The sequence below is a fragment of the Hyla sarda genome, unplaced genomic scaffold (genome assembly GCF_029499605.1).
Source record: "Hyla sarda isolate aHylSar1 unplaced genomic scaffold, aHylSar1.hap1 scaffold_199, whole genome shotgun sequence".
In the NCBI taxonomy this organism is placed as follows: Eukaryota; Metazoa; Chordata; class Amphibia; order Anura; family Hylidae; genus Hyla; species Hyla sarda.
Window position 1 is genome coordinate 321,341 of NW_026608649.1, and position 72,089 is coordinate 393,429.

The following is a 72,089-nucleotide window of genomic DNA, read 5'->3' on the forward strand; positions in this document are numbered from 1 at the left end:
CGAGACTACTCAAATAACATCACCCGACAGATCACCGAGACTACACAAATAACATCACACGACAGATCAGAGACTACACAAATAACATCACCCGACAGATCACAGAGACTACACAAATAACATCCCCCAACAGATCACAGAGACTACACAAATAACATCACCCGACAGATCACAGAGACTACACAAATAACATCCCCCGACAGATCACAGAGACTACACAAATAACATCACCCGACAGATCACAGAGACTACACAAATAACATCACCCGGCAGATCACAGAGACTACACAAATAACATCACCCGACAGATCACCGAGACTACACAAATAACATCACCCGACAGATCACAGAGATTACACAAATAACATCAGCCGACAGATCACAGAGACTACACAAATACCATCACCCGACAGATCACAGAGACTACACAAATAACATCACCCGACAGATCACCGAGACTACACAAATAACATCACCCAACAGATCACAGAGACTACATAAATAACATCACCCGACAGATCACAGAGACTACACAAATAACATCACCCGACAGATCACCGAGACTACACAAATAACATCACCCGACAGATCACCGAGACTACACAAATAACATCACCCAACAGATCACAGAGACTACACAAATAACATCACCCGACAGATCACAGAGACTACATAAATAACATCACCCGACAGATCACAGAGACTACACAAATAACATCACCCGACAGATCACAGAGACTACACAAATAACATCACCCGACAGATCACCGAGACTACACAAATAACATCACCCGACAGATCACCGAGACTACACAAATAACATCATCCGACAGATCACAGAGACTACACAAATAACATCACCCGACAGATCACAGAGACTACACAAATAACATCACCCGACAGATCACAGAGACTACACAAATAACATCCCCCGACAGATCACAGAGACCACACAAATAACATCACCCGACAGATCACCGAGACTACACAAATAACATCACCCGACAGATCACGGAGACTACACAAATAACATCACCCGACAGATCACAGAGACTACACAAATAACATCACCCGACAGATCACAGAGACTACACAAATAACATCACCCGACAGATCACAGAGACTACACAAATAACATCACCCGACAGATCACAGAGACTACACAAATAACATTACTCAGCAGATCAACGAGACTACACAAATAACATCACCCGACAGATCACAGAGACTACACAAATAACATCACCCGACAGATCACAGAGACTACACAAATAACATTACCCGACAGATCACGAGACTACACAAATAACATCACCCGACAGATCACCGAGACTACACAAATAACATCACCCGACAGATCACAGAGATTACACAAATAACATCACCCGACAGATCACCGAGACTACACAAATAACATCACCCGACAGATCACAGAGATTACACAAATAACATCACCCGACAGATCACAGAGACTACACAAATAACATCACCCGACAGATCACAGAGACTACACAAATAACATCACCCGACAGATCACAGAGACTACACAAATAACATTACCCGGCAGATCACAGAGACTACACAAATAACATCACCCGACAGACCACTGAGACTACACAAATAACATCACCCGACAGATCACAGAGACTACACAAATAACATCACCCGACAGATCACTGAGACTACACAAATAACATCACCCGACAGATCACAGAGACTACACAAATAACATCACCCGACAGATCACAGAGACTACACAAATAACATCCCCCGACAGATCACAGAGACTACACAAATAACATCCCCCGACAGATCACAGAGACTACACAAATAACATCACCCGACAGATCACTGAGACTACACAAATAACATCACCCGACAGATCACCGAGACTACACAAATAACATCACCCGACAGATCACCGAGACTACACAAATAACATCACCCGACAGATCACCGAGACTACACAAATAACATCACCCGACAGATCACCGAGACTACACAAATAACATCACCCGACAGATCACCGAGACTACACAAATAACATCCCCCGACAGATCACAGAGACTACACAAATAACATCCCCCGACAGATCACCGAGACTACACAAATAACATCACCCGACAGATCACAGAGACTACACAAATACCATCACCCGACAGATCACCGAGACTACACAAATAACATCACCCGACAGATCACAGAGATTACACAAATAACATCACCCGACAGATCACAGAGACTACACAAATAACATCACCCGACAGATCACAGAGACTACACAAATAACATCACCCGACAGATCACAGAGACTACACAAATAACATCACCCGACAGATCACTGAGACTACACAAATAACATCACCCGACAGATCACAGAGACTACACAAATAACATCACCCGACAGATCACAGAGACTACACAAATAACATCCCCCGACAGATCACAGAGACTACACAAATAACATCCCCCGACAGATCACAGAGACTACACAAATAACATCACCCGACAGATCACCGAGACTACACAAATAACATCACCCGACAGATCACCGAGACTACACAAATAACATCACCCGACAGATCACCGAGACTACACAAATAACATCACCCGACAGATCACCGAGACTACACAAATAACATCACCCGACAGATCACCGAGACTACACAAATAACATCACACGACAGATCACCGAGACTACACAAATAACATCCCCCGACAGATCACAGAGACTACACAAATAACATCCCCCGACAGATCACCGAGACTACACAAATAACATCACCCGACAGATCACAGAGACTACACAAATACCATCGCCCGACAGATCACCGAGACTACACAAATAACATCACCCGACAGATCAGAGACTACACAAATAACATCCCCCAACAGATCACAGAGACTACACAAATAACATCACCCGACAGATCACAGAGACTACACAAATAACATCCCCCGACAGATCACAGAGACTACACAAATAACATCACCCGACAGATCACAGAGACTACACAAATAACATCACCCGACAGATCACAGAGACTACACAAATAACATCACCCGGCAGATCACAGAGACTACACAAATAACATCACCCGACAGATCACCGAGACTACACAAATAACATCACCCGACAGATCACAGAGATTACACAAATAACATCAGCCGACAGTTCACAGAGACTACACAAATACCATCACCCGACAGATCACAGAGACTACACAAATAACATCACCCGACAGATCACCGAGACTACACAAATAACATCACCCAACAGATCACAGAGACTACATAAATAACATCACCCGACAGATCACAGAGACTACACAAATAACATCACCCGACAGATCACAGAGACTACACAAATAACATCACCCGACAGATCACCGAGACTACACAAATAACATCACCCAACAGATCACAGAGACTACACAAATAACATCACCCGACAGATCACAGAGACTACATAAATAACATCACCCGACAGATCACAGAGACTACACAAATAACATCACCCGACAGATCACAGAGACTACACAAATAACATCACCCGACAGATCACCGAGACTACACAAATAACATCACCCGACAGATCACCGAGACTACACAAATAACATCATCCGACAGATCACAGAGACTACACAAATAACATCACCCGACAGATCACAGAGACTACACAAATAACATCACCCGACAGATCACAGAGACTACACAAATAACATCCCCCGACAGATCACAGAGACCACACAAATAACATCACCCGACAGATCACCGAGACTACACAAATAACATCACCCGACAGATCACCGAGACTACACAAATAACATCACCCAACAGATCACAGAGACTACACAAATAATATCACCCGACAGATCACAGAGACTACACAAATAACATCACCCGACAGATCACCGAGACTACACAAATAACATCACCCGACAGATCACCGAGACTACACAAATAACATCACACGACAGATCACTGAGACTACACAAATAACATCCCCCGACAGATCACCGAGACTACACAAATAACATCACCCGACAGATCACAGAGACTACACAAATACCATCACCCGACAGATCACCGAGACTACACAAATAACATCACCCGACAGATCACAGAGATTACACAAATAACATCACCCGACAGACCACAGAGACTACACAAATAACATCACCCGACAGATCACAGAGACTACACAAATAACATCACCCGACAGATCACAGAGACTACACAAATAACATCACCCGACAGATCACTGAGACTACACAAATAACATCACCCGACAGATCACAGAGACTACACAAATAACATCACCCGACAGATCACAGAGACTACACAAATAACATCCCCCGACAGATCACAGAGACTACACAAATAACATCCCCCGACAGATCACAGAGACTACACAAATAACTTCACCCGACAGATCACTGAGACTACACAAATAACATCACCCGACAGATCACCGAGACTACACAAATAACATCACCCGACAGATCACCGAGACTACACAAATAACATCACCCGACAGATCACCGAGACTACACAAATAACATCACCCGACAGATCACCGAGACTACACAAATAACATCACACGACAGATCACCGAGACTACACAAATAACATCCCCCGACAGATCACAGAGACTACACAAATAACATCCCCCGACAGATCACCGAGACTACACAAATAACATCACCCGACAGATCACAGAGACTACACAAATACCATCACCCGACAGATCACCGAGACTACACAAATAACATCACCCGACAGATCAGAGACTACACAAATAACATCCCCCAACAGATCACAGAGACTACACAAATAACATCACCCGACAGATCACAGAGACTACACAAATAACATCCCCCGACAGATCACAGAGACTACACAAATAACATCACCCGACAGATCACAGAGACTACACAAATAACATCACCCGACAGATCACAGAGACTACACAAATAACATCACCCGGCAGATCACAGAGACTACACAAATAACATCACCCGACAGATCACCGAGACTACACAAATAACATCACCCGACAGATCACAGAGATTACACAAATAACATCAGCCGACAGTTCACAGAGACTACACAAATACCATCACCCGACAGATCACAGAGACTACACAAATAACATCACCCGACAGATCACCGAGACTACACAAATAACATCACCCGACAGATCACAGAGACTACATAAATAACATCACCCGACAGATCACAGAGACTACACAAATAACATCACCCGACAGATCACAGAGACTACACAAATAACATCACCCGACAGATCACCGAGACTACACAAATAACATCACCCAACAGATCACAGAGACTACACAAATAACATCACCCGACAGATCACAGAGACTACATAAATAACATCACCCGACAGATCACAGAGACTACACAAATAACATCACCCGACAGATCACAGAGACTACACAAATAACATCACCCGACAGATCACCGAGACTACACAAATAACATCACCCGACAGATCACAGAGACTACACAAATAACATCATCCGACAGATCACAGAGACTACACAAATAACATCACCCGACAGATCACAGAGACTACACAAATAACATCACCCGACAGATCACAGAGACTACACAAATAACATCCCCCGACAGATCACAGAGACCACACAAATAACATCACCCGACAGATCACCGAGACTACACAAATAACATCACCCGACAGATCACCGAGACTACACAAATAACATCACCCGACAGATCACAGAGACTACACAAATAATATCACCCGACAGATCACAGAGACTACACAAATAACATCACCCGACAGATCACAGAGACTACACAAATAACATCACCCGACAGATCACCGAGACTACACAAATAACATCACCCAACAGATCACAGAGACTACACAAATAACATCACCCGACAGATCACAGAGACTACACAAATAACATTACCCAGCAGATCAACGAGACTACACAAATAACATCACCCGACAGATCACAGAGACTACACAAATAACATCACCCGACAGATCACAGAGACTACACAAATAACATTACCCGACAGATCACGAGACTACACAAATAACATCACCCGACAGATCACCGAGACCACACAAATAACATCCCCCGACAGATCACAGAGACCACACAAATAACATCACCCGACAGATCACCGAGACTACACAAATAACATCACCCGACAGATCACAGAGACCACACAAATAACATCCCCCGACAGATCACAGAGACCACACAAATAACATCACCCGACAGATCACCGAGACTACACAAATAACATCACCCAACAGATCACAGAGACTACACAAATAACATCACCCGACAGATCACAGAGACTACACAAATAACATCACCCGACAGATCACAGAGACTACACAAATAACATCACCCGACAGATCACCGAGACTACACAAATAACATCACCCGACAGATCACAGAGACTACACAAATAACATCACCCGACAGATCACAGAGACTACACAAATAACATTACCCGACAGATCCCGAGACTACACAAATAACATCACCCGACAGATCACCGAGACCACACAAATAACATCACCCGACAGATCACAGAGACTACACAAATAACATCACCCGACAGATCACAGAGACTACACAAATAACATCACCCGACAGATCACCGAGACTACACAAATAACATTACCCGGCAGATCAACGAGACTACACAAATAACATCACCCGACAGATCACAGAGACTACACAAATAACATCACCCGACAGATCACTGAGACTACACAAATAACATCACCCGACAGATCACAGAGACTACACAAATAACATCACCCGACAGATCACAGAGACTACACAAATAACATCACCCGACAGATCACTGAGACTACACAAATAACATCACCCGACAGATCACAGAGACTACACAAATAACATCACCCGACAGATCACAGAGACTACACAAATAACATCCCCCGACAGATCACAGAGACTACACAAATAACATCCCCCGACAGATCACAGAGACTACACAAATAACATCCCCCGACAGATCACCGAGACTACACAAATAACATCACCCGACAGATCACAGAGACTACACAAATAACATCACCCGACAGATCACAGAGACTACACAAATAACATCACCCGACAGATCACAGAGACTACACAAATAACATCACCCGACAGATCACAGAGATTACACAAATAACATCACCCGACAGATCACAGAGACTACACAAATAACATCACCCGACAGATCACAGAGACTACACAAATAACATCACCCGACAGATCACAGAGACTACACAAATAACATCACCCGACAGATCACTGAGACTACACAAATAACATCACCCGACAGATCACAGAGACTACACAAATAACATCACCCGACAGATCACAGAGACTACACAAATAACATCACCCGACAGATCACTGAGACTACACAAATAACATCACCCGACAGATCACAGAGACTACACAAATAACATCCCCCGACAGATCACAGAGACTACACAAATAACATCCCCCGACAGATCACAGAGACTACACAAATAACATCACCCGACAGATCACTGAGACTACACAAATAACATCCCCCGACAGATCACAGAGACTACACAAATAACATCCCCCGACAGATCACAGAGACTACACAAATAACATCACCCGACAGATCACTGAGACTACACAAATAACATCACCCGACAGATCACAGAGACTAAACAAATAACATCACCCGACAGATCACCGAGACTACACAAATAACATCACCCGACAGATCACAGAGACTACACAAATAACATCACCCGACAGATCACCGAGACTACACAAATAACATCACCCGACAGATCACCGAGACTACTCAAATAACATCACCCGACAGATCACCGAGACTACACAAATAACATCACACGACAGATCACCGAGACTACACAAATAACATCCCCCGACAGATCACAGAGACTACACAAATAACATCCCCCGACAGATCACCGAGACTACACAAATAACATCACCCGACAGATCACAGAGACTACACAAATAACATCACCCGACAGATCACAGAGACTACACAAATAACATCACCCGACAGATCACAGAGACTACACAAATAACATCACCCGACAGATCACAGAGACTACACAAATAACATCACCCGACAGATCACCGAGACTACACAAATAACATCACCCGACAGATCACCGAGACTACTCAAATAACATCACCCGACAGATCACCGAGACTACACAAATAACATCACACGACATATCACCGAGACTACACAAATAACATCCCCCGACAGATAACAGAGACTACACAAATAACATCCCCCGACAGATCACCGAGACTACACAAATAACATCACCCGACAGATCACAGAGACTACACAAATAACATCACCCGACAGATCACAGAGACTACACAAATAACATCACCCGACAGATCACAGAGACTACACAAATAACATCACCCGACAGATCGCAGACACTACACAAATAACATCACCCGACAGATCACTGAGACTACACAAATAACATCACCCGACAGATCACAGAGACTACACAAATAACATCCCCCGACAGATCACAGAGACTACACAAATAACATCCCCCGACAGATCACAGAGACTACACAAATAACATCACCCGACAGATCACTGAGACTACACAAATAACATCACCCGACAGATCACAGAGACTACACAAATAACATTACCCAGCAGATCAACGAGACTACACAAATAACATCACCCGACAGATCACAGAGACTACACAAATAACATCACCCGACAGATCACAGAGACTACACAAATAACATTACCCGACAGATCACGAGACTACACAAATAACATCACCCGACAGATCACCGAGACCACACAAATAACATCACCCGACAGATCACAGAGATTACACAAATAACATCACCCGACAGATCACCGAGACTACACAAATAACATCACCCGACAGATCACAGAGATTACACAAATAACATCACCCGACAGATCACAGAGACTACACAAATAACATCACCCGACAGATCACAGAGACTACACAAATAACATCACCCGACAGATCACCGAGACTACACAAATAACATTACCCGGCAGATCAACGAGACTACACAAATAACATCACCCGACAGATCACAGAGACTACACAAATAACATCACCCGACAGATCACCGAGACTACACAAATAACATCACCCGACAGATCACAGAGACTACACAAATAACATCACCCGACAGATCACCGAGACTACACAAATAACATCACCCGACAGATCACTGAGACTACACAAATAACATCACCCGACAGATCACAGAGACTACACAAATAACATCACCCGACAGATCACTGAGACTACACAAATAACATCACCCGACAGATCACAGAGACTACACAAATAACATCACCCGACAGATCACAGAGACTACACAAATAACATCCCCCGACAGATCACAGAGACTACACAAATAACATCCCCCGACAGATCACAGAGACTACACAAATAACATCCCCCGACAGATCACAGAGACTACACAAATAACATCCCCCGACAGATCACCGAGACTACACAAATAACATCACCCGACAGATCACAGAGATTACACAAATAACATCACCCGACAGATCACAGAGATTACACAAATAACATCACCCGACAGATCACAGAGACTACACAAATAACATCACCCGACAGATCACAGAGACTACACAAATAACATCACCCGACAGATCACTGAGACTACACAAATAACATCACCCGACAGATCACTGAGACTACACAAATAACATCACCCGACAGATCACAGAGACTACACAAATAACATCACCCGACAGATCACTGAGACTACACAAATAACATCACCCGACAGATCACAGAGACTACACAAATAACATCACCCGACAGATCACAGAGACTACACAAATAACATCCCCCGACAGATCACAGAGACTACACAAATAACATCCCCCGACAGATCACAGAGACTACACAAATAACATCACCCGACAGATCACTGAGACTACACAAATAACATCCCCCGACAGATCACAGAGACTACACAAATAACATCCCCCGACAGATCACAGAGACTACACAAATAACATCACCCGACAGATCACAGAGACTACACAAATAACATCACCCGACAGATCACAGAGACTACACAAATAACATCACCCGACAGATCACAGAGACTACACAAATAACATCACCCGACAGATCACCGAGACTACACAAATAACATCACCCGACAGATCACCGAGACTACTCAAATAACATCACCCGACAGATCACCGAGACTACACAAATAACATCACACGACAGATCACCGAGACTACACAAATAACATCCCCCGACAGATCACAGAGGCTACACAAATAACATCCCCCGACAGATCACCGAGACTACACAAATAACATCACCCGACAGATCACAGAGACTACACAAATAACATCACCCGACAGATCACAGAGACTACACAAATAACATCACCCGACAGATCACAGAGACTACACAAATAACATCACCCGACAGATCACAGAGACTACACAAATAACATCACACGACAGATCACAGAGACTACACAAATAACATCACACGACAGATCACAGAGACTACACAAATAACATCACCCGACAGATCACAGAGACTACACAAATAACATCACCCGACAGATCACAGAGACTACACAAATAACATCCCCCGACAGATCACCGAGACTACACAAATAACATCCCCCGACAGATCACCGAGACTACACAAATAACATCCCCCGACAGATCACCGAGACTACACAAATAACATCACCCGACAGATCACAGAGACTACACAAATAACATCACCCGACAGATCACAGAGACTACACAAATAACATCACCCGACAGATCACAGAGACTACATAAATAACATCACCCGACAGATCACAGAGACTACACAAATAACATCACCCGACAGATCACAGAGACTACACAAATAACATCACCCGACAGATCACCGAGACTACACAAATAACATCACCCGACAGATCACCGAGACTACACAAATAACATCATCCGACAGATCACAGAGACTACACAAATAACATCACCCGACAGATCACAGAGACTACACAAATAACATCACCCGACAGATCACAGAGACTACACAAATAACATCCCCCGACAGATCACAGAGACCACACAAATAACATCACCCGACAGATCACCGAGACTACACAAATAACATCACCCGACAGATCACCGAGACTACACAAATAACATCACCCAACAGATCACAGAGACTACACAAATAATATCACCCGACAGATCACAGAGACTACACAAATAACATCACCCGACAGATCACAGAGACTACACAAATAACATCACCCGACAGATCACCGAGACTACACAAATAACATCACACGACAGATCACCGAGACTACACAAATAACATCCCCCGACAGATCACCGAGACTACACAAATAACATCACCCGACAGATCACAGAGACTACACAAATACCATCACCCGACAGATCACCGAGACTACACAAATAACATCACCCGACAGATCACAGAGATTACACAAATAACATCACCCGACAGACCACAGAGACTACACAAATAACATCACCCGACAGATCACAGAGACTACACAAATAACATCACCCGACAGATCACAGAGACTACACAAATAACATCACCCGACAGATCACTGAGACTACACAAATAACATCACCCGACAGATCACAGAGACTACACAAATAACATCCCCCGACAGATCACAGAGACTACACAAATAACATCACCCGACAGATCACTGAGACTACACAAATAACATCCCCCGACAGATCACAGAGACTACACAAATAACATCCCCCGACAGATCACAGAGACTACACAAATAACATCACCCGACAGATCACAGAGACTACACAAATAACATTACCCAGCAGATCAACGAGACTACACAAATAACATCACCCGACAGATCACAGAGACTACACAAATAACATCACCCGACAGATCACAGAGACTACACAAATAACATTACCCGACAGATCACGAGACTACACAAATAACATCACCCGACAGATCACCGAGACCACACAAATAACATCACCCGACAGATCACAGAGATTACACAAATAACATCACCCGACAGATCACCGAGACTACACAAATAACATCACCCGACAGATCACAGAGATTACACAAATAACATCACCCGACAGATCACAGAGACTACACAAATAACATCACCCGACAGATCACAGAGACTACACAAATAACATCACCCGACAGATCACCGAGACTACACAAATAACATTACCCGGCAGATCAACGAGACTACACAAATAACATCACCCGACAGATCACAGAGACTACACAAATAACATCACCCGACAGATCACCGAGACTACACAAATAACATCACCCGACAGATCACAGAGACTACACAAATAACATCACCCGACAGATCACCGAGACTACACAAATAACATCACCCGACAGATCACTGAGACTACACAAATAACATCACCCGACAGATCACAGAGACTACACAAATAACATCACCCGACAGATCACTGAGACTACACAAATAACATCACCCGACAGATCACAGAGACTACACAAATAACATCACCCGACAGATCACAGAGACTACACAAATAACATCCCCCGACAGATCACAGAGACTACACAAATAACATCCCCCGACAGATCACAGAGACTACACAAATAACATCCCCCGACAGATCACAGAGACTACACAAATAACATCCCCCGACAGATCACCGAGACTACACAAATAACATCACCCGACAGATCACAGAGACTACACAAATAACATCACCCGACAGATCACAGAGATTACACAAATAACATCACCCGACAGATCACAGAGATTACACAAATAACATCACCCGACAGATCACAGAGACTACACAAATAACATCACCCGACAGATCACAGAGACTACACAAATAACATCACCCGACAGATCACTGAGACTACACAAATAACATCACCCGACAGATCACTGAGACTACACAAATAACATCACCCGACAGATCACAGAGACTACACAAATAACATCACCCGACAGATCACTGAGACTACACAAATAACATCACCCGACAGATCACAGAGACTACACAAATAACATCACCCGACAGATCACAGAGACTACACAAATAACATCCCCCGACAGATCACAGAGACTACACAAATAACATCCCCCGACAGATCACAGAGACTACACAAATAACATCACCCGACAGATCACTGAGACTACACAAATAACATCCCCCGACAGATCACAGAGACTACACAAATAACATCCCCCGACAGATCACAGAGACTACACAAATAACATCACCCGACAGATCACAGAGACTACACAAATAACATCACCCGACAGATCACAGAGACTACACAAATAACATCACCCGACAGATCACAGAGACTACACAAATAACATCACCCGACAGATCACCGAGACTACACAAATAACATCACCCGACAGATCACCGAGACTACTCAAATAACATCACCCGACAGATCACCGAGACTACACAAATAACATCACACGACAGATCACCGAGACTACACAAATAACATCCCCCGACAGATCACAGAGGCTACACAAATAACATCCCCCGACAGATCACCGAGACTACACAAATAACATCACCCGACAGATCACAGAGACTACACAAATAACATCACCCGACAGATCACAGAGACTACACAAATAACATCACCCGACAGATCACAGAGACTACACAAATAACATCACCCGACAGATCACAGAGACTACACAAATAACATCACACGACAGATCACAGAGACTACACAAATAACATCACACGACAGATCACAGAGACTACACAAATAACATCACCCGACAGATCACAGAGACTACACAAATAACATCACCCGACAGATCACAGAGACTACACAAATAACATCCCCCGACAGATCACCGAGACTACACAAATAACATCCCCCGACAGATCACCGAGACTACACAAATAACATCCCCCGACAGATCACCGAGACTACACAAATAACATCACCCGACAGATCACAGAGACTACACAAATAACATCACCCGACAGATCACAGAGACTACACAAATAACATCACCCGACAGATCACAGAGACTACACAAATAACATCACCCGACAGATCGCAGAGACTACACAAATAACATCACCCGACAGATCACAGAGACTACACAAATAACATCACCCGACAGATCACAGAGACTACACAAATAACATCACCCGACAGATCACCGAGACTACACAAATAACATCCCCCGACAGATCACAGAGACTACACAAATAACATCACCCGACAGATCACCGAGACTACACAAATAACATCACCCGACAGATCACAGAGATTACACAAATAACATCACCCGACAGATCACAGAGACTACACAAATAACATCACACGACAGATCACCGAGACTACACAAATATCATCACCCGACAGATCAACGAGACTACACAAATAACATCACCCGACAGATCACAGAGACTACACAAATAACATCACCCGACAGATCACAGAGACTACACAAATAACATCACACGACAGATCACAGAGACTACACAAATAACATCACACGACAGATCACAGAGACTACACAAATAACATCACCCGACAGATCACAGAGACTACACAAATAACATCACCCGACAGATCACAGAGACTACACAAATAACATCCCCCGACAGATCACCGAGACTACACAAATAACATCCCCCGACAGATCACCGAGACTACACAAATAACATCCCCCGACAGATCACCGAGACTACACAAATAACATCACCCGACAGATCACAGAGACTACACAAATAACATCACCCGACAGATCACAGAGACTACACAAATAACATCACCCGACAGATCACAGAGACTACACAAATAACATCACCCGACAGATCGCAGAGACTACACAAATAACATCACCCGACAGATCACAGAGACTACACAAATAACATCACCCGACAGATCACAGAGACTACACAAATAACATCCCCCGACAGATCACAGAGACTACACAAATAACATCACCCGACAGATCACCGAGACTACACAAATAACATCACCCGACAGATCACAGAGATTACACAAATAACATCACCCGACAGATCACAGAGACTACACAAATAACATCACCCGACAGATCACCGAGACTACACAAATAACATCACCCGACAGATCACAGAGATTACACAAATAACATCACCCGACAGATCACCGAGACTACACAAATATCATCACCCGACAGATCAACGAGACTACACAAATAACATCACCCGACAGATCACAGAGACTACACAAATAACATCACCCGACAGATCACAGAGACTACACAAATAACATTACCGATGCGAGGACAAATCTTCCTCCTCTGCTGATCGGCAGCTTTCCCTGCACTGCATGGGTCATGTGACATCATAACATCACATGACCCCCAAGCAGGAAGAGCTCCTGATCAGTGCGGAGGATACAGAAGCTCCGCAGTACAGGAAACCTTCTGAGGCAGGTAAACTCTGTGGGGGAGATTTATCAAAACCTGTGCAGAGAAAAGTTGACCAGTTGCCCATAGCAACCAATCAGATCGCTTCTTTCATTTTTTACAAGGCCTCTGCAAAATGAAAGAAGCGATCTGATTGGTTACTATGGGTAACTAGGCAACTTTTCCTCTGGAAAGTTTTTGATAATTCCCCCCCATCTCTTCCCCCCCCCCCCCTCCTTACCAGGGTGCCTCCAGCTGTTACAAAACTAGAACTCCCAGCATGCCCACACAGCTAAAGGGTTGGGAAACACTGACAGATAGATAAGTGTTTCTTAACCAGGGTGCCTCCAGCTGTTGCAAAACTACAAAACTAAAACTCTCAGCATGCTAGGAGTTGTAGTTTTGTAACAGCTGGAGGCACCCTGGTTGGGAAACACTGACATATCTAGATAGATAGGACATAGATCAGTGTTTCCTGAGCCTCCAGTTGTTGCAAAACTACAACTCCCAGCATAACTATTTTTTTTTTTGCAACTGCTGGAGGCACTCTGTTCAGGAAACACTGGTCTATGTTCTATCTATTTATCTATCTACCTTGCTCAGTGTTTCCCAACCAGAGTGCCTCCAGCTATTAAAAACTACAACTCCCAGCAAGCCCGATCCACAGCTCAGATCATACTGGGAGCTTTAATTTACATGATAATAACGTTCCCCTTATGTGGTGACTGGTTATAATACTGGAAATAACATCATCCGGAGTATACAGGGTATACAGGGACCAGAGGGGGCGCAACGGCTTATATACAGTCACATTCTAGGGAAGAGCGACCACATGACCCAGCCTGACTCCTCCCACACACATGAGCGGTCACATGGCACAGCCTAACTCCTCCCACACACATGACCGGTCACATGGCACAGCCTGACTCCTCCCACACACATGACCGGTCACATGGCACAGCCTGACTCCTCCCACACACATGACCAGTCACATGGCACAGCCTAACTCCTCCCACACACATGACCAGTCACATGGCACAGCCTGACTCCTCCCACACACATGACTGGTCACATGGCCCAGCCTGACTCCTCCCACACACATGAGCGGTCACATGGCCCAGCCTGACTCCTCCCACACACATGAGCGGTCACATGGCCATGACATCATCACAGGTCCTTCAACCTCCAGGATGTAACATCTTGCTCCTGGTTATTGTGGGACTTGTAGTTCTTTATACACCTGTACACAATGCACACAGGGGCTTTATAGAGGGGACAGGACGCCCCCCGAATATATCCTGAAGAGAAGGAAAACTCCAGCGCCGTATATATAGGATCTATAGAGGAATGTCACCGACCACCGAGAGGATCCTAGAGCTCAGCCTGGAGATCATCTACCTGCTGACCGGAGAGGTGAGGGATTGTGGGAAATGGTCACATGACCTCTTATCTCTAGGGATAATACAGGACATGACCGGAGAGGTGAGGGATTGTGGGAAATGGTCACATGACCTCTTATCTCTAGGGATAATACAGGACATGACCGGAGAGGTGAGGGATTGTGGGAAATGGTCACATGACCTCTTATCTCTAGGGATAATACAGGACATGACCGGAGAGGTGAGGGATTGTGGGAAATGGTCACATGACCTCTTATCTCTAGGGATAATACAGGACATGACCGAAGAGGTGAGGGATTGTGGGAAATGGTCACATGACCGGAGAGGTGAGGGATTGTGGGAAATGGTCACATGACCGGAGAGGTGAGGGATTGTGGGAAATGGTCACATGACCGGAGAGGTGAGGGATTGTGGGAAATGGTCACATGACCTCACTCTTATCTCTAGGAATTGTTAATTTCTAACGATAATTTGTTTTCCCTTAGTCCTGACAGTGGCACAGATGGGGTATTCGTCCCCCCGTGGACTGGTTAGGACCGGTGGAAATTTATTGACAACCAAATAAATCAAAGTAATAGACCCTCCCACCCCCCTATAAGTAGGGGAAAGGAACCCCACCCCCTTGTGTAATTACAAGTAGAAGAAGAAAAGAATAGTCAGTAAGGGAGGGATTGTTGTGCCACTGTTAGGACTAAGGGAAAACAAATTATCGTTAGAAGTTAACGATTCCCTTACGTCCTAACCATTGGCACAGATGGGGATTTAGCAAGTAGATACCCCCATGGGAGGGCACTCATGCCTGGCGGAGGATAATACCGACCGCCCAAATGAGGAATAGCTATTCTGGAATCAACTCTATAGTGAGAGATGAAAGTGGAGTGAGAACTCCAAGAAGCAGATTTACAGATGAGTTCCAAAGGAATCAAGCTTCTTTCTGCAAAAGAGGTAGCTACTGCTCTAGTAGAGTGAGCTTTAACAAATTCAGGGGGCTCCAGACCCTGGGAAACATGAGACTCACGAATGGCTTCCTTAATCCAGCGACTAATAGTTGGTTTGGAAGCCCTGTGTCCCTTACGGGCACTAGAAAAAAGGATTAGAAGGTTTTCATCCTTACGGAATTCCTTGGATCGATCCAGGTAGATCCTGAGACATCTCGACAGGTCGAGGGTGAGCAGGCCTCTCGTATCTTCTGAGGAGTAGAGCGGAGCTAACACAGGAAGAGAAATAACCTGGTTGATATTAGTAAATGTTGGCACTTTTGGAATAAAAGTGGGCAAAAACTTAACAAGAATCCTATCCAGGAGGAACTGAATATAAGGCTCAAAGGCAGAAAAAGCCTGGAGTTCACCGACTCGTTATGCAGAAGTGATGGCCAACAAAAATGTAACCTTGAGTGTAAGGAATTTTAAATCCACCTCCTCTAAGGGCTCAGAGGGGGGAGATGATAACCCCCTGAGCACGACCGATAAAACCCAAGCAGGGATGGGTCGAATTATAGTAGGTTTAATTCTAGAGGCTCCTTTCAGGAACCTTCTAATTAGGGGGTCTTGAGAAAGAGACTTATTGAGGAAAGCCGAGATAGCTGATACTTGCACTCGTAGGGTGGAAGGAGATAGTCCTTTGTCTAATCCGTCTAGCAGGAATTGCAGAACAGCAGGAATGGTAGGATCCTTTGGAGACAGTTGGCGTAGCCGACACCAGCATGAGAATGTGCTCCATGTTCTTCCATAAGATCTAGTTGTAGCCTCAGATCTGGAGTGCGACAATGTTCTCAAGACCGACCCTGAGAGCCCTTCTACTCCTGGAAGGGACCGATCAACCTCCAGGCTGTCAGGTTGAACATTTGTATGTTAGAGCAGCTGTGAGTGTCCCCTGACACTATTGCTTGCTCTGGGGGAAGCCTCCAAAATTGACCCTGACTCATCTGAATGAGTTGGGTGAACCAAGCTCTTTTGGGCCAATATGGAATGATGGCTATTACAGAGGCTTGGTCCCGCCTGATTTTCATCAATACCCTCGGGATCAAGGAAATAGGGAAGATGTAGGCCAGCCTGAACCTCCAAGGGATTGACAGAGCATCTACCTTCAAGGGATTGACCTCTCTGTAGATGGAACAGAATCTGTCCACCTTGGCGTTGAACCTCGTTGCCATGAGATCGATCGGTCGGTTGGAAGGCCTCTGCTCAGGCGATCTGCTATTACGTTGTGAGTACCCCGGATATGAATGGCCGATAAGTGGGTGAGGTTTAATTCTGCACAATCCAGAATCACACCTATCTCTCTCAGGAGACTTTGTGACTTCGTGCCTCCCTGTTTGTTGATATATAGGACAGCCGTCATGCTGTCTGACTGGACTCTCACAGCCTTGCCCTGAGGAGCAAAGTGAAAAAGAGCTAGTCTGATGGCCCGGATCTCTAGGAGATTCGAGGATAATAACTTCTCCTTAGGAGACCAAGTCCCTTGGACCGTCATGTCCAGAAGATGCGCTCCCCAACCTACAAGGGACGCATCTGTGGTAAGTATGATCTAGACAGGTTGGATCAGAGATTTTCCGTCCTGGAGGTGAACCCACCAACGTAGAGAGGACAGGACTTGAGGAGACAGGGAGTGCACGGAATTTAGTCCCCTTGGACTGTGATCCCACTTGGCTAGTACCTCCGACTGAAGCGGACGTAGGTGCCACAAAGCCCAAGCTACCGATTCCGCGGTTGCAGACATTAGTCCCAACATTTTCATTAGGTAGCGGAGGGTTACTCGCTTGGGAACTAAGGCTGGGTTCACACCACGTTTTCTTAAATACGGTTCCCGTATACGGTTTGGAGGAGGGGGCGGGGTTTAATCGCGGCGCCCGCACTCAGCCGTATTCGGGAACCGTATTTAATGCAAGTCTATGAGTGAACCGCAGCCTCCGGTCGGCTTCGTTTTCGGCCGTATGCGGTTTCCCGACCGCAGGCAAAAACGTGGTCGACCACGTTTTTGCCTGCGGTCGGGAAACCGCATACGGCCGAAAACGAAGCCGAACGGAGGCTGCGGTTCACTCCGGTCGGCTCATAGACTTGCATTAAATACGGTTCCCGAATACGGCTGAGTGCGGGCGCCGCGATTAAGCCCCGCCCCCCTCCTCCAAACCGTATATGGGAACCGTATTTAAGAAAACGTGGTGTGAACCCAGCCTTAGAGAGATTGGGCTGTGTTCTGTACCCGTAGCTTCCTTTCGGGTGTTAGAGGAATAGTCATCGCTACAGAATCTATTATAAAACCCAGGAATCTCACGGATGTGGCTGGATGGAGGTTGGATTTGTTCCAATTGATTATCCAACCTAGTTGATGGAGAAAGGACACAGCGGTCTGAATATGTTGGGAAAGGATCGCTTGGGAGGAGGCTTTGAGAAGCCAGTCGTCTAGGTAAGGGACTATACACAGTCCCTGGAGTCTTAGAGCGGCTACCACAGAAACTACTACCTTGGTAAAGGTATGAGGTGCCGAAGAGATCCCAAATGGGAGGGAGACAAACTGATAGTGTCTTAGAACTCCCTGAATTTGCACAGTGATCCTTAAGAATCTTCTGGACCCAGGATGGATGGGGATATGTAGATAAGCATCCTTGAGGTCCAAATTTGCCAGGAAGTCCCCTGGCATAAGAAGATTGATAACTGACTGGTTTCCATTCGAAAATGCTTCCGTCTGATAGACTGGTTGAAGAACCTTAAGTCTACGATCATCCTCAAATCTCCTGTGGCTTTGGGAACCAGAAATACTGGAGAATAGATGCCTGCCCCTTGGTCTTGAAAGGGAACTTCCTCCAAGGCACCCTTCTGGAGATATTCCAGAATATAAGCTTCCAAAATCTTTTGTTTGCTGGAAGGAAGAATTCTGGTTCTTACAAATTTGTCTGGAGGAGTATCCTCCAGATCCACTTTGTACCCTTCTGAAACAATTTGGAGGACCCAGGGATCTTGGATATGTGTCCTCCAAGCATCTAAGAAATGGTGGAGACGTCCACCTACAGGAAGAGAAGGGAAGGAAAGTGGGGATAGAATGGGAGCACTGGCTGGAATCCAAGAGCCTCGAGGAGGCCCGTAGACAGGGTGCCGAGGATCTTCACCCTTGGAACCCCTGGGGCGTCTACCGCCCCTTTGCTTTTGGGACACCCAATCTTTTTGGGGTTTGGCTTGGGAGCCAAATCTGGCTCCATACCTTTTACCTCAACCACGAAAGGACTGCTGAGGAAGGGATTTCCCCTTCCGATCAGACAGTCTCTCCATAATGCGGTCGAGTTCAGTCCCAAAAAGAATGCCAGGCTTGTATGTCATGGCACACAAGGTGTGTTTAGAGGAGGTATCCGACCTCCATGGCTTCAACCATAAGGGGCGACACCCCGCAGAGGAAAGGGCCATGGTTTTAGCGGCCAACTTAAGTTGTTGAGGGGCGGCATCAGCAAGGAAATCGATGGCTAAACTAGCCGTCTAACAAGAGGCCAAAATGTCATCCCTAGAGACCACCTGGTCTAGGTCAGACTGAATCTGAGAAAAGCTGTTTCTCAGAAATTTAGCCACCTCAGAAGAGGCTATCACCACAGAGGCGGATGCCGAGGCGGAGGAGTAAGAGCGCTGTAAAGCGCAATCGGCCTTACGGTCCATGGCATCCTGGAGGCTGGAGCCATCGTCAGAGGGTACCAAGGTCCGTTTGGATAGCTTGGAGATGGCAAATCCACCTTGGGCACAGGTCCCCAGGAGGATAGCTGGTATTCCTGCATAGGGAACATGCTCTTAAAGCACTTGGTAAGCACGGGACCCTTCTCCAGCTTTTTCCATTCTGTCTTCATTAAAGACAGCAGGGACTCATCCGCTTTAAAGGCCCTAGGCCCCTTAGAGGCGGAGGTAGAGGCTTCACCCCCTTCGGCATCACGGTCCCCCGACCTGATAGACCTCAGCAGCCGCTGTGTTTTCTCCGGAAAGAAGAAGTACTGGAACTTATCTTCTTCCTCATCTGAAGAGGACTGGGAGTCATCACAGGCTGCTTCCCCAGACGCTTCCATCGATCTTGGAGGCGAAGATGGTCTTGAACGCTTCGCGGACATCATATGTTTTAATTCGTCGATGGAAGTTCCCATGGTGTTCATGTTAGAGGACACAAAATCTTTGATCCAGACCACCATGTCCTGGATAGTGGGTTCTTGCTGGGTCTGGTATCTGTCACTGCACGAGAGACAGCGAGAAAATTGATAGTTGTCCTCTAGCAAGGTCTGACAGTCGTAGAACTGTAAATGCTTCCTCTTGAAGGACGTTTTCTTTGTAGAAACCTCCCGGGAACCGTCAGCCGACGACATGCTCTGTAAGATAAGAGCAGTTAAAAAATGGGAAGGGAAAAAAAGGAGAAAACTGTGCTAATCCAGAGATTAAAGCTTTACCAGAAGAAAAGCAGGAAAAGGAGCGAAAGAAATCGCAGGTAGCAAGCTAAGAAGCCGCAAGGCTTAATAGCAATTCTCAAGATAGTAGGCTGCTGAAACAAGCAAGCACTACCGCTCTAGGAGGCTGCCTGGACCGTCCGAGAAGGTTTATATAGGGCCCAGCACTAATTGGGCCATAAGCCCCTCCCAATGGGTGGATTCAACATAAATTTCTATGGCAAGATAAAAAATTATAATAATAACAATAATAGAGGCTTTCCAGCCTCAGTAGATATTTCAAATACTAAAGAAATATAGCCTTGTTCTAGGAAAAAAAACGAAAGGGCCGGAGGTGACGTCAGACGCCACCTCTGACCTGCCCCCTTCAAGCAGAGAGCGACCGAAGGAGATTTAATTCATAGAAACGGAGGTGACGACAGACGCCACCTCCGCACCTCCCCCTCCCTGAACAGAGCGCGCAGAGTGCACACAGAAAGGAGGAGGAATTCAACTCCTGGAGACGGAGGTGACGTCAGAGGCCACCTCCGACCCAACTCCTCCCCGAAGCGACGCACGAGAATGCGCCCAGAGGAGGAGAGACGGCGTAACCTGGGCCAAACTGGAGGGCGACGGGAACGTCGAACACAGAAGAAATGCGGCTCCGAGAAGGGAGCCGCCAAAGTAGGAGAAAATAGGGGCTAGGAGAAAAAAAGCCCCAGGCTGTCAAAATACAAAAAAAGGGGGGCCTGGAAAAAAGCTCAGACAGGACCCCACCACCAGCCCAACCTCTGTCCGGGAGGACGGAAAAAAACACAAGGGGGTGGTGTTCCTTTCCCCTACTTATAGGGGGGTGGGAGGTTCTATTACTTTGATTTATTTGGTTGTCAATAAATTTCCACCGGTCCTAACCAGTCCAAGGAGGGCAGAATACTCCATCGTTGCCACTGTTTAGGACGTAAGGGAATAATACAGGACATGACTGGAGAGGTGAGGGATTGTGGGAAATGGTCACATGACCTCACTCTTATCTCTAGGAATAATACAGGACATGACCGGAGAGATGAGGGATTGTGGGAAATGGTCACATGACCGGAGAGGTGAGGGATTGTGGGAAATGGTCACATGACCTCTTATCTCTAGGGATAATACAGGACATGACCGGAGAGATGAGGGATTGTGGGAAATGGTCACATGACCGGAGAGGTGAGGGATTGTGGGAAATGGTCACATGACCTCTTATCTCTAGGGATAATACAGGACATGACCGGAGAGGTGAGGGATTGTGGGAAATGGTCACATGACCTCTTATCTCTAGGGATAATACAGGACATGACCGGAGAGGTGAGGGATTGTGGGAAATGGTCACATGACCTCTTATCTCTAGGGATAATACAGGACATGACCGGAGAGGTGAGGGATTGTGGGAAATGGTCACATGACCTCTTATCTCTAGGGATAATACAGGACATGACCGGAGAGGTGAGGGATTGTGGGAAATGGTCACATGACCTCTTATCTCTAGGGATAATACAGGACATGACCGGAGAGGTGAGGGATTGTGGGAAATGGTCACATGACCTCTTATCTCTAGGGATAATACAGGACATGACCGGAGAGGTGAGGGATTGTGGGAAATGGTCACATGACCTCTTATCTCTAGGGATAATACAGGACATGACCGGAGAGGTGAGGGATTGTGGGAAATGGTCAGAATCTCTAATTTCTCTATCGGCTCCATTGGGGGACACAGACCGTGGGTGTATGCTGCTGTCTATAGGAGGTATGACACTATGGCAACAAAGAAGTTGGCTCCTCCCAGCAGGATATACCCGCCTCCAGGCCCTGAGGTAATCAGCTTTAGCTTAGTGTCTTAAGGAGGTGGACGTGGTCTGGAGTTCTCTCCAGACCAGGACTTATGTTTTATTATTTTCCTAGATTTAGAGATGTTAGTTTTTTATTCCTTTTTCTTTCATGTTTTCAGGTGGGGACTCAGGAACTGCGGCTCACTGTCTCCCCATTGCGATTGAGGGGGCACAGACATTGCGTATATGCGCTGTTCACCCCCCCCTCGCCAACGGTCAGCGCCTGGGTTGTACCTCATGGGTCCGGGTCCCCCTATTCCCTGCTCGCCTCGCTCGCACATGGTAGCTCGGCGTGATGCAGGTGACAGAAAGCCGACTGAAGACCTCATAGAAGACTCCATTAGGTAAGTTCTTCTGACTGAGGTGAGTATATTCCCTTTCTCCTAGGTACAGCCTTGCAACCTCTGGAGACCCTCACTTTTTGCCCACTTTTTCTCAGGAGCTGGCCTGGACAGGGGTTTTTCTATATTTATTGAAAACACTGGGGTGAGCAGGTGCATTTTTGGACTGGGGTACAGCTTTATTCAGAGGGCACTTTCCTGAACGATATGTGTGTGTGGTGTGTGTGTTTCTTTAAGCGGCTGACAGCCCCAGCGTTTTTAATATGCGGGCGCATGAAGCGCCGGATTACCTTCGCCTTCGGCAGCAGCCGGCGGCCTCTCGCTCGCTTCCCCACAAGCGCATATGTGAATGACATGTGCGCTCGGGGAGAAGAGCGGGCGTGGGCGCCATTACTGACCTTCTTGTCAGAAGCTGAGGGCACTATGGCTCCGCCCCCTCTGTTGTCGGGGCTTCTGAGAGGCGTGAATTAGCCTCCATTCAGCGCTGTGCACACGTTGTGAGAGGCAGGGGCCAATTCTGCCCCCCCCCCCCCCCTCTTATGCTATTAGCCGGCATTTCTCCCTTCTTTGTCTACACTAGAACGGAGTTCTCCTCACAGCAGTTGCCCTGGGATCACAGACTTGGGCTGCACAGACAACTGGAGCGTTAGTTCATCATTTTGTCTGTAAAAGCTGTAATTCCAAAATGCCTGGTTCTGCTGAACCCATTTGCTCCCTCTAAACAGTTAACTCGAGTGTTAGCCACTCATTACATCTGTAAAAAGCTGTATCTCAAAAATGTCTGGTTCTGCTGAACCACTTGTTCTGCCTGCTCCACTGCTCCCCCAGACCCCCCTGCTATTCTACCCCGGTTGTCTACCAGACCCGGTGGGTTAAAAAAATAAAAAAGGCCGCCCCTCCAGCCTGGGTTCTCTCCCTCCCCCAGTCTATATCCGACTTGGCTCAGGTCTCCCGTTATGTGGTGACTGCATTGGAGAGGCCCTCCCGGCCCTCCGGAGGGTCCCACTCTCCTCCTATACTGATGCTCTCGCAGCGTCATGGGGTGTTTTTTCATCTGACTCATCCTCCGAGTCTTCTGGCATGCGCGGGCGCTCCCCTCACAGGCATCGCTCCTTTACTCTGCCCTGTAGCAAGCGTCGCTCCCCTAGAGGACGCTCCCATGGACGCCGCTCTGGCTCTCCAGACCTGCGTACCTGGTCAGTCTCACCCCTCTTCCAGGGCCACCTTACAAGTTCCCATTCACCTGGAGAACTTGTGGATGCAGTTTCCGATTCGGCCTCTGATTCAGAGGACCACACGGATAGGTCGGACATGGTGCACTCATTGGTCTCGGCCACAAGAGACCCCTTCCATCTAGAGGATCCAGGAACTTCGGACATGGCTCCAGAAGTTTCCTTTAATCGTGCCCAACCTCCAGGGCTGCCTCACCTCGTTCCCATTCTCCCGGAGAACTTGTGGATGAGGTTTCTGATTCGGCCTCCGACTCAGAGGCTATACCTGATGAGGTGTACTCATTGGTTTCGGCCATAAGAGACACCTTCCAGCTAAGGACCCAGGAACTTCGGACGTGGTCCAGAAGTTTCTTCTCTTCGTGCCCGACCTCTTCCAGGGCAGCCTCACCTCGGTCCCATTCACCTGGAGAACTTGCGGATGAGGTTTCTGATTTGGCCTCCGACTTAAAGGAACTCACGGATGCCTGATGTGGTGTACTCATTGGTTTCGGCCATAAGATACATCTTCCATCTAACGGACCCAGGAACTGCGGACGTGGCTCCAGAAGTCTCCTTTTCTTTGTGCCCTACTGGCACCCAAGACCTTCAGTTCTCACGCTGAATTTTACAGCCTGCTGGTGTCCGCCTGGAGGCACCCTGACAAGAAGTTTCAGGAAACTTAGAAGGTTCAAGTGCGGTATCCCTTCGCCAAAGACCTCTTTGCTCGGTGGACCTCCTATCCAACTGTGGATCTGCCGGTCTCCCGCCTCTCTAAGGTGCCTACTGGGCCTTTGGCTGATGCGGCTGCCTTCAAGATCCAGCTGACATGAAGGTGGAGACTTTGGCAAACTTTGCCTTGAGACAGCAGGATCTTTCTGCTTTTGCTTCGGCCTGGGGATCAAGGGCCCTTTCAGTATGGTCTCCCAACTCCGCCAGGGTAGTCTTCAAGATCCCTCTGGAGGATTTAATTAATCTAGCTCCCGATGTTCCGCAGCAGGAGATTTTCTGTTCCATGCGCAGCCACTGTGCTGCCTTTGTCACAAGCTACCTGGTAGCCACCGTCCCTCCATGTGGCTTAAAGCCTGGAATGTGGACGCCGCCTTCAGGAAGTGAGGCGTCAGGCGGAAAAGAGTTCTTTATTACCTCTGGATACGGCTCACAGAACCGCTTTCCGTCGTAAGTCCTCCTTCGGGTTCTGCAGACCACACCAGGGTACCAACAAAGGGTCCAGCCGGGCGCCTTCACGGGAAGAGGGCTTCCTCCTTGCGGACCTGTCCCTCCCGGTGGTCGGCTATCCGTTCAGGCCGTTTTGCGGCCCCATCAGGCACCCGTAGGTCTTCTTCGATCTGATGGGTCGCCCCCACCCGCCGACCTTTCTCGGGTGGTTGGTCGCCTCTTACTCTTCTGGGATGCCTGGATTACGCACATTCATTGTCCCGGTTCCTTCAGGGGAACGTTTTTGAGGTTTATTCCAACCTCTTTGTGGTCCCCAAGAAAGGAGTTTCTGTTCGCCCAATCTTGGTTCTCGAGTATCTCAGCCAGCATCTTCTGCTTCCCATCCCAAATGGAGTCTCTCCGTTCGGTGCTGGCGTCCCTGGTTCATGGGGAATTTTCGTTCCTCGGTGGACATCATGGATGCCTGCCTCCACATCTCATTGTTCCGGTCATAAGCAGTACCTCCGCTTTGCAGTTCCAGACAACAGTTGTTTCCGTGATTCCTCACTTGGATGACCTTCTGATCAGAGTCCTAGCCAGGGCCCAGATCCTGGAGAGTCTAAGTCTCAACCTCCAGATCTTTTCTCTCTTCGGTTGGATGGTCATTCGGGACAAGTCAAACCGCTTTCCTGGGGCTCCAGTTCGACGCGGCCTCTGCCTGCTTTCAGCTCTACCAACCAATCGGCTGACTCTCTTATCAAGAGTCCGATGACTTCGGCATCCTGCTCCAGTTTCCATTCGCTTTTGCATGGATGTCCTGGGTCGGTTAGCGGCGGCCATGAAGACCTTGCCATTTGCCCAGTTTCATCACCGACCTCTTCAATTGGTGATTCTCTTCCGGTGGGACAGGTCTCCATTGTCACTCGACAGTCTTGTCGGTCCCTTCTATGGTGGCTTCGTTTCCCCCCTGCTTTTTCGGGGGCGCTCCTTCCTGCCCCTCCCTGCCAGTCTGTGGGGCTGGGGAGGTGTTTTCAAGGACCGGCCGGTCTGGGGCCTTGGTTCCTCGAAAAGCCCTTTTCCCCTTCAACATGTTGGGGCCTAGTGCAATCCTTTTTTTGCTTGCTTCTTGGGAAATTCCCTTCTGGGCGGAACTCAGGTTTCCAGCCAACACAGCGCTCTTCATTCCGGGCGTCTCTGGGATGTGGTCTTTCTCAGCCGGTCCTCAGCCGTCTAAGGTGGGTGGTCCCTACATCCGGAGGTGTTTGCAGTGATCTGCAACCTCTGGGGCGCTCCAGGCGTGGACCTCTGCACGTCCCGCCACGACCAAGCGTTCCTCTTTCTTGGTCAGGCTTTGCCCTACCTTATATGTTTGTTGGTCGGGCTTTGCCCTATCTTATCTGTTTCCTCCCCTTCCTCTCTTTTCGGGATCCTGAGGAAACTCACAGCAGAGGGCGTTCCCGCCATTCTCGTGGCCCAGATTGGCCCCAGCGGGTGTGGTACATCGTCGTGGTCAGGCTCCTGTACTATTTACCTCTGCACCTTCCCTATCTTCCAGACCTCCTATATCAGGTCTCCTGTGCCACCCCTATTTACCGTCTCTGCTTTTGACGGCGTGGCGGTTGAGACAACGATTCTGAGGACCCGCGGTTTCTCTTCCCAAGTGGTTCACACCATGCATGCTGAGGGCTCACAAGCCTTCCTCTGCAAAGATTTACCCCCATACCTGGCGATCTTATTTCTGATGGTGTGAAACTCAGCCTTTTTCTCCGGTCGTGGTTGGCTTTCGGCCTTTTCCATTCTTTTTCAACGTTCTTTGGCGTTCAATTATCATGTCCGAACCTAGTTCAGGGAGTGGCACAAGCTGCCCCTCCTTATCAGTCCCCTTTTTTCCCTTGGGACTTACACTTGGTCTGATGCTCTGCAGGACGCCCCTTTTGACCCTCTCAGGGACATTTGTTTTCGCCTCCTTCCCCAGAAGGTGGCGTTCCTTTATTGCTCTTACCTCTGTTAGGAGGGTGTCAGAGCTGGTAGCTCTCTCCTGCCGTTCTCCCTTCCTGGTGGTATACCAGGACAAGTTGCTTTCCGTCCAGGTCCGTCCTTCTTACCTGAGATGGTTTTTTACTTTTTTTTTATCTCAATGAGAACATCGTTCTACCGCCCTCTTGTCCGGCCCTTCTCATCCCTGGAAGCATTTGTTCCACAACCTGGTTGTGGTGAGGGCTGTTCGGACTTATCTCTGTCACTCTTTCCTTTCGGCAGTGTGACCCCCTTTTTTGTTTTTCCGGAAGGTCGTTGTATTAGACAACCTGCTTCTACGACCACCATTTTTCGGTGGATCCGGTCTGCTCTTTTTGGGAGCTTACCGCAGCAAGGGGAAGATCCCATCCTTCAGGGGTTTGGCTCATTCCACTCATTTTTCGGGGCATCCTGGGCCCTCCGCTACGTGGCTTTGGCCTTGCAGTTCTGTAAGGCGTCCGCGTGGTCGTCTTTGTACACTTTCTCAAGGTGCTACCAGATTCATGCCTTCGCATCGGTTGATGCTACTCTGGGCTGTAAGATGTTGCAGACGGTGGTGGTCCAACCGTCCTCCTGTCTGATTCCTTACCCACCCAAGGGACGGCTTTGGTACATCCCATGGTCTGTGTCCCCCAATGGAGCCGATAGAGAAAAGGAGATTTTTTATGCTCACCGTAAAATCTCTTTCTCGAAGGATCCATTGGGATTTTTCTGGTGTTCCTATTTCAGTTATCTGTCCGAAGGTGGGTTCAGTTGCCTTTTCTTCTGATTGCTCGGACAGTTTGTGGTTTTCTCTTGACCTGTCGGTCTTCTCCTATTGCTCTGGGACTAAAACTGATTACCTCAGGTGCCTGTGGGCGGGTATACCCTGCTGGGAGGAGCCGACTTCTCTTGTTGCCATAGTGTCGAGCCTCCTAGTGACAGCAGCATACACCCATGGTCTGTGTCCCCCCAATGGATCCTTCGAGAAAGAGATTTTACGGTGAGCATAAAACATCTCCTTTTTTTAGTGGTCTGTGTCCTCCACCAATCCTTTTCGTCTTCTCTTGTGGTGGAGCCATTATGGAGTCTCTTAGTCTGAGGTTCATATTAGCGGTGGTGAGGAGTCTGGAGCGCTCAGTGTTTGTGGATATTTGTCCTTATTTTCTCTCATGCAGGAATGTGTGGTAGTAAAGAAAATTTCTGGTGAACTTCTCACACTTGCTAGTTTATACAAGTCAGGAGGATGGAGCAGGGCCCGAGGCCCCATCACGGAGCCTCCACCTCCCTCACTAATACCTGAAAGGAACAATGAGCAGAAGATCCTAGAACTCAACCACAAGATGATGGAGCTGCTGACTGGAGAGGTGAGCGCTGCTGGGAATGCTGGGACATTATACAGGAACACAAGGGATGATGGGTCTGGATGATGACTGGATCATTGTGTGTGTCAGGTTCCTATAAGGTGTCAGGATGTCACTGTCTATTTCTCCATGGAGGAGTGGGAGTATGTAGAAGGACACAAGAATCTGTACCAGGACATGGTCATGATGGAGGACCACCGGCCACGAACATCACCACTGGGTAAGATATATTTATTATAGACCACCGGCCCCCAACATCACCACTGGGTAAGATATATTTATTATAGACCACCGGCCCCCAACATCACCACTGGGTAAGATATATTTATTATAGACCACCGGCCCCGAACATCACCACTGGGTAAGATATATTTATTATAGACCACCAGCCCCGCACATCACCACTGGGTAAGATATATTTATTATAGACCACCGGCCCAGAACATCACCACTGGGTAAGATATATTTGTTATAGACCACCGGACCCTCACATCACCACTGGGTAAGATATATTTATTATAGACCACCGGCCCCCAACATCACCACTGGGTAAGATATATTTATTATAGACCACCGGCCCCGAACATCACCACTGGGTAAGATATATTTATTATAGACCACCGGCCCCGACATCACCACTGGGTAAGAGGAGACTCTCATTGATGGTGAAGAGCAGTATTGGGGGCCCCTAGATCCCCCATCATCTGATCATCTACACAATGTATTCAGTCACTGTGTGTCTCCTACAGATGGATCCGGGAAGAGGAACCCACCAGAGAGATGTCCTGCTTCTCTGGATTCCCAGGACTGTCCAGGGGGAGATGACAATGTCCTACAGGATGATCAGGTAGATGGAGAGGACAATGTCCTAGAGGATGATCAGATAGATGGAGAGGACAATGTCCTACAGCATGATCAGGTAGATGGAGAGGACAATGTCCCACAGGATGATCAGGTAGATGCAGAGGACAATGTCCTACAGGATGATCAGGTAGATGGAGAGGACAATGTCCTACAGGATGATCAGGTAGAGACGACAATGTCCTACAGGATGATCAGGTAGATGGAGAGGACAATGTCCTCCAGGATGATCAGGTAGATGGAGAGGACAATGTCCTACAGGATGATCAGGTAGATGAAGAGGACAATGTCCTACAGGATGATAAGGTAGATGGAGAGGACAATGTCCAACAGGATGATCAGGTAGATGGAGAGGACAATGTCCTACAGGATGATCAGGTAGATGAAGAGGACAATGTCCTACAGGATGATAAGGTAGATGGAGAGGACAATGTCCTACAGGATGATCAGGTAGAGAGGACAATGTCCTACAGGATGATCAGGTAGAGAGGACAATGTCCTACAGGATGATCAGGTAGAGAGGACAATGTCCTACAGGATGATCAGGTAGATGGAGAGGGCAATGTCCTACAGGATGATCAGGTAGAGAGGACAATGTCCTACAGGATGATCAGGTAGATGGAGAGGACAATGTCCTACAGGATGATCAGGTAGATGGAGAGGACAATGTCCTACAGGATGATCAGGTAGATGAAGAGGACAATGTCCTACAGGATGATCAGGTGGAGAGGACAATGTCCTACAGGATGATCAGGTGGAGAGGACAATGTCCTACAGGATGATCAGGTGGAGAGGACAATGTCCTACAGGATGATCAGGTGGAGAGGACAATGTCCTACAGGATGATCAGGGGGAGAGGGCAATGTCCTACAGGATGATCAGGTAAAGAGGACAATGTCCTACAGGATGATCAGATAGATGGAGAGGACAATGTCCTACAGGATGATCAGGTAGATGGAGAGGACAATGTCCTACAGGATGATCAGGTAGATGGAGAGGACAATGTCCTACAGGATGATCAGGTAGATGGAGAGGACAATGTCCTACAGGATGATCAGGTAGATGGAGAGGACAATGTCCTACAGGATGATCAGGTAGATGGAGAGGACAATGTCCTACAGGATGATCAGGTAGAGAGGACAATGTCCAACAGGATGATCAGGTAGATGGAGAGGACAATGTCCTACAGGATGATCAGGTAGAGAGGACAATGTCCTACAGGATGATCAGGTAGATGGAGAGGACAATGTCCTACAGGATGATCAGGTAGAGAGGACAATGTCCTACAGGATGATCAGGTAGATGGAGATGACAATGTCCTACAGGATGATCAGGTAGATGGAGAGGACAATGTCCTACAGGATGATCAGGTAGATGGAGAGGACAATGTCCAACAGGATGATCAGGTAGAGAGGACAATGTCCTACAGGATGATCAGGTAGATGGAGAGGACAATGTCCTACAGGATGATCAGGTAGATGGAGAGGACAATGTCCTACAGGATGATCAGGTAGATGGAGAGGACAATGTCCTACAGGATGATCAGGTAGATGGAGAGGACAATGTCCTACAGGATGATCAGGTAGATGGTCGGGGCTGTTATGGAGGATTTGTGTCATTATTTTCTTGCTTCCATAAATCGGAATTATTATAGTTTATTAATTGGTTCATATGTTGGATCAGGATGAAAATCTCCTCAAGAACAAAACTGAAGAAGTTAAAGAAAAAGAAATGGATGTGAGGAGGGATCAGGCGTGTAAGGAAGAGGACATTCCTACTGATATTAGTCCAGGTGAGTAATAGAAAGGAAGTACCCAGAGGAATGTGATTCTCCTCCTCCTCCCTCTCTATCTATACCTTATAAGATATCTGCTGGGCTGGAGTGTCTGGGCCGGTGGAGATCACAGGAGATCCTCACATTATAACATATATACGGCCCAAACTGCATGTTATCTGTGTAGGGGGGGGGGGGGGGGTGCTGGGGATCTACAGGGAACAGATTTTTAACCTAAAGAGCATCTGGAAGTTTTTGCTCCCGGTCCCTTTTGTCACATTTTGTTCTGTTGCTCCTTGCTCCCCATCATTCTGTCCTTAATTCCCCATAATGACAAAGTGATCACAGAATTTGGCTCCTCACATTTCTCTCCATAATCTCTGAGATGTTTCTCCACCTTGGTTTGAGTCGTCTGTGGTAAATTCAGGATTTGGAAAAACACAGCCCTGTCTATATAAGATCTCACAGCTGACAGTGTATATCAGAGCAAACACCAAGCCATGAGGGGAAAATAACTGCCTGTAGAGCTCAGACACAGCCCTGTCTATATAAGATCTCACAGCTGACAATGTATATCAGAGCAAACACCAAGACATGAGGGGGAGGGGGGGGAGAACTGCCTGTAGAGCTCAGAGACAGAATTCTGTGGAGCCACAGATCTGGAGAAGCGTCAAAAAACATTTCTGCTGCACTGACAGTTTCGTGGCCTCCATAATTCTTACATGGGAGAAGAAAGAACAACCTGGACTCTTCCTAGAGCTGCCATCCAGCAAACTAAGGAACCGGGGAAAAGAGTCTTGGTAAGAGAGGAGACCAAGCACCCAATGGGAACTGAGCTCCAGAGATCCTGTGTGCAGATGGGAGAAACTTCCAGAAGGTCCAAACCCACCACTGCAGCCTCCACAATCTGGGCTTATGGGAGGAAGAAGAAAGAAGCTTCTCCTCAAGAATAACATGAAAAACGCTAAAGATTAGGGAGGAGCATCTAAAGGATCAAACTGTGAGGAGCAAGATTCATGTCTGGAGGAAACCAGGCACTGCCCATCACCTGCCCAATACCATCCCTACAGTGATCATGGTGGGGGGCAGCATCATGCCTGGAGGAAACCAGGTACTACCCATCACTTGCCCAATACCATCCCTACAGGGATCATGCCTGGAGGAAACCAGGCACTGCCCATCACCTGCCCAATACCATCCCTACAGTGATCATGGTGGGGGGCAGCATCATGCCTGGAGGAAACCAGGTACTACCCATCACTTGCCCAATACCATCCCTACAGTGATCATGGTGGGGGCAGCATCATGCCTGGGGGAAACTAGGCACTGCCCATCATCTGCCCAATACCATCCCTACAGTGATCATGGTGGGGGCAGCATCATGTCTGGAGGAAACCAGGCACTGCCCGTCACCTGCCTAATACCATCCCTACAGTGATCATGGTGGGGGCAGCATCATGTCTGGAGGAAACCAGGCACTGCCCGTCACCTGCCCAATACCATCCCTACAGTGATCATGGTGGGGGGCAGCATCATGTCAGGAGGAAACCAGGTACTGCCCATCACCTGCCCAATACCATCCCTACAGTGATCATGGTGGGAGCAGCATCATGTCTGGGGGAAACCAGGCACTGCCTATCACCTGCCCAATACCATCCCTACAGTGATCATGGTGGGAGCAGCATCATGTCTGGGGGAAACCAGGTACTGCCCATCACCTGCTCAATACCATCCCTACAGTGATCATGGTGGGGGCAGCATCATGTCTGGGGGGGAAACCAGGCACTTGTAACAGTCCCCTCCTCTTTACCGGAGCGCTCGCTGCCTCGGCCTCTGCCTGCTGTTCCCCGACGCGTCCCGGTCAGACACGCTGACCGAGAGCGCAGGGACTCCTCCGGCGGGGTTGCGGTTAGCGTGGCGGCTGATCACCGCACACGGCCCGCATCCCGTTCCTCCTCACCTGCAGCTCCGTCCTCGTGTGCTGCCTCTGTCCCCCAGCGCGCGCGCCGGCTTAATGAAATTTAAAGGGCCAAATGTCTCCTGCCCCTTCCTGCCCTCGCTGGATCTTTAGTGCCTTGTGCCTAGTTAAAGCGTTCCCTCTGTTCAGTGTTGCCTGTTGCCAATCCGTTGCCCGTGACTACCGCTAGTGAACCTGTGCTGCCTGCCCTGACCTGTTGCTTGACTATCGCCTGTGAACCTGTACCGCCTGCCCTGACCTCTGCTACGTCCGACTACGTTTCTGCCTGCTCCTCCTGTACCGCGCCATTCTCAGCTACCAGAGGGGTCGAGTCGCTATTGGGTGGAATGACCTGGGGGCTACCTGCCGCAGCAAGACCATCCCGCTTTGCGGCGGGCCCTGGTGAAGACCAGTAGTCCCTTAGACTCTTTTCCCCTGGTACGGCCCACGTCATCGCCCCTCTGGTTCAGTGGATCCACCTCCTGTCTCCTGACCGGTACGTTACAGCACTGCCCATCACCTGCCCAATACCATCCCTACAGTGATCATGGTGGGGGCAGCATCATGTCTGGGGGAAACCAGGTACTGTCCATCACCTGTCCAATACCATCCCTACAGTGATCATGGTGGGGGCAGCATCATGTTTGGAGGAAACCAGGCACTGCCCATCGTCTGCCCAATACCATCTCTACAGTGATCATGTGGGGGCAGCATCATGTCTGGGGGAAACCAGGCACTTCCCATCACCTGCCCAATACCATCCCTACAGTGATCATGGTGGGGGCAGCATCATGTCTGGAGGAAACCAGGCACTGCCCATCACCTGCCCAATACCATCCCTACAGTGATCATGGTGCGGACCGCATCATGTCTGGGGGAAACCAGGCACTGTCCATCACCTGCCCAATACCATCCTTACAGTGATCATGGTGGGGGCAGCATCATGTCTGGAGGAAACCAGGCACTGCCCATCACCTGCCCAATACCATCCCTACAGTGATCATGGTGGGGGGCAGCATCATGTCTGGAGGAAAGCAGATACTGCCCATCACCTGCCCAATACCATCCCTACAGTGATCATGGTGGGGGCAGCATCATGTCTGGGGGAAACCAGGCACTGCCCATCTCCTGCCCAATACCATCCTTACAGTGATCATGGTGGGGGCAGCATCATGTCTGGAGGAAACCAGGCACTGCCCATCACCTGCCCAATACCATCCCTACAGTGATCATGGTGGGGGCAGCATCATGTCTGGGGAAAACCAGGCACTGCCCATCACCTGCCCAATACCATCCCTACAGTGATCATGGTGGGGGCAGCATCATGTCTGGAGGAGACCAGGCACTGCCCATCACCTGCCCAATACCATCCCTACAGTGATCATGGTGGGGGCAACATCATATCTGGGGGAAACCAGGTACTGCCCATCACCTGCCCAATACTATCCCTACATTGATCATGGTGGGGGCAGCATCATGTCTGGAGGAAACCAGGTACTGCCCATCACCTGCCCAATACCATCCCTACAGTGATCATGGTGGGGGCAGCATCATGTCTGGGAGAAACCAGGCACTGCCCATTACCTTCCCAATACCATCCCTAAAGTGATCAGGGTGGGGGAAGCATCATCTCTGGGGGAAACCAGGCACTGCCCATCACCTGCCCAATACCATCCCTACAGTGATCATGGTGGGGGCAGCATCATGTCTGGAGAAAACCAGGCACTGCCCATCACCTGCCCAATACCATCCCTACAGTGATCATGGTGGGGGCAGCATCATGTCTGGAGGAGACAAGGCACTGCCCATCACCTGCCCAATACCATCCCTACAGTGATCATGGTGGGGGCAACATCATGTCTGGGGGAAACCAGGCACTGCCCATCACCTGCCCAATACCATCCCTACAGTGATCATGGTGGGGGCAACATCATGTCTGGGGGAAACCAGGCACTGCCCATCACCTGCCCAATACCATCCCTACAGTGATCATGGTGGGGGCAACATCATGTCTGGGGGAAAACAGGCACTGCCCATCACCTGCCCAATACCATCCCTACAGTGATCATGGTGGGGGCAGCATCATGTCTGGAGAAAACCAGGCACTGCCCATCACCTGCCCAATACCATCCCTACAGTGATCATGGTAGGGGCAGCATCATGCCTGAAGGAAACCAGGCACTGCCCATCACCTGCCCAATACCATCGCTACAGTGATCATGGTGGGGGCAACATCATGTCTGGGGGAAACCAGGCACTGCCCATCACCTGCCCAATACCATCCCTACAGTGATCATGGTGGGGGCAGCATCATGTCTGGAGGAAACCAGGCAGTGCCCATTACCTTCCCAATACCATCCCTACAGTGATCAGGGTGGGGGCAACATCATGTCTGGGGGAAACCAGGCACTGCCCATCACCTGCCCAATACCATCCCTACAGTGATCATAGTGGGGGCAGCATCACGTCTTGGGGAAACCAGGCACTGCCCATCACCTGCCCAATACCATCCCTACAGTGATCATGGTGGGGGCAGCATCATGTCTGGAGGAAACCAGGCACTGCCCATCAACTGCCCAATACCATCCCTACAGTGATCATGGTGGGGGCAGCATCATGTCTGGAGGAAACCAGGTACTGCCCATCACCTGCCCAATACCATCCCTACAGTGATCATGGAGGGGGGGGGCATCATGTCTGGGGGAAACCAGGTACTGCCCATCACCTGCCCAATACCATCCCTACAGTGATCATGGTGGGGGCAGCATCATGTCTGGAGGAAACCAGTCACTGCCCAATACCTGCCTAATACCATCCCTACAGTGATCATGGTGGGGGCAGCATCATGTCAGGAGGAAACCAGGCACTGCCCAATACCTGCCCAATACCATCCCTACAGTGATCATGGTGGAGGCAGCATCATGTCTGGAGGAAACCAGGCACTGCCCATCACCTGCCCAATACCATCCCTACAGTGATCATGGTGGGGGCAGCATCATGTCTGGGGGAAACCAGGTACTGCCCAATACCTGCCCAATACCATCCCTACAGTGATCATGGTGGGGGCAGCATCATGTCAGGAGGAAACCAGGTACTGCCCATCACCTGCCCAATAACATCCCTATAGTGATCATGGTGGGGGCAGCATCATGTCTGGGGGAAACCAGGTACTGCCCATCACCTGCCTAATACCATCCCTACAGTGATCATGGTGGGGGCCGCATCATGTCTGGGGGAAACCAGGCACTGCCCATCACCTGCCCAATAACATCCCTACAGTGATCATGGTGGGAGCAGCATCATGTCTGGGGGAAACCAGGTACTGCCCATCACCTGCCCAATACCATCCCTACAGTGATCATGGTGGGGGCAGCATCATGTCTGGAGGAAACCAGGCACTGCCCATCACCTGCCCAATACCATCCCTACAGTGATCATGGTGGAGGCAGCATCGTGATTGGAGGAAACCGGGCACTGCCCATCACCTGCCCAATACCATCCCTACAGTGATCATGGTGGGGGCAGCATCATGTCTGGAGGAAACCAGGCACTGCCCATCACCTGCCCAATACCATCCCTACAGTGATCATGGTGGGGGCAGCATCATGTCTGGAGGAAACCAGGCACTGCCCATTACTTTCCCAATACCATCCCTACAGTGATCAGGGTGGGGGCAGCATCATGTCTGGGGGAAACCAGGCACTGCCCATGACCTGCCCAATACCATCCCTACAGTGATCAGGGTGGGGGCAGCATCATGTCTGGGGGAAACCAGGCACTGCCCATGACCTGCCCAATACCATCCCTACAGTGATCATGGTGGAGGCAGCATCGTGATTGGAGGAAACCGGGCACTGCCCATCACCTGCCCAATACCATCCCTACAGTGATCATGGTGGAGGCAGCATCGTGATTGGAGGAAACCGGGCACTGCCCATCACCTGCCCAATACCATCCCTACAGTGATCATGGTGGGGGCAGCATCATGTCTGGAGGAAACCAGGCACTGCCCGTCACCTGCCCAATACCATCCCTACAGTGATCATGGTGGGGGCAGCATCATGTCTGGGGGAAACCAGGTACTGCCCATCACCTGCCCAATACCATCCCTACAGTGATCATGATGGGGGCATCATGTCTGGTGGAAACCAGGTACTGCCCATCACCTGCCTAATACCATCCCTACAGTGATCATGGTGGGGGCCGCATCATGTCTGGGGGAAACCAGGCACTGCCCATCACCTGCCCAATAACATCCCTACAGTGATCATGGTGGGAGCAGCATCATGTCTGGGGGAAACCAGGTACTGCCCATCACCTGCCCAATACCATCCCTACAGTGATCATGGTGGGGGCAGCATCATGTCTGGAGGAAACCAGGCACTGCCCATCACCTGCCCAATACCATCCCTACAGTGATCATGGTGGAGGCAGCATCGTGATTGGAGGAAACCGGGCACTGCCCATCACCTGCCCAATACCATCCCTACAGTGATCATGGTGGGGGCAGCATCATGTCTGGAGGAAACCAGGCACTGCCCATTACTTTCCCAATACCATCCCTACAGTGATCAGGGTGGGGGCAGCATCATGTCTGGGGGAAACCAGGCACTGCCCATGACCTGCCCAATACCATCCCTACAGTGATCAGGGTGGGGGCAGCATCATGTCTGGGGGAAACCAGGCACTGCCCAATACCTGTCCAATACCATCCCTACAGTGATCATGGTGGAGGCAGCATCGTGATTGGAGGAAACCAGGCACTGCCCATCACCTGCCCAATACCATCCCTACAGTGATCATGGTGGAGGCAGCATCGTGATTGGAGGAAACCGGGCACTGCCCATCACCTGCCCAATACCATCCCTACAGTGATCATGGTGGGGGCAGCATCATGTCTGGAGGAAACCAGGCACTGCCCGTCACCTGCCCAATACCATCCCTACAGTGATCATGGTGGGGGCAGCATCATGTCTGGGGGAAACCAGGCACTGCCCATCACCTGCCCAATACCATCCCTACAGTGATCATGATGGGGGCATCATGTCTGGGGGAAACCAGGTACTGCCCATCACCTGCCCAATACTATCCTTACAGTGATCATGGGGGGGGGGGCAGCATCATGTCAGGTGGAAACCAGGTACTGCCCATCACCTGCCCAATACCATCCCTACAGTGATCATGGGGGGGGGGGGCAGCATCATGTCAGGTGGAAACCAGGCACTGACCATCAACTGCCCAATACCATCCCTACAGTGATCATGGGGGGGGGGGCAGCATCATATCTGGGGGAAACCAGGTACTGCCCATCACCTGCCCAATACCATCCCTACAGTGATCATGGTGGGGGCAGCATCATGTCTGGGGGAAACCAGGTACTGCCCATCACCTGCCCAATACCATCCCTACAGTGATCATGGTGGGGGCAGCATCATGTCTGGGGGAAACCAGGTACTGCCCATCACCTGCCCAATACCATCCCTACAGTGATCATGGTGGGGGCAGCATCATATCTGGGGGAAACCAGGTACTGCCCATCACCTGCCCAATACCATTCCTACAGTGATCATGGTGGGGGCAGCATCATGTCTGGGGGAAAACAGACACTGCCCATCACCTGCCCAATACCATCCCTATAGTGATCATGGTGGGGGCAGCATCATGTCTGGGGGAAACCAGGTACTGCCAATCACCTGCCCAATACCATCCCTACAGTGATCATGGTGGGGGCAGCATCATGTCTGGGGGAAACCAGGCACTGCCCATCACCTGCCCAATACCATCCCTACAGTGATCATGGTGGGGGCAGCATCATATCTGGGGGAAACCAGGTACTGCCCATCACCTGCCCAATACCATCCCTACAGTGATCATGGTGGGGGCAGCATCATGTCTGGGGGAAACCAGGTACTGCCCATCACCTGCCCAATACCATCCCTACAGTGATCATGGTGGGGGCCGCATCATGTCTGGGGGAAACCAGGCACTGCCCATCACCTGCCCAATACCATCCCTACAGTGATCATGGTGGGGGCAGCATCATGTCTGGGGGAAACCAGGCACTGCTCATCACCTGCCCAATACCATCCCTACAGTGATCATGGTGGGGGCATCATGTCTGGAGGAAACCAGCTAATACCTCATCCTATACACCAATGAGCACTTCCCTCTACTGTTAATACCTCTCCCTATACACCCATGAGCACCTCCCTCTACTACTTATACCTTTCCCTATACACCCATGAGCACCTCCCTCTACTACTTATACCTTTCCCTATACACCCATGAGCACTTTTCTCTTTCTACTGCTTATACCTCTCCCTATACATCCAAGCATTCTGCTAGCATTTCCTGCTGCTCTATTACATTGTCTTCCTACCTTTTAAAGGGGTATTCCAGGAAAAAACTTTTTTTTAAATATCAACTGGCTCCAGAAAGTTAAACAGATTTGTAAATTACTTCTATTAAAAAATCTTAATCCTTTCAGTAATTATGAGCTTCTGAAGTTGAATTGTTCTTTTCTGTCTAAGTGCTCTCTGATGACACGTGTCTTGGGAACCGCCCAGTTTAGAAGCAAATCCCCATAGCAAACCTCTTCTAAACTGGGCGGTTCCCAAGACATGTGTTATCAGAGAGCACTTAGACAGAAAACTCAACTTCAGAACCTCATAAGTACTGAAAGGATTAAGATTTTTTAATAGAACTAATTTACAAATCTGTTTAACTTTCTGGAGCCAGTTGATATTTAAAAAAATTTTTTTCCTGGAATACCCCTTTAAGTCTTCTGGAATAATTCCTCCTAATCCCTTTCCTCAGATATTGAGGTCAGGACTGTGTCACATGATCTATATTCTGCCTGAGGGTTTTTACGCCCCTGGTGGTTGCGCCTGCTGCTTCTGAGCTCAGTTTCTACTGGAGGAGATAACACTTTGGGCTTAGTCTGTAGTGGCAGCAGTATATATATATATATATATATATATATATATATATATATATATATATATATATATATATGCACAGAGAGAAAAGGATAGGTGAAAGTGAAAGTAAGTAATAAAAATCTTTTTCTTTTTTTGTAACATTTCTTTCTGTTAATTTATTTTTTCCGATTCAAAACGAGTTTATTGAGAAAATAAATAAACCAGGTACATGGCGGTACACGAAATGACGGCGTACAACATATTCAATGGCCTTAGGAGGCCGGGAATAAATCCGGTAAAGTTTGGCATAACGAGAAGCCAAGAGCAAATATAAACATATTAGGAAGTATTAGGAAATAACCAAAGCAACATGCGTCAAGTTCTCAACAGAGTAAAAGGCAAGGCACAGAGTGGTCATGAGGAAGGGAAAACTAGGATTATCACAATTAGCGAGCAGCCGAAATCCTGATTTTCTGTTAATTTCTTAAAGGTTTTTATTGTCTTAGATGAAAAACTCTGCCTCTGTTTACTTCAGTTGTCTCAAACTGTGGCCCTCCAGATGTTGAAAAACTTCAACTCCAAGCATGCTGGGAGTTTAAGTTTCGCAACATCTGGAGGGCCACAGTTTGAGATCACTGGTTTGCTTCCTCTGATAACACGCTCTCCTGGCTCTCCTGATTATGTTCCAGTCGCAGGGTCCAGTGTGTTCGGAATGTTATCAGGGGAGCAGGGAAAGCTTCATCAGGGGAGAGTGGAGCGGGCAGAGCTTCGTCAGGGGTAGTAAATAACATGAGGGCAGAGTGGAGAGGGGAGAACTTCATCAGGGGTAGTAAAAGACACAAGGGCAGAGTGGAGAGGGGAGAACTTCATCAGGGGTAGTAAAAGACATGAGGGAAGAGTGGAGCGGGAAGAGCTTCATCGGGGTAGTAAAAGACACAAGGGCAAAGTGGATGAAGGGAGAGCTTTATCAGGGGTAGTAAAAGACACAAGGAAAGAGTGGAGCTGGGAAAGCTTCATCAGGGGTAGCAAAAGACATCAGGTCAGTGTGAGAGAGGAGAGCTTAATCAGGGGTAGTAAAAGACACAACGGCAGAGTGGAGCGGGCAGAGCTTCATCAGGGGTAGTAAAAGACACAAAGGCAGAGTGGAGTGGGGAGCTTGATCAGGGGTAGTAAAAGACAATAAGGCAGAGTGGAGAGGGGAAAGCTTCATCAGGGGTAGTAAAAGACACGAGGGGAGAGCTTTATCAGGGGTAGTAAAAGACATGAGGGGAGAGCTTTATCAGGGGTAGTAATATACATGGGGGCAGAGGAGAGAGCTTTATCAGGGGTAGTAAAAGACATGGGGGCAGAGGGGAGAGCTTTATCAGGGGTAGTGAAAGACATGAGGGCAGAGGGGAGAGCTTTATCAGGGGTAGTAAAAGACATGGGGGCAGAGGGGAGAGCTTTATCAGGGGTAGTAAAAGACATAGGGGCAGAGGGGAGAGCTTTATCAGGGGTAGTAAAATACATGGGGGCAGAGGAGAGAGCTTTATCAGGGGTAGTAAAAGACATGGGGGCAGAGGGGAGAGCTTTATCAGGGGTAGTAAAAGACATGAGGGCAGAGGAGAGAGCTTTATCAGGGGTAGTAAAAGACATGGGGGCAGAGGGGAGAGCTTTATCAGGGGTAGTAAAAGACATGGGGGCAGAGGGGAGAGCTTTATCAGGGGTAGTAAAAGACATGAGGGCAGAGGGGAGGGCTTTATCAGGGGTAGTAAAAGACATGAGGGCAGAGGGGAGAGCTTTATCAGGGGTAGTAAAAGACATGGAGGCAGAGGGGAGAGCTTTATCAGGGGTAGTAAAAGACATGGGGGCAGAGGGGAGAGCTTTATCAGGGGTAGTAAAAGACATGGAGGCAGAGGGGAGAGCTTTATCAGGGGTAGTAAAATACATGGGGGCAGAGGGGAGAGCTTTATCAGGGCTAGTAAAATACATGGGGGCAGAGGGGAGAGCTTTATCAGGGGTAGTAAAAGACATGGGGCAGAGGAGAGAGCTTTATCAGGGGTAGTAAAAGACATGGGGGCAGAGGGGAGAGCTTTATCAGGGGTAGTAAAAGACATGGGGGCAGAGGAGAGAGCTTTATCAGGGGTAGTAAAATACATGGGGGCAGAGGAGAGAGCTTTATCAGGGGTAGTAAAAGACATGGGGGCAGAGGGGAGAGCTTTATCAGGGGTAGTAAAAGACATGAGGGCAGAGGAGAGAGCTTTATCAGGGGTAGTAAAAGACATGGGGGCAGAGGGGAGAGCTTTATCAGGGGTAGTAAAATACATGGGGGCAGAGGGGAAAGCTTTATCAGGGGTAGTAAAAGACATGGGGGCAGAGGAGAGAGCTTTATCAGGGGTAGTAAAAGACATGGGGGCAGAGGGGAGAGCTTTATCAGGGGTAGTAAAATACATGGGGGCAGAGGAGAGAGCTTTATCAGGGGTAGTAAAAAACATGGGGGCAGAGGAGAGAGCTTTATCAGGGGTAGTAAAAGACATGGGGGCAGAGGGGAGAGCTTTATCAGGGGTAGTAAAAGACATGGGGGCAGAGGAGAGAGCTTTATCAGGGGTAGTAAAAGACATGGGGGCAGAGGGGAGAGCTTTATCAGGGGTAGTAAAATACATGGGGGCAGAGGGGAGAGCTTTATCAGGGGTAGTAAAAGACATGAGGGCAGAGGAGAGAGCTTTATCAGGGGTAGTAAAATACATGGGGGCAGAGGGGAGAGCTTTATCAGGGGTAGTAAAAGACATGGGGGCAGAGGAGAGAGCTTTATCAGGGGTAGTAAAAGACATGGGGGCAGAGGGGAGAGCTTTATCAGGGGTAGTAAAATACATGGGGGCAGAGGGGAGAGCTTTATCAGGGGTAGTAAAAGACATGGGGGCAGAGGGGAGAGCTTTATCAGGGGTAGTAAAATACATGGGGGCAGAGGGGAGAGCTTTATCAGGGGTAGTAAAAGACATGGGGGCAGAGGGGAGAGCTTTATCAGGGGTAGTAAAATACATGGGGGCAGAGGGGAGAGCTTTATCAGGGGTAGTAAAATACATGGGGGCAGAGGGGAGAGCTTTATCAGGGGTAGTAAAATACATGGGGGCAGAGGGGAGAGCTTTATCAGGGGTAGTAAAAGACATGGGGGCAGAGGAGAGAGCTTTATCAGGGGTAGTAAAAGACATGGGGGCAGAGGGGAGAGCTTTATCAGGGGTAGTAAAATACATGGGGGCAGAGGGGAGAGCTTTATCAGGGGTAGTAAAATACATGGGGGCAGAGGGGAGAGCTTTATCAGGGGTAGTAAAATACATGGGGGCAGAGGGGAGAGCTTTATCAGGGGTAGTAAAAGACATGGGGGCAGAGGAGAGAGCTTTATCAGGGGTAGTAAAAGACATGGGGGCAGAGGGGAGAGCTTTATCAGGGGTAGTAAAATACATGGGGGCAGAGGGGAGAGCTTTATCAGGGGTAGTAAAAGACATGGGGGCAGAGGGGAGAGCTTTATCAGGGGTAGTAAAAGACATGAGGGCAGAGGGGAGAGCTTTATCAGGGGTAGTAAAAGACACAAGGGCAGAGGGGAGAGCTTTATCAGGGGTAGTAAAAGACATGGGGGCAGAGGAGAGAGCTTTATCAGGGGTAGTAAAAGACATGGGGGCAGAGGGGAGAGCTTTATCAGGGGTAGTAAAAGACATGGGGGCAGAGGGGAGAGCTTTATCAGGGGTAGTAAAATACATGGGGGCAGAGTGGAGAGCTTTATCAGGGGTAGTAAAATACATGGGGGCAGAGGGGAGAGCTTTATCAGGAGTAGTAAAAGACATGGGGGCAGAGGGGAGAGCTTTATCAGGGGTAGTAAAAGACACAAGGGCAGAGGGGAGAGCTTTATCAGGGGTAGTAAAAGACATGGGGGCAGAGGGGAGAGCTTTATCAGGGGTAGTAAAAGACATGGGGGCAGAGGAGAGAGCTTTATCAGGGGTAGTAAAAGACATGGGGGCAGAGGGGAGAGCTTTATCAGGGGTAGTAAAATACATGGGGGCAGAGTGGAGAGCTTTATCAGGGGTAGTAAAATACATGGGGGCAGAGGGGAGAGCTTTATCAGGAGTAGTAAAAGACATGGAGGCAGAGGAGAGAGCTTTATCAGGGGTAGTAAAAGACATGGGGGCAGAGGAGAGAGCTTTATCAGGGGTAGTAAAAGACACAAGGGCAGAGGGGAGAGCTTTATCAGGGGTAGTAAAATACATGGGGGCAGAGTGGAGAGAGCTTTATCAGGGGTAGTAAAAGACATGGGGGCAGAGGAGAGAGCTTTATCAGGGGTAGTAAAATACATGGGGGCAGAGGGGAGAGCTTTATCAGGGGTAGTAAAATACATGGGGGCAGAGGAGAGAGCTTTATCAGGGGTAGTAAAAGACATGGGGGCAGAGGAGAGAGCTTTATCAGGGGTAGTAAAATACATGGGGGCAGAGGGGAGAGCTTTATCAGGGGTAGTAAAATACATGGGGGCAGAGGAGAGAGCTTTATCAGGGGTAGTAAAAGACATGGGGGCAGAGGAGAGAGCTTTATCAGGGGTAGTAAAATACATGGGGGCAGAGGGGAGAGCTTCATCAGGGGTAGTAAAAGACATGGGGGCAGAGGGGAGAGCTTCATCAGGGGTAGTAAAAGACATGGGGGCAGAGGGGAGAGCTTCATCAGGGGTAGTAAAAGACATGGGGGCAGAGGAGAGAGCTTTATCAGGGGTAGTAAAAGACATGGGGGCAGAGGGGAGAGCTTTATCAGGGGTAGTAAAAGACATGGGGGCAGAGGGGAGAGCTTTATCAAGGGTAGTAAAAGACATGGGGGCAGAGGGGAGAGCTTTATCAGGGGTAGTAAAAGACATGGGGGCAGAGGAGAGAGCTTTATCAGGGGTAGTAAAATACATGGGGGCAGAGGGGAGAGCTTTATCAGGGGTAGTAAAATACATGGGGGCAGAGGGGAGAGCTTTATCAGGGGTAGTAAAAGACATGGGGGCAGAGGGGAGAGCTTTATCAGGGGTAGTAAAAGACATGGGGGCAGAGGGGAGAGCTTTATCAAGGGTAGTAAAATACATGGGGGCAGAGGGGAGAGCTTTATCAGGGGTAGTAAAAGACATGGGGGCAGAGGGGAGAGCTTTATCAGGGGTAGTAAAAGACATGGGGGCAGAGGAGAGAGCTTTATCAGGGGTAGTAAAAGACATGGGGGCAGAGGGGAGAGCTTTATCAGGGGTAGTAAAAGACATGGGGGCAGAGGGGAGAGCTTTATCAGGGGTAGTAAAAGACATGGGGGCAGAGGGGAGAGCTTTATCAAGGGTAGTAAAATACATGGGGGCAGAGGGGAGAGCTTTATCAGGGGTAGTAAAAGACATGGGGGCAGAGGGGAGAGCTTTATCAGGGGTAGTAAAATACATGGGGGCAGAGGGGAGAGCTTTATCAGGGGTAGTAAAAGACATGGGGGCAGAGGGGAGAGCTTTATCAGGGGTAGTAAAAGACATGGGGGCAGAGGGGAGAGCTTTATCAGGGGTAGTAAAAGACATGAGGGCAGAGGGGAGAGCTTTATCAGGGGTAGTAAAATACATGGGGGCAGAGGGGAGAGCTTTATCAGGGGTAGTAAAAGACATGGGGGCAGAGGGGAGAGCTTTATCAGGGGTAGTAAAATACATGGGGGCAGAGGGGAGAGCTTTATCAGGGGTAGTAAAAGACACAAGGGCAGAGGGGAGAGCTTTATCAGGGGTAGTAAAAGACATGGGGCAGAGGAGAGAGCTTTATCAGGGGTAGTAAAATACATGGGGGCAGAGGGGAGAGCTTTATCAGGGGTAGTAAAAGACATGGGGGCAGAGGGGAGAGCTTTATCAGGGGTAGTAAAAGACATGGGGGCAGAGGGGAGAGCTTTATCAGGGGTAGTAAAAGACACAAGGGCAGAGGGGAGAGCTTTATCAGGGGTAGTAAAAGACATGGGGGCAGAGGAGAGAGCTTTATCAGGGGTAGTAAAAGACATGGGGGCAGAGGGGAGAGCTTTATCAGGGGTAGTAAAATACATGGGGGCAGAGGGGAGAGCTTTATCAGGGGTAGTAAAAGACATGGAGGCAGAGGGGAGAGCTTTATCAGGGGTAGTAAAAGACATGGGGGCAGAGGAGAGAGCTTTATCAGGGGTAGTAAAATACATGGGGGCAGAGGGGAGAGCTTTATCAGGGGTAGTAAAAGACATGGGGGCAGAGGGGAGAGCTTTATCAGGGGTAGTAAAAGACATGGGGGCAGAGGAGAGAGCTTTATCAGGGGTAGTAAAAGACATGGGGGCAGAGGGGAGAGCTTTATCAGGGGTAGTAAAAGACATGGGGGCAGAGGGGAGAGCTTTATCAGGGGTAGTAAAAGACATGGGGGCAGAGGAGAGAGCTTTATCAGGGGTAGTAAAAGACATGGGGGCAGAGGGGAGAGCTTTATCAGGGGTAGTAAAATACATGGGGGCAGAGGGGAGAGCTTTATCAGGGGTAGTAAAAGACATGAGGGCAGAGGAGAGAGCTTTATCAGGGGTAGTAAAAGACATGGGGCAGAGGAGAGAGCTTTATCAGGGGTAGTAAAAGACATGGGGGCAGAGGGGAGAGCTTTATCAGGGGTAGTAAAAGACATGAGGGCAGAGGAGAGAGCTTTATCAGGGGTAGTAAAAGACATGGGGCAGAGTAGAGAGCTTTATCAGGGGTAGTAAAAGACATGGGGGCAGAGGGGAGAGCTTTATCAGGGGTAGTAAAAGACATGGGGGCAGAGGAGAGAGCTTTATCAGGGGTAGTAAAAGACATGGGGGCAGAGGAGAGAGCTTTATCAGGGGTAGTAAAATACATGGGGGCAGAGGGGAGAGCTTTATCAGGGGTAGTAAAAGACACAAGGGCAGAGTGGAGAGCTTTATCAGGGGTAGTAAAAGACATGGGGGCAGAGGGGAGAGCTTTATCAGGGGTAGTAAAAGACATGGGGGCAGAGGAGAGAGCTTTATCAGGGGTAGTAAAATACATGGGGGCAGAGGGGAGAGCTTTATCAGGGGTAGTAAAAGACACAAGGGCAGAGTGGAGAGCTTTATCAGGGGTAGTAAAAGACATGGGGGCAGAGGGGAGAGCTTTATCAGGGGTAGTAAAATACATGGGGGCAGAGGAGAGAGCTTTATCAGGGGTAGTAAAAGACACAAGGGCAGAGTGGAGCGGAGGTGCTGGACATGACAAGCTGAGTCTAGAACACTGTTATTTTATTCCTAAAGCAGGCTGTATTTCTTTTTATGTCGACCCCTTTAAAGTCCCAGAACCCCCCTATATTTTAATAAAATAGTCCTGACATCAGTTTGATAAATACCCTGTGCTCTTATAAGGGGATAAAGCACTTCTCCTTTTTTTCTAGATGGTCACAGCAAAGACTTGACACAGAGCCTCCTTCCAACCACAGACCTTGAAGGAGACCAGAATAATATCCCACGTGCATATCCTGGAGAAAATCAGCTTCAATGTTCCGGATGTGGGAAATTGTTTCAACCTGAATTAGATCAGAAAACCCACACAGGAGAGACCCAGCTTCAATGTTTAGAATGTCGGAAATGTTCTAAGCAGAAGAAAGGTCCGAATCAACGTCAGCAAACTCACACAGGGAAGAAGCCTTTTTCATGTTCAGAATGTGGGAAATGTTTTAGCCATAAATCAAACCTAGTACAACATCAGAGAATTCACACAGGAGACAAGCCTTTTTCATGTTCTCAATGTGGAAAATCTTTTACCCACAAAGCTTATCTTGTCAGACATCAGAGAAGTCACACGAGAGAGAGGCCATTAATATGTTTGCAATGTGGGAAACATTTTACTCAGAGGTCAGAACTTATTATCCATCAAAGAATCCACACAGGGGAGAAACGATTTACATGCTCTGAATGTGGGAAATCTTTCATCAAGAAACTAGCGCTAGAACAACATCAGAGAATCCACACAGGGGAGAAGTTGGTTTCATGTTCAGAATGTGGGAAATGTTTCATCACTAAATCAAGGCTAAACGAGCATGAAAAAATTCATACAGGAGAAAAGCCATTTTCATGTTCGGAATGTGGGAGATGTTTTTTATATAAATCAAAGCTAAAAAATCATCAGAAAATCCATATAGGAGACAAGCCTTTTCCATGTCTGGAATGTGGGAAGCGTTTTTTTCGTAACTCAGATCTTACTGTTCATCATAGAATCCACACAGGGGAGCGACCATTTTCATGTTCAGAATGTGGAAAATCTTTTATCCTAAAATCACGTCTAAATACACATCAGAGAATTCACACAGGAGAGAAGCCATTTTCATGTACAAAATGTGGGAAATGTTTTACCCACCAATCAGGTCTTATTATGCATAAAAAAGTTCACACAAAAAATTAGCTGCCGTCATGTTAAAATAGTTTCTTGTTAGGGATCAGAGAATTCATGCAGAGGAGAAGCCGTTTTCATGTTTGCTATTTAAAAAATAATTTACCCAGAAATCATTTCTTGTTACTCATCGGAGATGAAGATTGTTCCCGAGGTCTCACATAATCGGAGTCGTCTCTCCAGATCGTCAGCTCTTCAGTTTTGGTGCAGTTGACCTTGATCTTTCGCTCCCTTATGATACTTTATAAGGAACTGCAGTCTTTTTAAAGGGAATTTATCACACTTTTTATTTTATTTTTATTAATTAGAGCCGGATATTGAAACATGTTTTTTTCTCATCTGTTTCAATTTTCAAAATTTGACAATTATTCTTGTAATCATTTTTTTTTGTACATTATTATAGGAGCATCTTGCCTGATCTGTTTTAACAGCATTTAGAGAAATGCTTTACAGCAAGACAACAATAGACAGAAGCTGCCCTATTCACCTGAATTGCAGACTTTACTAGGCATGCTCTGTGATCTGTGTCAAGGTCATTCTACAGTGAGGGGGGCTGAGCTCCCATTGTCTACTCTATCTACACGGAAGAGGGAGGCTGAGCTCCTTTTATTTTCTCTATCTACAGGAAATGGTGGAGCCTGAACTTAAATTGTCTTCTCTATCTACAGGGGAGGGGGAGGCTAAGCTCCTATTGTCTTCTTTATGTACAGGGAGGGGAAGGCTGAACTCCTATTGTCTTCTCTATCTACAGGGAGGGGGGGACTAAGCTCCTTTTGTCTTCTATAAGTACAGGGACGGGAATGCTGAGCCCCTTTTGTCTTACCTATCTACAGGGAGGGGAGGCTGAACTCCTATTGTCTTCTATATCTACAAGGGAGGGAGGCTGAGCTCCTATTGTCTTCTCTATCTCCTGTGTCACCTCTCACTGTAATCCTGTACAGATCATTACCCAGCAGCCTCCTCCTTATCATCACAGACACAATAGGAAGTCTCCACTTAGTTTAGGCCCTAGTGGCCAGAATGGAAACTGCAAGAATACAGGATCATTTGATTGATGTAAAATGGAAACCATCAAAAATTCTTAAAAATATGTTGATTGTAAGATTTAGTGATGACATCATCGCTCGTTCAGTCTTTCTAGATGTCGTATGAAATGATTGTAGAGATTTGTTACATTCTATATATATATATATATATATATATATATATATATATATATATATATATATATCTGGTGTTATGTGTTCTGTGTGTTATTTGGTGTTTTTGGATGAGATTATATATATATATATCTGGTGTTATATGTTAAAGTTCTGTGTGTTATTTGGTGTTTTGGGATTTACATTTAATAAAGTAATTTTTCGGACATCTATTGATTTTACTAAATATTTTTTTTTAACATGACTTCTTTTCTTTTTTTTCAATGTATTGTATGTGGAGAAATTTTGGTAAATTTTTGGTTTGTGCCAAATCAGTAATTGAATAAGCCTCTAAACCCCTGTATAACACTGAGAGCTGTAAACCCCTGTATAACACTAAGAGCTGTAAACCTCTGTATAACACTAAGAGCTGTAAACCCCTGTATAACACTGAGAGCTGTAAACCCCTGTATAACACTAAGAGCTGTAAACCCCTGTATAACACTGAAAGCTGTAAACCCCTGTATAACACTAAGAGCCATAAACCCCTGTATAACACTAAGATCTGTAAACCCCTGTATAACACGGAGAGCTTTAAATCCCTGTATAACACTAAGAGCTGTAAATCTCTGTATAACACTAAGAGCTGTAAACCCTTGTATAACACTAAGAGCTGTAAATCTCTGTATAACACTGAGCTGTAAACCCCTATATAACACTGAGTGCTGTAAACCCTTGTATAACACTACTAGAGTCACCTAGAAACATATTCAAGTATGCTTCATTATGGCAACATGCAGTAACCCATTGTAACTAACAGCTTGTTTATTGAGCTCACAAATTTTGTATGTTTATTAACACTAGCGTACAGAAGGAGATGGTCGACTAGTAATAGCCAGAGGACAGAAGGAGATGGGAGACTAGTAATAGCCAGAGGACAGAAGGAGATGGGAGACTAGTGGGAGTTGTAGTAGTCAACATATAGTAGGAAATGGAAGACTTGTGGTACCCAGCGTACAGCAGAAGTTTGCAGACTGGTTGGACTAGTAGTATCCAGCGTACAGCAGAAGGTGGTAGACTGGTGGTAGATGTAGTATCCAGTGTACAGCAGTGGGTGGCAGACCCATAGTAGCCAGCATACAGCAGGAGGTGATGAATAGTAGCAGCCAGTGTACAGCAGGAGATTGCAGACTGGTGGAATAGTAGTACCCAGCATTCAGCAGGGGCAATGGTAGTACTGTCTAATTAGTGCCATATGGCACAGGACAACGTCTGCTGCACTGAAGCATACAGCAGGAAATGGCATACTGGTGGTAGATGTAGTAGCCAGAGGACAGCAGGTGGTGGTGGTGCCCTGTAGTAGCCAGCAGACAGTAGGAGGTGGTGTCCTGTAGTACCCATCATACAGCCAGAGGTGGCGCACTTGTGGGAGTTGTAGTATCCAGCATACAGCAGGAGTGGTGGTAGTAGTGTCTAATCAGTGGTATCTAATGCAACAAAGGGGACCTATGGATGGAGGGTGAATCCAATATTATTAACATTTGACCGCTAAGCGGTCACTAAGACCCTAAATTTCCCACCCAATATAAAACTTAACGTTTAATGAGCCAAGATTAAAATAACCTCACACATATTGATCCATAGTGCATTGATTGGCATGACACTGCATGCTATAGTGAGTGAAATGAAAAGATAGATTGTGGCTGCAGTCCACAATCTATAGTGTGAGACAATTAAAAATCTAACACATTGCCCGCCCGCCCGACGTTTCGCCACAGGCTGTGGCTTTATCAAGGGCTAAGAGGCAAATGGCGTGCAAACAAGCCTTGCAGGGGTTTAAATAACCTCCTGTCTCTGACGTCATTGAAACATGTCACTTCCTGTATTAACATGACATCTCATTGGTTACAATCCCGTGCAGACTATTGATTGATCGCTTCCTGGCCAATGAAATTTAGACCAGGATGCATCCTGCTATATTCATTTGATTGACAGCATCCTTGACCAACCAGCTGAGTCCATTCATACTTCTGAACTCCTCATTGGTGCCGGAAGCTGTACACGTATGTGCGCCATTAGTCCTGCGCTAACTGATAGATTCCCGAACCTCCGGTATGGACGCATGCGCAGTGCGGATGCGCAAAGGAACGTGCGCGAGTACTTAGTCATATACAGCCACTGCCGGGAAGCTGCGCGACAGACATATGCGCCGGCACTTAGCCGATTTTATTGCATATGGTTCACACATGGCTGTTGTTATAGAAACTGTAAAACACAACACAACCACTCATGTGAACAAACGACTGCGCAGCAGAAATACACTAAACTAATTCGAGAACACTAAGTAAGTTACTATCTGGCAATATGGGGCAACTAACCTAGCAACGATGGTATAACATCAAGTCAAGGGAGTATTATTCATAATACCGCTGAAATCGTGTAATCAATAGTAAAGGAGGGGAGCTAATACTCATCTTGTTCTGCATGGGTATAGTCATAATTAATTCATATCATCAACGGAAGTTAATCATGAGTGTAATTAGTAAAAGGCTCATAACGGCTCTTCTATATAGTATCAATTGTAATAAGTGATTCCTGTCCTACAAGAAGGCTGCATAGGTGAAGCCTTCATTCAGTCCATTTGGACTTTGGGATTTTAATCTCCAAATCCATCGGGCTTCTTCTTGAAGCAGTCTGGTGTTAAGATTGCCACGTCTCGGACCCAGTTTACACTGAGTAATGCCACAGAAACGTAATTCAAAGGGAGCATCATTGTGTACAATCCTCATATGCCTAGCAATTGGCGTATCTTGATAGGTGTTAATAGTACTTATGTGTTTTGAAATGCGCCTACGCAATTGTTGGACTGTCTTTCCTACATAGACTTTAGGACAGTTGCATGTGGCTAAGTACACTACCCCCATCGTCTGACAGGTGATGAAGTCCCTAATTTGGTATTTCCGATTATCAATCGGATTAGAGAATTCTTTTGTACGTGGCATGTATTTACAAAAATTGCACCGTCCACATGGATGTGATCCTTGGATTGATGATTTCAACCAACTGGATGCAGACTCCTTAGACCTTAGGGAGGTGACCTCTACTCACCCCTCTATAACCTATCGTAGAGGACCTAACATTCAAAACCAAATAGTCAGGAGTTTTTATGCAGAGGAGTCTGCATCCAGTTGGTTGAAATCATCAATCCAAGGATCACATCCATGTGGACGGTGCAATTTTTGTAAATACATGCCACGTACAAAAGAATTCTCTAATCCGATTGATAATCGGAAATACCAAATTAGGGACTTCATCACCTGTCAGACGATGGGGGTAGTGTACTTAGCCACATGCAACTGTCCTAAAGTCTATGTAGGAAAGACAGTCCAACAATTGCGTAGGCGCATTTCAAAACACATAAGTACTATTAACACCTATCAAGATACGCCAATTGCTAGGCATATGAGGATTGTACACAATGATGCTCCCTTTGAATTACGTTTCTGTGGCATTACTCAGTGTAAACTGGGTCCGAGACGTGGCAATCTTAACACCAGACTGCTTCAAGAAGAAGCCCGATGGATTTGGAGATTAAAATCCCAAAGTCCAAATGGACTGAATGAAGGCTTCACCTATGCAGCCTTCTTGTAGGACAGGAATCACTTATTACAATTGATACTATATAGAAGAGCCGTTATGAGCCTTTTACTAATTACACTCATGATTAACTTCCGTTGATGATATGAATTAATTATGACTATACCCATGCAGAACAAGATGAGTATTAGCTCCCCTCCTTTACTATTGATTACACGATTTCAGCGGTATTATGAATAATACTCCCTTGACTTGATGTTATACCATCGTTGCTAGGTTAGTTGCCCCATATTGCCAGATAGTAACTTACTTAGTGTTCTCGAATTAGTTTAGTGTATTTCTGCTGCGCAGTCGTTTGTTCACATGAGTGGTTGTGTTGTGTTTTACAGTTTCTATAACAACAGCCATGTGTGAACCATATGCAATAAAATCGGCTAAGTGCCGGCGCATATGTCTGTCGCGCAGCTTCCCGGCAGTGGCTGTATATGACTAAGTACTCGCGCACGTTCCTTTGCGCATCCGCACTGCGCATGCGTCCATACCGGAGGTTCGGGAATCTATCAGTTAGCGCAGGACTAATGGCGCACATACGTGTACAGCTTCCGGCACCAATGAGGAGTTCAGAAGTATGAATGGACTCAGCTGGTTGGTCAAGGATGCTGTCAATCAAATGAATATAGCAGGATGCATCCTGGTCTAAATTTCATTGGCCAGGAAGCGATCAATCAATAGTCTGCACGGGATTGTAACCAATGAGATGTCATGTTAATACAGGAAGTGACATGTTTCAATGACGTCAGAGACAGGAGGTTATTTAAACCCCTGCAAGGCTTGTTTGCACGCCATTTGCCTCTTAGCCCTTGATAAAGCCACAGCCTGTGGCGAAACGTCGGGCGGGCGGGCAATGTGTTAGATTTTTAATTGTCTCACACTATAGATTGTGGACTGCAGCCACAATCTATCTTTTCATTTCACTCACTATAGCATGCAGTGTCATGCCAATCAATGCACTATGGATCAATATGTGTGAGGTTATTTTAATCTTGGCTCATTAAACGTTAAGTTTTATATTGGGTGGGAAATTTAGGGTCTTAGTGACCGCTTAGCGGTCAAATGTTAATAATATTGGATTCACCCTCCATCCATAGGTCCCCTTTGTTGCATTAATTAATTGGAGTTAATCACTCTTTTTTGTGGACCGTCAAGCTTATTATGCACTGATGGCTGGATTTCTGTCCAACAAACCTAATTTAGAGCACTCTAAAGCTGATGCTGCTCATGTCTTTTCACTTCAGAATCTCCCTTTTAATCAAGTTGATATAAATTCAGCTTTTAGGGATTTACAAAAAACGTATAAACAGTACTATCGGTCTTGGTGGGAGATTGCCAGTCTCGAAACATATCTCCAGCAAAAAATTGTTTACCGTGGCTTAAGAATTAATATCACTCCTAATTCACATCAAAACGAAACTGAATTTATACAAGGTTGGCAACAACTTCTAACTGAAAACTCCTTACGTATGTTACAATATTTACTAGATTTTGAGAAGGTTGCATTTACAAAAATTGGTACACAGTTGGAAACACAAATTAGTGAAATTCAAATATTCCAAACACAACCTGAGTATCCTTTATTAGAGCAAAAACTTAAAAAACATTTGGACAGTTTTTTAAGTGATATTAAAGAAAGGAAACATAGAAAATACGTACGAGACAAAAGGGATTTTGAAACAGGACAGATTTATTTAAAATCACAACAACAAGATTTTCAGGGTAACAGGTATACAGATATTTCGGATTCTGAATACTCAGGTACTAAGGATAGTGCTAACGTCCAGAGTGGCCCTAAGAGGTTTCACCCTAGATCGAGATCTAGGAGCAATAAGAGACGTCAACCCTATAGAAAAAATACTGGTACTTTTAAATCTGAGAATACCCCTAAACCACAAGGCCATTCACAACCATGCCCACCTTATACTACTCAAGGAGGTGGTCATCCCTCCATGCACTCACATGGATTCTTATCCTCTGCTATACCCAATCCTGCAGAGGTACAAATGACCCCAGTGATGCCTGGTCCTATAGCAACAACAGCTGCCCCACGGGAACCTGGCATCCCAACGATTACCCATATGGGAGGATTACCACAGAATCCCCCTCATCCTTTTTTAGAACCAGGGGTCCAATTGAGGGATCGCGACAAATGGGGATACAATCCAATTCCCAGACAATAACTGATGCTACCAGCGACCAATTGCAAATTTGTAACCTGTCATCCCTAGTTCTGAATGAACAACATTTGTCCGTATTACAAAAGGGGTTATCATTCACCCCTACACCACCTTGTAATATTTTCACTTGGACTAAAGATATAAATTTATTTGGCAGAAAGCTTGCTTTACACAAATTTCACAAAAACCTTGCTACTAACCCTGCTGTGAACAGACAACAAGATCAGCAAGTTGTTACTATGCTAGAACAGCTAGAAAAAGAAAGTGAGACAGGAATTGTCTCAGTTGAAGCTCCCTTCTCTAATCTTAAACCCAAGTCAATTTTCACACCATCCTTGTCACAATACTCTAATATTGATACTTTTGTCAAGATGGTTACACATGAGATCAGTTCCCTAAGGTCAAGGACTCCCCATATTCCATCTAACTTATCTATAGAAGAAATCCGAGCACTTGATGAAATACAACAAAATAATGAGATTGTCTGCAAACCTTCTGACAAAGGAGGAAACATCGTCCTGATGGATAAAAGTTACTATAAGGCTATGGTGATGAGATTGTTGAATGATCAAGATACTTATCGTAAACTTTACCATAACCCACTTCAGGAGTTCAATCAGAATTTACGTACAATTTTACAAGAGGCAAGAACAGACCAATTGATAACAGAAGAAGAATTCAAATATCTCTTTAATCCATCGCCAACAATAGCCACTTTTTACGCCCTTCCCAAGGTGCATAAACGGAGTTCCCCTATCCCTGGCAGACCCATTGTTTCAGGGTGTGATAATATCACACAAAATATTAGTCATTATGTAGACCAGTTCTTGACCCCCTTTGTTTCCTCCCTTCCGTCCTTTATTAAGGATACCAAGGATACTGTGCAGAAATTACAGGAGATCACATTCCCTCCAGGTACTCTCATAGCTAGTTTGGATGTGGAATCTCTCTACACAAACATCCAACATGAACAGGGACTTAATGCTGTACAACATTTCCTAACTATTAAAGGTCTTCAGTACACAGCACACAATAAATTTGTTTTGACTCTATTACGTTTTCTACTTACTCACAATTTTTTCCTTTTTGATAGACACTTTTATTTTCAGTTGAAGGGCACTGCTATGGGCACTCCTTGTGCACCGAATTATTCTAATTTATTCTTAGGGTGGTGGGAAGACACTCACGTTTTCTCTGACACTTTTCAAGAATTTAATTCTCACATTTTATTTTGGGGTCGTTATATAGATGATATATTGATTTTTTGGGACAGCACTACACAATTATTTCAATCCTTCGTTCAAGCACTTAACACTAATCATATTAATATGCACTTTACTTCTGAAATTCACGATAAATTTCTTCACTTTCTTGACCTCACTATCACTATCAATTCACTTGGTCACATCCACACTTCTATATATCGTAAACCTACGTCAACTAATAGTTTTCTTAATTGGAAGAGTTATCACCCTGTACCATTGAAGAGAGGTATCCCAATCAGTCAATATCTACGAGCCAAAAGGAATTGCTCTGATCCTCTTAAATTTCAAGAAGAATGTGATCTCCTGTATAGACGCTTCACCAATAGAGGTTATCCCAAGAAAGTCCTCCACAAGGCTTTTGCCAGAGCTAGGGCTACTCCAAGATCTGAATTATTACGTGATCACAATTTGGCTAAAGACAATAGTGGCCAAAAGATCATTAGGTGTATCGGTACTTTTGATCAACACAATCAAAAAATCATGAATATACTTAAGAAATATTGGTCTATATTACAGGTGGACAATGACCTTAGGGAGGTGATCTCTACTCACCCCTCTATAACCTATCGTAGAGGACCTAACATTCAAAACCAAATAGTCAGGAGTTTTTATGCAGAGGAGTCTGCATCCAGTTGGTTGAAATCATCAATCCAAGGATCACATCCATGTGGACGGTGCAATTTTTGTAAATACATGCCACATACAAAAGAATTCTCTAATCCGATTGATAATCGGAAATACCAAATTAGGGACTTCATCACCTGTCAGACGATGGGGGTAGTGTACTTAGCCACATGCAACTGTCCTAAAGTCTATGTAGGAAAGACAGTCCAACAATTGCGTAGGCGCATTTCAAAACACATAAGTACTATTAACACCTATCAAGATACGCCAATTGCTAGGCATATGAGGATTGTACACAATGATGCTCCCTTTGAATTACGTTTCTGTGGCATTACTCAGTGTAAACTGGGTCCGAGACGTGGCAATCTTAACACCAGACTGCTTCAAGAAGAAGCCCGATGGATTTGGAGATTAAAATCCCAAAGTCCAAATGGACTGAATGAAGGCTTCACCTATGCAGCCTTCTTGTAGGACAGGAATCACTTATTACAATTGATACTATATAGAAGAGCCGTTATGAGCCTTTTACTAATTACACTCATGATTAACTTCCGTTGATGATATGAATTAATTATGACTATACCCATGCAGAACAAGATGAGTATTAGCTCCCCTCCTTTACTATTGATTACACGATTTCAGCGGTATTATGAATAATACTCCCTTGACTTGATGTTATACCATCGTTGCTAGGTTAGTTGCCCCATATTGCCAGATAGTAACTTACTTAGTGTTCTCGAATTAGTTTAGTGTATTTCTGCTGCGCAGTCGTTTGTTCACATGAGTGGTTGTGTTGTGTTTTACAGTTTCTATAACAACAGCCATGTGTGAACCATATGCAATAAAATCGGCTAAGTGCCGGCGCATATGTCTGTCGCGCAGCTTCCCGGCAGTGGCTGTATATGACTAAGTACTCGCGCACGTTCCTTTGCGCATCCGCACTGCGCATGCGTCCATACCGGAGGTTCGGGAATCTATCAGTTAGCGCAGGACTAATGGCGCACATACGTGTACAGCTTCCGGCACCAATGAGGAGTTCAGAAGTATGAATGGACTCAGCTGGTTGGTCAAGGATGCTGTCAATCAAATGAATATAGCAGGATGCATCCTGGTCTAAATTTCATTGGCCAGGAAGCGATCAATCAATAGTCTGCACGGGATTGTAACCAATGAGATGTCATGTTAATACAGGAAGTGACATGTTTCAATGACGTCAGAGACAGGAGGTTATTTAAACCCCTGCAAGGCTTGTTTGCACGCCATTTGCCTCTTAGCCCTTGATAAAGCCACAGCCTGTGGCGAAACGTCGGGCGGGCGGGCAATGTGTTAGATTTTTAATTGTCTCACACTATAGATTGTGGACTGCAGCCACAATCTATCTTTTCATTTCACTCACTATAGCATGCAGTGTCATGCCAATCAATGCACTATGGATCAATATGTGTGAGGTTATTTTAATCTTGGCTCATTAAACGTTAAGTTTTATATTGGGTGGGAAATTTAGGGTCTTAGTGACCGCTTAGCGGTCAAATGTTAATAATAATCAGTGGTATCTGGCACAGAAGATATAAATTCCTCACTGGTCCATGCCTGATTTAGTTGAACAAACAAAAGTTTCAATTTTAAAGATTTAAAGTAGAACGCTAGCGAAAATTACTTATTACCTATCCACAGGATAAGATGGGGATAAGTAGCTGATCACAGGGGGGGCCACTGCTGGGACTCCCTGAGATCACTGGGAAGGGACCCCGCTCTCTCAGTGGGTACCCCACTCTGCCAGGCTCCATTCATTTCTATGGGAGCACCGATAATGCCCAAGAGCTGTACTCGAGTCTTTTCGGCACTCCTATAGAACTGAATAGAGCGCGTGCCCCCTCGCTGAGCACCGGGGCCAATTCAGGAGATCGTGTGAGGTTCCAGTGGGCGGCCCCTTCGCGATCAGTAAGTGGATAGGGGATCAATTAATTGTTGATTGATATGTTCCGAACCCTGTGTCGTGCTTTTGTACACCCCATAAATGAATCACTATGTTTTAATATGATTCATGGCATAATAGCATGATGTCGGCCATCTTGTGTATTACCCTAAGTAGGCCAATTCTGAAGTTTCATCTCCTATCTCTAATGCCAGTCTGGGAGGACAACGCTTCTTGTATCTTTAGTTTATTTATGGTGTTTAGAGAAGAGACTGATAAGGGGTCTGGTTACACTCTCTAGATGACATTACTACCAAGGTAAAGGGGGGTGAATGGAGAAAGAAGGGGTGAGATAAGTATAACTATGTCTCTTCCGAATGAACATTAGTTATATATATATATAGTAATCCGTAGGACATATGATATTCTCATATACTGTTAGTATTGTAAAGGACATCAGTATATATCTATTATCTTATATATGATTCTCATAGGAGCATTGCTCAATGTTTAGATAAGACCTAGTGGAATATTCCTAAGACTTTAGGAATGTTATTCTGTTTAACCCCTTAAGGACCCATGACGTACCGGTACGTCATGAGTCCGCTCCCGATCTATAACGCAGGGACACGCCATGGCCCTGCGTAATAGCGGGTCAGGCCCGGCCTCTAACAACGGCCGGGACCCGTGGCTAATAGCGCGCGGCATTGATCGCGGTGCCGCGCACTATTAACCCTTTAGACACGGCGTTCAAAGTTGAACGCCGCGTCTAAAGTGAAAGTAAAAGCATGCCGGGGAGCTGTTGGGGATAGCCTCGGCAAAATTGCGGCATCCCGAACAGCTTACAGGACAGCGGGAGGGTCCCTACCTGCCTCCTTGCTGTCCGATCGCCGAATGACAGGCATGAGCAGTCAAGTGGCAGAATCATCGATCACTGGTTTCCTATGAGAAACCAGTGATCAATGTAATAGATCAGTGTGTGCAGTGTTATAGGTCCCTATGGGATAACAATGATCAGTATAAGAGATCAATGTGTGCAGTGTTATAGTCTCCTATGGGATAACAATGATCAGTGTGTGCAGTGTTATAGGTCCCTATGGGATAACAGTGATCAGTATAAGAGATCAGTGTGTGCAGTGTTATAGTCTCCTATGGGATAACAATGATCAGTATAAGAGATCAGTGTGTGCAGTGTTATAGTCTCCTATGGGATAACAATGATCAGTATAAGAGATCAGTGTGTGCAGTGTTATAGGTCCGTATGGGATAATAATGATCAGTATAAGAGATCAGTGTGTGCAGTGTTATAGGTCCCTATGGGATAACAATGATCAGTATAAGAGATCAGTGTCTGCAGTGCTATAGGTCCCTATGGCATAATAATGATCAGTATAAGAGATCAGTGTGTGCAGTGCTATAGGTCCCTATGGGATAATAATGATCAGTATAAGAGATCAGTGTGTGCAGTGTTATAGGTCCCTATGGGATAATAATGATCAGTATAAGAGATCAGTGTGTGCAGTGTTATAGTCTCCTATGGGATAATAATGATCAGTATAAGAGATCAGTGTGTGCAGTGCTATAGGTCCCTATGGGAGCTATAACACTGCAAAAAAACAGTGAATAAAGATCCTTTAACCCCTTCCCTATTAAAAGTTTGAATCACCCCCCTTTTCCCATAAAAAAAATAGTGTAAATAAAAATAAACATATGTGGTATCGCCGCATGCAGAAATGTCCGAATTATAAAAATATATTATTAATTAAACCGCACGGTCAATGGCGTACGTGCAAATAAATTCCAAAGTCCAAAATAGTGCATTTTTGGTCACTTTTTATATCATGAAAATATCAATATCAATAAAAATATCAATAAGTCCTATCAATGCAAAAATGGTACCGTTAAAAACTTCAGATCATGGTGCAAAAACTGAGCCCTCATACCGCCCCAAACACGGAAAAATAAAAAAGTTATAGGGGTCAGAAATGACAATTTTAAACGTATTAATTTTCCTGCATGTAGTTATGATTTTTTCCAGAAGTGCGACAAAATCACCTATATAAGTAGGGGATCATTTTACCCGTATGGACCTACAGAATAAAGAGAAGGGGTCATTTTTACCGAAAAATGTACTACGTAGAAACGGAAGCCCCCAAAATTTAAGAAACAGCGTTTTATTTTTCAATTTTGTCTCATAATGAATTTTTTTTCTGTTTCGCCGTAGATTTTTGGGCAAAATGACTGACGTCATTACAAAGTAGAATTGGTGGCGCAAAAAATAAGCATCATAAGGATTTTTAGGTGCAAAATTTAAAGAGTTATGATTTTTTAAAGGCAAGGAGGAAAAAACAAAAATGGAAAAACCCTCGGTCTTAAGGGGTTAACAGTTAATTACCCATTTAACTGGACATAAACATTCACACATCTGTGCTGGAGACCTCCATGACTCTTATCTTTCCAATAAATTAGGATGTCTAATTGGAGACTCTATGTCTATGAGAATCCATGTTTTGATTATAGATGTCAAAAGTAATCCCTGTTTGTTAATTATTGTTCCATATGTCAAGTGTGGAATGTTGGTTTAAGACCAATTATTGACAGTTAACCCTTAATGGCAATGATACTAATTGCTTATGCAATAGCACCCCCTAGTGGATGGGTAGGTGACATTACACCGACAGGAAAGGCATTCTGGGTAGTATAATGATGTCATAGTCATTACCATATGTACACACCCAACCTACATTCATTGGGGTATTCCAATTTAGGAGGGTGTGCCTAACTAATTAAAAAGTCTGGTAAAACAGATGTTAGGGTTCTGAACTGCTCTAACTGGGGACTGAAGACTGAACTGAACTACTCTGAGCTGTAGACTGTGCTGAGGGCTTTACTCTAGAGAACACAAAGACAAAGGAAAGAGATCCACAAGATGGAAGCCATGAAAGCCATGTGAGATCCCTGCCAGCCGGACTGATTAAATGATACCGACCCAATGGCTGTCCCTGGCGATGAGATGGACCGTTCAGTGTTGCTCAGAGCAGAAGTAAGGTTCTTACAAAGTTTTGGTAAGAGACACAAAAATGGTATTCCATTTAATTAAGACTAATTGGGATAATGTGGATGGGACTATGCCATTTAGATTGGCGAATAAATTAATTAAATAAAATAATTAATTATCTCCAAATTGAGATTATAGTTTTAGGATATTGTGAAGCTTCATTCTACCTGCAGAAGAATCAAGACTCTTAACATATCAAAGCATTAAATAATTGCTTAGATATAGATAGAATTCCTACTCGCCAAGCTAAGTGTTATAAATATATTTCCCACACAGGAAACTTGTTTCAAGTTCTTCCTCCTAAAATATAGAGCAAGATAATATATCTCTGCTAATTGTCTTAATGTCTTACCAAAGTCATGTATAGAAAATAGTCCAGAATGGGGGGGCAAATAGTTCTTCCATGTATATATATCCTTTTGGATTTCCCCATTCTTGGAGTCATGTGATTTGTAGTTGGTTAGAAAGGGGCGGAGAATGTATCTAGCATTCCAAATAGTGATGTCTATGATTAGATATTGCCCACCTTGATATCATGAGGTTCCTCTGAATAGTGATATGTAACCTTTTCTTATATGATATTCCTAACCTAAGTAGCTTTTGTTTTATTGTAACAAGATACTAACTACTCACATGTATTGTTCTACTTATATGTAGTCAATTAAGAATCTTATACTGTTTACTAATATCTAATTGATATTCATTTGCATATAACATTGTGGTTATTACTCATTTATGTTTATGACCAGGAAGAGGAGAGTAAAAAAAGGGGATACTGGACGAGAGCTACTGCTGAAATAAAATGGATGCGGAACGCCAATAAAGCACAGGACAGTTTATTATGGTTTAGAACAAACGGACAACGCGTTTCGGCACCAGCATGTGCTTTCCTCAGGTCCATAAAATGAATAATTACGGCGTCCTGGAGCCTCTGTTGTGCTGTAGTTCACGCCACTACAGCACACCAGAGGCTCCAGGACGCCGTAATTATTCATTTTATGGACCTGAGGAAGGCACATGCTGGTGCCGAAACGCGTTGTCCGTTTGTTCTAAACCATAATAAACTGTCCTGTGCTTTATTGGCGTTCCGCATCCATTTTATTTCAGCAGTAGCGCTCGTCCAGTATCCCCTTTTTTTACTCTCCTCTTCCTGGTCATAATAAATCCGTACACCTTCGCGGTCACGGACAGGGGATCTCGAGCAGCACAACTGCCGCCATTAGTCTCCACTTTACACTCGCCTGGTGAGGTGCTGTCCCCGTTGATAACCTCGGCGGGACATCACACCACCCAGGGTGTAGTGGTTCTCGACAAACTCATCACGCCGCCATCATCCACGAGAGAGCGCCCCAACCTTTTTGCCTCTTCTTCACACTCATTTATGTTTATAATCTTATAACCAATAAGTCTGCATACTTTATAATACCTGTGTATTATTGTATATTGCAAAACTACATCCTTAAGCGTTAATGTCGTCCCGTCATAAAATTAACTTGTTAATATCTGAGGAAATAGTCGGACTCAGATGTGAATTGTATTGATTAGCTTTGTCTACAATTCACCAGGACATAATTTTGATATTTTTAATAATTTTCAATTTTTTCCCCATAATTAATAATATTTATGACCACAATCCATAATTGAGTTATTACTAAACGACAGCTGGGGCAGCAGAGTACCCATTTAAGATATCTAAAGAAAGGGAACGCAACGCTGCACCTGCAAAAAAAAATGAGAACATCAGTCCTGGATCACAGGGGCATGAAAAAGCTCACTGGGGGAGTGGCCAGGGTGAGTTTCTATCCCCTTTGAGTGTATTTTTTATTTTTTTTGCTTATGTTGGCAGTATTTAAATTATTTCCAAGGTCCTGAAAGAGCACAGGGGCAGGATAACCCGGAAGATACGTAAATAAGATTTTCCCTTTAGAGGAGTAGTACTGTGGAGAACCAGTGAAAAATTATTTGTTGTTGTTTTTTTTTTTTTGTTTTTGTTTTTTTTTTATTTGAAAGAAATTGTCAAAATTCCCCTTTTTAACCCCATAAGGACTTGTTTTTGCACTTTTGTTTTCTCCTCGTCGCCTTCTAAAAATCGTAACGCTTTCAGTTTCACCTACAGACCCATATGAGGATTGTTGTTTTTTTTTTTATTGGACTTTTTGATCGCTTTTTATACAATTTTTTTAGGGTACACAAAGTGACCAAAAATATGCCATTTTGGACTTTGGAATATTTTTTTACGTGTACACCATTGACTGTGCGGTTTAATTAGACTTATAGTTCGGGCATTGACGCACTCGGCGATACCACATATGTTTATGTTAACTGTTCTGTGCATAGCACATTGCACCGATCGGATGGTGAGAAGGCAGGTAAGGGCTTCACGCGGTGGTCCCGATCAGACTGAGCAGCTGGGATTGTTTTTTTTTTTTTTTGCTATTTTAGACGCCGCGATCGGTGATGTCCAGCATTAGCCACAGGTCCATTCTGCTGTGACGCGCGCTCAGCTCCTGAGTGTGCATCATAGAAGGGGAGCAGGACAAGGGGGACATGTACACGACCTTCATCATTAACATGTGATGAGTTACGACAGGTCTGTACTAAAGAGAAATTACTTTGTGAAATTCGCTATAATGAAATGTCATAATGAAATGGCCCTGATTATATACCCCAAGAATCTACCGTGACCTGCACTGTGCTGCACACAGACAACTGCATGGAGGGGCCCATCCTCTCTGCCCCATGATTGTGCACAGCGGGGACTAGTGTTATCTGTACCCAGTGTACAGCAGGCAGTGGTGGAGTAATGATACTTGTAGCCAACTATGCCCCTGTACGTCACCCCCTGACTGTGCCCCTGTACACCACCCGACTGTGCCCCTGTACGTCACCACCCGACTGTGCCCCTGTGCTTCACCGCCCAACTGTGCCCCTGTACGTCACCCCCAGACTGTGCCCCTGTACACCACCCGACTGTGCCCCTGTGCTTCACCGCCCAACTGTGCCCCTGTACTTTACCGCCCAACTGTGCTCCTGTACGTCACCACCCGACTGCCCCTGTACGTCGCCACCTGACTGTGCCCCTGTACATCCCCCCCTGACTATGCCCCTGTACTTCACTGCTCAACTGTGCCCCTGTACATCCCCCCCAACTGTGCCTCTGTACATCACCATTCAACTGTGCCCCCGTACATCACCACCTGACTGTGCCCCTGTACATCACCACCCGACTGTGACCCCGTACATCGCCACCTGACTGTGCCCCTGTGCATTACCACGTGATTGTGCCCCTGTACATCACCACCCAACTGTGCCCCTGTGCATTGCCACCCAACTGGGGTCCTGTACATCGCCACCCAACTGGGGTCCTGTACATCACCACACGACTGTGCCCCTGTATATCACTACCCGACTGTGCCCCTGTACATCACCGCCCGACTGTGCCCCTGTACATCACCACGTGACTGTGCCCTTGTACATCACCACCCGACTGTGCCCCTGTACATCACCACCCGACTGTGCCCCTGTACATCACCACGTGACTGTGCCCCTGTACATCACCACCCGACTGTACCCCTGTACATCACTACCAGACTGTGCCCCTGTACATCACCCCCCGACTGTGCCCCTGTACATCACCACGTGACTGTGCCCCTGTACATCACCTCCCGACTGTGCCCCTGTACATCACTACCCGACTGTGCCCCTGTACATCACCCCCCGACTGTGCCCCTGTACATCACCACCCGACTGTGCCCCTGTACATCACCACGTGACTGTGCCCCTGTACATCACCACCCGACTGTCGCGGGGTGCTGCTGCATACCTGGGCAGCCGGGGGTCCTACAAAGTCTGCCCTGGGTATTGCCTGCTAGTGAAATATGCTGCCTGCTAGTGAAAACTGGCAGGCAGCATATAACTGCAATGCTTTGGAATACTAAGTATTCCAAAGCATTCAAAAGTGTAAAAATAAATAAATAAATAAATAAAATAAAAGTGTAAAAAAAAAAAAAATGTAATAAAAGTGTAAAAAAAAAAAAAATATTAAAAAAAAAGCATAATGTGTAGGATCGCATTGGCGGACATCCGCAGCATGTAATATGCTGCGGATGTCCGCCACGTGATCCTACACATTATGCAGCAGTCACGGTAATGAGCTCGCTGCTGCGGCTGGGTAGCTTTGTGCATACACTTATAGTGGCGGATTTCCCGCCAGCAGTTATGAGCGGACACACTGATCTACCCAGCCGCAGCAGTAATGGATATATTCGCCATGAGCGGGTGCTTATTCCCACAACATGGCGGATATATCCATCAGGAGCCTTAACTATCACAGACAGACGTGTTATACTGCCAGCCGACCAAGGACCAATCAGAGAGGTCCCTGGTCCAGCCAATAACTTGTAGGGGTGCGGTATATAAATGGGGTCACTTGTGGGGGTGGGGGTACTGTTCTGCCCTGAAAGCCAAATGGCGCTACTCTCCTTCTGGGTCCTACCACGCGGCCAAGGAACCATATATGGCCAAAGCGGGGGTATTTCCGAAAATGGGACAAGCAGCTAAATAAAATATAGGGTGCATTTCTTTCAATATCAGAAGTGATGTACAAAAAATATGCCCCCCAAATGATGCATTTGTGAAAAATTGCAATTTTCGAATTTTTAACACTGACTTTGTAATAATTCCTGCCAAAAAACTATGGTGTTAAAATGCTCACTGTACCCCCTAGCGAATACCTTGAGGGGTCTAGTTTTTAAAATGGGGTCATTTGGGGGGGGGGGGGGTGTTCCTATGTTCTACTACCTTTTAATTTCTGCAAACTTTGCATAGCATATAAAAAAAAAGATGTACTTTTCAAATTTTCAAAATTTTTAAAATTTCAAGTTAAGTTGTTAGGCTTCTAACTAATTTAAAATGTTAATTAAAAACTAAAAAATGACGTCAAAATAAAGTAGACATCTGAAAGTATAAGTTTCATAAACTATTTGGTCAGTATGTATAAATATATGCAACCAATTAGTGTTAAAATAGCAAAAAATCGTAATTTTTTGTAAAAATTTCATGATTTTTTGCATTGAAAAAAAAAAACTACAAATGATATCGTCAACTTTTACTATGTACATGAAGGACGACGTGTGACAAAAAAACAATGTCAGAATTATCGTGATTGGCAAAACGTTACCAGAGTTATTCTCTAATAAACACAGACATCCCCGATTTGAAAAAACAGGCCTGGTCTTTCAGGGGCGTACAGGTTTATTTGCATTGGTCCTTAAGGGGTTAAACAGCGTTATGTAGTTATGTTAAACCAAGGTATAAATTCTGTGTGCGATTAAACCCAGAAGATACAGGTAAATGCACTTCACACAGCTGGTGGGAGATTCATCAGTGTAGAGGAAAGGTTAACCAGTTGCCCATAGCAACCAATCATGTCGCTTCTTTCATTTCTCACGGCCAAGCTGATTGGTTGCTATGGGCAACTGGTTAACTTTTCCTTTACTTTGATGAATCTCCTCCTAATGCCTATTCAATTTAACCCCTTAAGGATTGGGGGATTTTTCCTCCTTGCTTTCTAATAATAATAAACTTTTCATTTTCCACCTCCAGATCTTCGTTCTTGTTTTTTGCGCCACTAATTGTACTTTGTTTTGTCTTTACTCATTTTACCACCAAATCTACAGTAAATCTCCACCCACTTTATAGGTTTTGTGTTATTTTAGTGACTTTTTGTCCTCCTCTTCTAACACTTATAATTTTCCATATACGCGGGTGTGTCAGGGTCATTTTTTGCGCCATGATTTGTAGTTTGTATCGGGATATTTTAGTTGTGATTGGACTTTCTGATCACTTTTTGTTAATAATTTTTTGGGGTAAATAGAGTGAAATGTTATATGAAGTATTTATAGGAAGAGATCTCCTTCTTATAGGGTTCAGTGTATGAAGTAAGATTGTAAAAAAGTGACGTCTGCAGAGCCGTGTGTGTATACAGTGTACGGTGCGGAGCCGTGTGTATACAGTGTACGGTGCGGAGCCCTGTGTGTATACGGTGTACGGTGCGGAGCCGTGTGTGTATACAGTGTACGGTGCGGAGCCGTGTGTGTATACAGTGTACGGTGCGGAGCCGTGTGTGTATACAGTGTACGGTGCGGAGCCGTGTGTATATACAGTGTACGGTGCGGAGCCGTGTGTGTATACAGTGTACGGTGCGGAGCCGTGTGTGTATACAGTGTACGGTGCGGAGCCGTGTGTGTATATACAGTGTACGGTGCGGAGCCGTGTGTGTATACAGTGTACGGTGCGGAGCCGTGTGTGTATACAGTGTACGGTGCGGAGCCGTGTGTGTATACAGTGTACGGTGCGGAGCCGTGTGTATATACAGTGTACGGTGCGGAGCCGTGTGTATATACAGTGTACGGTGCGGAGCCGTGTGTATATACAGTGTACGGTGTGGAGCCGTGTGTGTATACAGTGTACGGTGCGGAGCCGTGTGTGTATACAGTGTACGATGCGGAGCCTTGTGTGTATACAGTGTACGGTGCGGAGCCGTGTGTGTATACAGTGTATGGTGCGGAGCCGTGTGTATACAGTGTATGGAGCGGAGCCGTGTGAATACAGTGTACGGTGCGGAGCCGTGTGTATATACAGTGTACGGTGCGGAGCCGTGTGTGTATACAGTGTACGGTGCGGAGCCGTGTGTGTATACAGTGTACGGTGCGGAGCCGTGTGTGTATACAGTGTACGGTGCGGAGCCGTGTGTATATACAGTGTACGGTGCGGAGCCGTGTGTGTATACAGTGTACGGTGCGGAGCCGTGTGTGTATACAGTGTACGGTGCGGAGCCGTGTGTGTATACAGTGTACGGTGCGGAGCCGTGTGTGTATACAGTGTACGGTGCGGAGCCGTGTGTATATACAGTGTACGGTGCGGAGCCGTGTGTGTATACAGTGTACGGTGCGGAGCCGTGTGTGTATACAGTGTACGGTGCGGAGCCGTGTGTGTATACAGTGTACGGTGCGGAGCCGTGTGTATATACAGTGTACGGTGCGGAGCCGTGTGTGTATACAGTGTACGGTGCGGAGCCGTGTGTGTATACAGTGTACGGTGCGGAGCCGTGCGTGTATACAGTGTACGGTGCGGAGCCGTGCGTGTATACAGTGTACGGTGCGGAGCCGTGTGTGTATACAGTGTACGGTGCGGAGCCGTGTGTGTATACTGTGTACGGTGCGGAGCCGTGTGTGTATACAGTGTACGGTGCGGAGCCGTGTGTGTATACAGTGTACGGTGCGGAGCCGTGTGTGTATAGAGTGTATGGTGCGGAGCCGTGTGTATACAGTGTATGGAGCGGAGCCGTGTGTATACAGTGTACGGTGCGGAGCCGTGTGTATATACAGTGTACGGTGCGGAGCCGTGTCTGTATACAGTGTACGGTGCGGAGCCGTGTGTGTATACAGTGTACGGTGCGGAGCCGTGTGTGTATACAGTGTACGGTGCGGAGCCGTGTGTATATACAGTGTACGGTGCGGAGCCGTGTGTGTATACAGTGTACGGTGCGGAGCCGTGTGTGTATACAGTGTACGGTGCGGAGCCGTGTGTGTATACAGTGTACGGTGCGGAGCCGTGTGTGTATACAGTGTACGGTGCGGAGCCGTGTGTATATACAGTGTACGGTGCGGAGCCGTGTGTGTATACAGTGTACGGTGCGGAGCTGTGTGTGTATACAGTGTACGGTGCGGAGCCGTGTGTGTATACAGTGTACGGTGCGGAGCCGTGTGTGTATACAGTGTACGGTGCGGAGCCGTGTGTGTATACAGTGTACAGTGCGGAGCCGTGTGTATATACAGTGTACGGTGCGGAGCCGTGTGTGTATACAGTGTACGGTGCGGAGCCGTGTGTGTATACAGTGTACGGTGCGGAGCCGTGTGTGTATACAGTGTACGGTGCGGAGCCGTGTGTGTATACAGTGTATGGTGCGGAGCCGTGTGTATACAGTGTATGGAGCGGAGCCGTGTGTATACAGTGTACGGTGCGGAGCCGTGTGTATATACAGTGTACGGTGCGGAGCCGTGTCTGTATACAGTGTACGGTGCGGAGCCGTGTGTGTATACAGTG

General features: G+C 46.6%; 1 protein-coding gene across 1 annotated transcript; it reads left to right on the top strand.

Moving 5' to 3' along the window:
• The first annotated feature begins 16,719 nt into the window (after positions 1 to 16,719).
• Positions 16,720 to 51,512, top strand: LOC130317329 (zinc finger protein OZF-like). Its single transcript, XM_056552838.1, has 6 exons — positions 16,720 to 16,958; positions 30,077 to 30,265; positions 30,353 to 30,482; positions 31,012 to 31,109; positions 32,807 to 32,915; positions 49,160 to 51,512. The coding sequence occupies exons 1-6, from the start codon at positions 16,893 to 16,895 to the stop codon at positions 50,164 to 50,166; spliced, it is 1,599 nt and encodes a 532-aa protein (XP_056408813.1). The 5' UTR covers positions 16,720 to 16,892; the 3' UTR covers positions 50,167 to 51,512.
• The last annotated feature ends 20,577 nt before the right edge of the window (positions 51,513 to 72,089 follow it).

Coding starts and splice junctions, on each gene's coding strand:
- LOC130317329 (XM_056552838.1), top strand. CDS start 16,893: ATGTCACCGACCACCGAGAGGATCCTAGAGCTCAGCCTGGAGATCATC. Junction 16,959..30,076: donor TCTACCTGCTGACCGGAGAG/GTGAGGGATTGT, acceptor TCTCTCATGCAG/GAATGTGTGGTAGTAAAGAA. Junction 30,266..30,352: donor TGGAGCTGCTGACTGGAGAG/GTGAGCGCTGCT, acceptor TGTGTGTGTCAG/GTTCCTATAAGGTGTCAGGA.